The sequence below is a fragment of the Leptonychotes weddellii genome, chromosome 7 (assembly GCF_054177405.1).
Source record: "Leptonychotes weddellii isolate Sample4059 chromosome 7, ASM5417740v2, whole genome shotgun sequence".
Classification (NCBI taxonomy): domain Eukaryota; kingdom Metazoa; phylum Chordata; class Mammalia; order Carnivora; family Phocidae; genus Leptonychotes; species Leptonychotes weddellii.
This window is the reverse complement of record NC_138375.1, coordinates 38,492,946-38,562,054: the sequence shown is the minus strand read 5'-3', so window position 1 is coordinate 38,562,054 and position 69,109 is coordinate 38,492,946. Positions and strand designations below refer to the sequence as shown.

The 69,109-nt window shown below is 55.7% G+C and overlaps 2 protein-coding genes across 4 annotated transcripts in view; one reads left to right on the top strand and one right to left on the bottom strand.

Moving 5' to 3' along the window:
• The window catches only part of CDX1 (caudal type homeobox 1), an 18,166-nt gene extending 7,385 nt beyond the window's left edge, over positions 1 to 10,781 (bottom strand). Inside the window, exon 1 of the mRNA XM_006751569.3 lies at positions 10,256 to 10,781. Within this exon, the coding sequence (XP_006751632.1) occupies positions 10,256 to 10,700 (445 nt within the window). The 5' untranslated portion in view covers positions 10,701 to 10,781. The remainder of the gene's footprint in view (positions 1 to 10,255) is intronic.
• A 10,271-nt stretch (positions 10,782 to 21,052) lies between these two features.
• Positions 21,053 to 57,274, top strand: PDGFRB (platelet derived growth factor receptor beta). 3 transcript variants are annotated; one of them, XM_081826174.1, is made up of 24 exons: positions 21,053 to 21,485; positions 26,910 to 27,025; positions 36,242 to 36,287; positions 37,464 to 37,787; positions 38,309 to 38,575; positions 39,296 to 39,423; positions 39,538 to 39,712; positions 40,286 to 40,478; positions 41,169 to 41,284; positions 42,607 to 42,730; positions 43,081 to 43,292; positions 45,501 to 45,595; positions 46,524 to 46,656; positions 47,191 to 47,295; positions 47,642 to 47,752; positions 48,806 to 48,965; positions 49,685 to 49,845; positions 50,390 to 50,508; positions 50,770 to 50,892; positions 51,622 to 51,733; positions 52,189 to 52,288; positions 52,809 to 52,914; positions 53,778 to 54,010; positions 55,336 to 57,274. In XM_081826174.1, the coding sequence occupies exons 3-24, from the start codon at positions 36,248 to 36,250 to the stop codon at positions 55,493 to 55,495; spliced, it is 3,297 nt and encodes a 1,098-aa protein (XP_081682300.1). In that variant the 5' UTR covers positions 21,053 to 21,485; positions 26,910 to 27,025; positions 36,242 to 36,247; the 3' UTR covers positions 55,496 to 57,274. The 3 variants fall into 3 exon arrangements, with proteins under 3 accessions (XP_081682300.1, XP_081682299.1, XP_081682301.1); XM_081826173.1 differs by lacking the exon at positions 26,910 to 27,025; XM_081826175.1 differs by lacking the exons at positions 21,053 to 21,485; positions 26,910 to 27,025; positions 36,242 to 36,287; positions 37,464 to 37,787 and having other exon boundaries at positions 38,462 to 38,609.
• Positions 57,275 to 69,109: the final 11,835 nt, after the last annotated feature.

Here is a 69,109-nt window from a genome sequence, read left to right as displayed (position 1 = left end):
CATATGCAATGTGAATTTGTATTTTTCATTATTTTTTATTTTTTTATTTTTTTTTATTTTTTTTATTTTTTTTTTTTTTAAAGATTTTATTTATTTATTTGAGACAGAATGAGAGAGAGAGAGAGCACATGAGAGGGGGGAGGGTCAGAGGGAGAAGCAGGCTCCCTGCCGAGCAGGGAGCCTGATGCGGGACTCGATCCAGGGACTCCAGGATCATGACCTGAGCCGAAGGCAGTCGCTTAACCAACTGAGCCACCCAGGTGCCCTCATTATTTTTTAAAAAGATTTTATTTATTTATTTGACACAGAGAGAGAGAGAGAGCACAGGCAGGGGTAGCTTCAGGCAGAGGCAGAGGGAGAAGCAGGCTCCCCGCCGAGCGGGGAGCCCGATGCAGGGCTCGATCCCAGGACCCTGGGATCATGACCCTAGGCAAAGGCAGACGCTTAACCGACTGAGCCACCCAGGCACCCCTGATTATTATTTTTTTAAGACAGAGAGAGAATAGGCTCCATGCCCAGCACGGAACCCGGAGTGGGGCTCGATCTTACGACCCTGAGATCATGACCTGAGCCGAAATCAAGAGTTGAATGTTTAACTGACTGAGCCACCCAGGTGCCCCTGAATTTGTATTTTTAATGACAGTCAGGAGCCCTGGGCTCTACTCTCAGCTCTGAGCCAGAACTGTCAACTGCCCCAAGCCACCCTCCCTTCCCCCTTCTGTGAGTACCTGTGCCACCAAGGGAGCCTAGGAGGGAGGGGACAAGGAGGTGCATGAGAGCAGCAGGCAGGGAGAGGGCCCCAGGATGAATGATTTACAGGCCCCTGGGACGCTGGGGCTGAGAGGGAAGTCCAGGCTCCTGCAACAGGTGTCTGATGGGGGCCGGCCGCTCCCAGCCACCTAATGAATAACCCTCTGGGCCAGATGCCAGTGCAAGGCGGTTGGGGGGTGGGAGGGGAGCCCCCTCCGGCTCTTCAGTGGTGAGCACAGCAGGGAAGACCCTTGGATAACTCACCCAAAGGACAGGCTTTCTCTTTGCTCTGGCTTTGGGATGCAAGTAATGGCCCATCCATATGCAGTAGGCTGCTGTGAAGATAGCCCATTCCCCATCTCCTAAAGCATGCACAGTGGAGGTCCTGGGAAGCTTTTCAAAAGCACAGATTCTAGACCAGGAATTCAGATTCAGTGGGGCTAAAATGAGACTCGGGGATTTGCTACTTGAATAGCTATCAGTGGACCCTGACATGTGGTTGTTTGGGCAAACAGACCTCTGGGATTGGGCAGGACAGCTTCTCACTGGCTGGGTGATCTAGGACTGGTCACCTCATCTTTCTGAGCTTCATTCTCTGTATCTATAAAATGGGGATCACTATTATTCTAATAACGGCCAACCTGTCCACGTGGCATCTCTTGTATACATCTTGTATACATCTCTCAACAACCTATGAAGCTGTGCAACTGTTATCCCCATTTTCAGATGAGCAGAGTGAGGCTTAGAGAGGTCCACACATCTGGCAGGTGGGATTTCAACTCAGGTCTGTCCAGCCTCAGAAACAGCACTAGAACCTATCACACAATGTGAGGTCTCCCGTAATTACTCCCAACCACCAGGTGCACAGGGGATCGCTTTAGAAAAATGGAAGACACCTAGCACAGCTCCTGGCACTTAGTAGGTGCACACGGATGGGTAGGTCTTACTCATCTCCAACATGGCGGGGCAGCCATGGGGCAGAAAGGCTGGGAAATGGATCTGGGCGATGGGTGATGTGTTGGATGAGACTGTTTATTTATAGGGTCCCTTCCAACTTGGAAACACGAAGCTCCCAATGTTTGTTGATTCTCTGGTTGTGTTTGTTATTTTTGCCGAAAGAATTCTAATTCTGATTTCCCTGTCTGAGAGCCTAGATACCAGGCCTGCCCAGCTGGAGGATAAGGGGCAGGAACTACGGCAGTGGCCTGCGGTGGGGCCGCCCCATCCAGCCTGGGCCAGGCGAGGACAGGGTTCAGCCTCTGCCCCCCAGGGTGGGGTAGGTGGCTCCAAGAAAATTGCATGGCCTCTGCGGCAGCACTTCCTCTGCCCTCTTCCTGCTGGGTCTGTGGCCCTGGGGGGGTGACCGTGCCAGCTCTGGGCCCCCAGGCCTGGAACACCCATCCTGCCTCAACCCTCCATGCCCCCTCTCTGTGTGGCCTGGCCCCATCCTGACTGTGCATCACGATCACCCCCAACACACAAACATACGCGCAGTATGCACACAGGCACGCGTGTAAGCTTGTTAAAAATACCCCACCCCCGATCCACCGCATCCTGCTCTGCTGCCTTCTCTAACAGCCCTTGGGGTTTCTGAACCGCTAGCTGAAGTCACTAGGTCTTGGTCCCAGTTCTGTGCCATCTGTGTGGTCTTGAAGAAATCCCTTCTCCTCTCTGGGCCTCAGTTTCTCCTGTGCATCAGAAGAGGGGCAGCCCCGTGGGCCTGGAGATTCTGAAGTTCTGTGCAGCTCTGAGCCCTCCTCTCAGGCCTTGGACCCAGGTCTGACCAATCCTTAGCTGAAGGACTTGACAAGCGACTAACTTCTTGGGCTTCAGACGTAAAAACAGTTTGTAAAGGGCAAAGAGCTAAGGAGATGTCAGGGAGAGCTGAGCTATTTGCAGAAGCAGATGTTGGAGGAGTCCCTTGGGAGAGGGAGGAATGCCGCCTGATAGGGAGCCGCAGGGCAAGGAACACCCTGGCCTGGGAGTGGGGAGATCTGGCCCGGCAACCAGCTGGACTGGCCATGTTCAGTTTGGGCTGGATTCCCCATCCCACCGGCAGGGGGTGGGACCTCTGCTTTGCGGGGCCGCCCTGACCTGGCCAGTTAGATGCTGAATGGAGGTCCCTTCCTGGACCAGGAGGCTGTCTACTGGGCCCTGACTGGGTCCTTGTTCCCGCTGAGTTGCCAGTCCCAGGCGGCTCCATCACGGCTCCTCATTCAAGCCCTGGAGCAGGGGTGAGGCTAGCGTGGAGCTGGAGGTCCTGCAGCCTTAGGCAAGCTTCTCCTTCCCACTGCGCCCTTTCCTCCGGGGCCACCTGGGCCTTGTCCCCTGCCCCGTCTTCTCCATTTGGGCCCACGGTCTGGCTTGGCTGTGGGAGGCAGCAAAGAGGACAGAAACTGAAGGGGCAGGTAGACCTGTCTGTCCTACCCCAGCTGGGCCACAGGCCAGTGGTGTGAACCCAGGCAAGTCACTGCACCTCTTTGGGTCCCGGTGCATTCACCTCTCAACTGAGGACATGAACTCCTCCTCGATACACTGTAGTTGTAGAGATGAGGTGTGGGAACCTACTGGACAAGGCAATTATTAATAAAAGCTAGTCAATGATGAAGATGAAGATGACCAGAGAGACAGAAGAGGCCAGAGAGGCTCCTCGGTGCAGAATAAGGAGCCCATCGAGAACAGATTACCATTCTAGGAACTCTAGTCCTGCGTCCTCCCATATGACAACTACTAGTCACATGTGGTTACTTAAATTTAAATTAACTGAATAGAATTGAGAATTCAGCTCTTGAGTCATGCCAGCCATCTTTCAAGTGCTCGAGAGACACATGCTGCATACTGGACAGAACAGATATAGAGCATTTCCACCATCACAGAAAGTTCTACTGGACAACCCTGCTAGACCAAACTCCTGCCCTGGGCCAGATGCCCACAGCTGCATAGCATCCTAACCAGACTGCTTGTACTCTCTGCAAAGCAGCCTGGTCTCGCATCTACCACCCACTTGTATTTTTCCATAGGGGCACAAAAATAAATAAATAAATAAATAAGATAAGGGGCACCCTTGGCCCAGAACAGCCCTTCTAAGACTAGCAAACAGCAACTGTGTCCCTTCAAGTCTCTCCCCGGCCTGAACAGCTTGAGGCCCCTCTGAGCTGTTTCCTAGGGCACATTCCAGCCTTGCCCTACCCGGTCATCGTCCTCCCGTCTGGAAGTCAAGTTTCCTCGGCCCAGGTCCCGAGGTCTCACATTCTGGGTGGGGTGCAGGGAGGGGCTTTGGACTCCAGCCCTCTCCTAGCTCACTGGGTGACCTTTGCAAATCTCCTCCCCTCAGTGCCTTGCTCCTGGTCTGCTTCGTGATGCCATCTAGCTCACCCAGTCTCACAATGGTGCCTGACACACAGTGAGTACTTGATGAATCCTTGTGGAACACATAACACAAACCAACTGCTTCCTGGCGGGGCCTTCATCTCAGTAAATGGCCACCACCCTCCGGATACTCAGGCCAAAAGCCTAGGTGGCACTTCTGGCTCCCACAGCCAATTCATCAGCTGGTCAGCTCAACCTCCAAAGGGCATCCTCCCAGAGCCTTAGTCAAAGCCACTAATCTAATGCAGAGGTGTGCAGTTCTGGGGTCGGAAATACCTGTGTTTGAGAAAATGCTGAGCATGTGCTGAGTACTCAGTAGATCAGGTTCATACCCTTATCACTGTGGTCGGTGCTCAGGACTTGTTAAATAGTTCATTCCCCTCTTTCATGGGGGGGGGGGGCACACAGTAACAACAAACTAAGAAAATAATTACAAACCAGGATTAGTATGAAGGAAAGTAAGCCTAGAGCTGAGAACTAGATTAAGTGGCAGGGGCGGGGTTGGGGGGGGCCTACTCTAATTAGCTTGGAGGAGGTCTCCTGGAGGAGGCAACATCTAAGTTGAAACCTGAAGGCTGAGGAGGTTTCTGTGTCACCAACGAGAGGGATGTTCCAGGAAGAGAGAACGGCATGTGCAAAGGCCCTACGGCCGAGAGCAGCAGAGGACCCTGTCTGCCTTGTCCTGCCCAGAATCCTCAGCCTGCCTGAATGAATGAATAAGAGAGGCATGTGGTCAGCCTGGAGAGACCAGCAGAGCTCTGAGCCCCGGGGTGAGGGGTTTGAATTGGATTTTAAGAGCAATGGGAAGTCACTGGAAGGTGTTGAGCTTGGAGCATCAATCCTGGCTTTCACTAGCATCTGCTCACTCTCTGTGTTGATGCAGAGGAACCTATGCACCCCTACAAGCTTGGGGGTTAGCGTGGTGTGGGGAGGGTTCAACAGGTTAACTCATGTTGACTCCAGATGCAAACGTTGTTTCCAAACCCCAGGAGCTCCAGGACAGAAACTAGAGGGCCAGCCCATTAAGATAACTTCCTACTGACAAGCCAGACCCTGCTGCTAACAAAGCTGTTTTGGACCTTCACAATGATTCCCTAAGCTCTCAGCCGCAATATCTGCCAAAGCGGGGGGAAAAAAAACACCCAACCAAAAAAAGCCTTCTGCCACCTTCTAACTGGGTCATTCCCCTTCCCAGCTACATCTGAGAGACGAGGTGTCAAACGCAGCTTCTGCCTAGAGAACCAGTTTTAAACAGCCTGGCCCCTGCTGTGCCCCCTTCCCCCATCAGCTTCTCCCGGCTCTTCCCTCCCCTCGACAACCTACCAGCCTCCTTTCCTCACCTGGGCTGGGACGCACATGGGGAGGGGTCTGGGGCTGCTGCGTGTGTTGCTTTATTTGACAGATGCTCCTTAGGCTGTAGAGTCTCGGTTTGAACCCCATGCTGTCGCATCCTAGCTGTGTGAGCTTGGGCAAGCACCTTACCCTCTCTGAGCCTCATTGACGTTATTTGTAAAATGAGGCTAATAATAGATCCTCACACCTCTTAGCGTTGTTTTGAAGCTTGAGTGAGAAAAGCCATGTGAAGTTCTTGGCACATCGCCTGGCATGCGGTAAGGACTCAACCAATACCACAGTTACCAGCTTTATCATGAGCTCCTACTTGGCGCAAGTCCTGGTGAGAAGGATGGGGCTGACCACAACGAGTCCTTGAGGTAGATGGAAGCGTTAAACAAGATAGTGGTGAGTGTTGTTAAAACCAGGGCCTAATATATAGTGCTTGGAGGAGAGGGAACCAAGGAGGGCTTTCTAGAGGAGGTGGCCTTGGGAAAGGGACAGCATTTGAGTTGGTGAAGATGTAGCAGGACAGGAAGGGTAATTTAGGTTGAGGGACCCAGACTGGAGAAGCAGGGAATGTGAGACATGTGTTTCCGTGCACCTGCTAAGGACTGGCAGAGACGGTCATAGGCACTGATGCGCTTCGTACCTACTGTGTACCAAGCACAGGGGCTGGGCTTGATGGGCACTGTCGCTTCAAGGTGCAATCCTATTATTATCCTTAACGTTATACTGGAAGGAACTGAGGCTCAGAGAAATGATCCAAGTTAACTTGCCCGAGGCTGTGCAGCTTCTAACAGAAATGCAGTCCCAGGCCTGAGGCTCCCAAGCCCAGCCCTTAGCCATCCCCAGTAAGCACTGTTGTATCTAGACAAACTAGGGAGAGAGTGGCTTCAATAGTGGTTGGAGCCAGTTCTCAAGATGGCTCTGAATGCCACAGACATGGGGCTGGATTTGACAGCAATGAAATGGCATGTAACACAATGGGAATTCCATAGCAGTGGGGAGCCATGGAATGCTCTTGAGCAGGAGATGCGCCTTGAAAAGGTAAATCTGGTAATGGTTGTGATGACAGCTGGGGCATCAGAGAGAGGCTGAAGGTGAGAGGCCAGGCTGGTGGCTGTGGCAATGGGCCAAGGGATACGGTCTGGAATGAGGGGGGAGGGGGCTCATCCTTCCCTGGGCCTCAGTTTCTCCATCTGAAAGCTGAAGGGGCTGGACCAAGACCTGAACCCTGCTGCAACAGACTCATCATCTCAGCAAACATCTCCCTTGTTGTATGGGACCTCAACCTCCCCACAGGCCACTGACCTGGGAAGTACTGTTTATTCATGATGAACGGATGCTGAGCCTTTGACAGGATGACGTCTGACCCTCTTAATGAAAATGCTGCTATTTGTAGATGCAAATAGGGAAGATCACAAAATAGAACCCCCTGTAGTCCTTTCCTATCCTGGCCTCAGCCAAGTGATAGTAACCACTCAGAACTGTTAATATTTTGATGATGGAAAGGAGCCCAACAGTCTCTCTCATCTTTCCGGTTCTCACTGTCCCTCCTTAGGATAAAACCCGGGTCGGAGGGGCGCCTGGGTGGCTCAGTCGGTTAAGCGTCTGCCTTCGGCTCAGGTCATGATCCCAGGGTCCTGGGATCAAGTCCTGCATCTGGCACCCTGCTCCATGGGGAGCCTGCTTCTCCCTCACCCTTTGCCTGCCGCTCCCCCTGCTTGTGCTCTCTCTCTGTCAAATAAATAAATAAATAAATAAATAAAATCTTAAAAAACAAAAAAACAGTCCCAGTCCCAGCCTCAGGTACACCAACTCCTCAGCTGAGGATGGAGTACCGTCCCAGGAGGGAGACAGGAGCAACCAGGCTTCCACCCCTGGCATGAGCTTGCTCAGCTCAATGGCCATGGGTCCCATCCCTAGGGCTGGGGCTGCAGAAACCTGTCAAAGCCAAGATCTCATCTCTTCCCTCTTCTCTTGGTTGTCTTACTGTTCCTCACACTTGTCCTGTTCATTCATTCAACAAAATGTATTGAGCCCCTACTAAATGTCATGCACTATGATGGTGCCTGGAAGGTAGTGATGGGTCAAATGGATGTGGCTCTGGACCTCATGGGTGTTCCTTTGGTCGGTGGGGAAATAGACAACACACAAACACACAGATAAGTGAGTAAATTGAAATCAGGGGTGGTGGTGCTCTGAAGGAAACATGGTGAAGGTTATCGATGTGTATAGGGGGAGCCTTCCTTGGGAAATCATGGAGGACCTCTCTGAGGAGATGACCTTTAAGCTAAGACCTGAAGGGTGAGAAGGAGCTAGGCCTGCAAAGAGTTAGGGCACAGGAGTTTCCAGGAAGAGGGAACAGTGGCTGGTAAGAAGACCTGGTACCACAAGACCAGGTGGCCAGCAACATTTGCTGTGGGGGAGGGGGCACGGGTTGGATGTTGGCATGTATTGACCTTCCCTTTGCCATCCTAGACAACAGCATAACACAGGCACCATCCTACAGAGCCTGGATCTTCATTGCCCAGAAGGAGAAACTGAGGCCAAAGAGGGGGCACAACCTGGCCTCTCTCTCAGGGAGGGTCTGTAACTCCATCCTGATTCTGCCAATTCTGCCCCATCTCAGGAGCACCCAGTCGGAGTCAGATGCCCCTGGGCAGACAGGCAGCAGCTTCTAGCTTCTAGAAAGCTGACGACCCTACGTCCTCAGCAGAATGGGTCAAACCTGGCTTCTGGGGCAGCCACTTTCCTTGGGAACCTGCATACTTCCCTGGGCTCTCTCATTCTACTTTGTGGGAATAAAGGGGGAAGGTTGTTTTTGCCTTTGGGCAGACTTACTGCTAGCCCCCATCTGCCTGGGGACAACACTTTCCAAATGACTTTTGAGACCAGAGGCTGAGCCGAGTTCGCACGCAGCTCCTGTGCCCAGATAGAAAAAGTGATTTGCCCGACATCACACAGCCTGAAAGCTCCCCCATGCCTCCCACCAGTCCTCTGACCCCCACTGGCACACTCTCTCCAGGTCCTTGCTCCTGAGGAACTCCTCCTCCAACTGGGACCCTCCCATCTCCAAAGTTGCCTGATAGTAGTCACAACAACTGGAATAGAGGGGCAGGAAAAGCAGGCTTCCCTTCCAGCGAACAGACACAAAACCGGGGAATCAGTGGCCACAGACACCTTCTCTCATTTAATCTCATGCAGGGTTCTCAACCAGCGTTAACGGAGAAGTCTTTCGGGAGCTTCTAGAACCCCTCAAATTGTCTGCAGAATTAGGCAACACTTTTCTTCTAGGGAGAAGACTTGTATTTTCCACCAGATTTTTCAAAAGGGTCCTTTTATAACTTAAACAAAGGTACAAGACCCTTCCCTATCATGTCACAGATGGTAAAACTGAGACCCAGAAAAGATGCCTAATTTAAGAGAAGCTATCGCTGAGAGGATAAGAACACAGGCTTGATGGTCAATCTGCCAGGGTTCAAGTCCCAGCACCTCCCTCCCCATTTACTGGTCTTATGGCCTCGTGCAAGGATTTAACCTCTCTAGGCCATAGATTTTTCACATTAAAAATGAGTATGTTAATAGTACCTACGACAATGTTGTGAGAATTAACAGCAGGGCCTGGTCCATTAGTAAGTGGTCCATAAGCGTTAGCTATTCTTATTTAGCCAAGGTCACACAAATGAGAGGCTTCTGGAGGTAGATAGGAGCTTCCGTGTCCCTGGGACTCCCAAGAAGGGGCTACGATTATAGCCAGACCTCCCCAGCATCTGCCCCAGGCCCGAGGAGTGTGTGTGGGGACATGGGGGTGAAGAGAGAGAGGAGGTGGGGGAAGTCCCAGGCTCCCTCCCAGCTGGGGGAAGTGGGGGAGGGGACGGACATCAAAGGGTGGGCCGGCCAGTCCCGCCCCTAAAGCCAGGTGGCCTTTGTCAGGACAGGCCGGACACAGTCGGGACAATGGGGTATCGTGTTCACTTTCCGGCCAACAGGAGTCACTACCGAGCTAAGACCCAGTCTGTTACATGACAAAGGGGGGACCTATAAAGGAGGTCAGGCCGCCCCTCATTAAAGCTGGCCCTTTGTCCTGCCCCCTCCTCTGCCTTTGAAGAGGGTGGATCAGAGAGGCCTGCCTGGGGGCAGGAGGTTCACAGTCTCAGGAGCCAAACAGTAGCCACCTTCCCAACTGCTCTTGCCTGCCCCTCCCCCAGGGTCAAGAGTTCAGGGAGGGCCCTGGGATGGTAAGGTAGGACCCCCCACACCAATGTAACCACAGAGGGCTCTTTTTTAGTCCAAAGGATAGGAGCCACCAGTCTCTTCACTGTACCGAGCCGGGTGCCGAGGCCTGGAAAGGAAAGTGGCCCGCCTGTGTGCACACAAGCAGTGCATCGCCCCTTCTGGGGTCGGTTTGCAGCTTCCTCCCGGGGCTGGGATACGGCTGGAAGCCCCGGATGACGCCCCGGGCCAGTGTTGCTAAAGAGCCCTGGGATAAGTCTGGGAGCTGCGTTCTAGTTCCGGCCTGGCCCGGCGACCACGGGCGCGTTTCTTCACGTCTCGGGGTCTCCGTTCCCGGGTCTATACGGAAAGACAGGCTGTGCTTACCAAGGCCCGGCAGTCTGGGATTCAGAAGGGGGAGGCTGAGAGAACAGCACTCCAGGACCAGAGTGGTCAGGGAGGCCCAAGCGGGGAACCCTGGGGGAGCCGGGGCAGGGGTCAGACAGGGGGCGGCTGGCCTCGCCCTAGCACCTGCCGGTGTCCAGGGGAACCGTCCGGAGGCGCAGGGCGAGGGAGGGGTCCTTACCGCTGCCGCCGCCGCCTCCAGCCGCCACGCTGCGCCGCATCCACTCGTAGGGCGTCCGCCTTTGCGCTCCGGGCGAGCACGGTGCGCCCGGGCCGCCGAGGGGCTGCGCCAGGAGGCTTGGGCCAGGCCCAGGGGGCGCGGGCACCGGGCTAAAGTCCGGAGGGGGCCCGAATGCCAGCGGGGCTGGGCTGGCGGCAGGGGCCGCGGGGCCTGGGCCATAGGCGGCGGCCCAGTCGTCCTTGGGCGCAGAGAAGGGCGCGCTCCAGGCCGCAGAGGGTGCGGGGGCAGGCTCCACGTGAGAGTAGCCAGTGAAGTCGGGGTACTGCGGGGGCCCCGGGGGCGCAGGCGGGGGACCGTAGGCTTGCGGGCCCAGGCCGAGGCTCGCGGGCCTGGCGGAGCCGGGGTAGACCGGAGAATCCTTGTCCAGCACATAGCCCACGTACATGGTGGCCGCGGGGGCCCGCGCGCATGCTGGGCCCTGGAGCCGCCGCTGCGGGCCGCCCCGACGAGCAGACTGCTCACCTGAACTCGCGGGCCCGGCCGCCGCGCCCGCCCCACCCAGGCCTTTTATAGCTCCGGGCGCCCGCGGCCCCAGCCCGGGCGGGTTTGCATTTCAAAGCGGGGGGGAGCCTCAGGGCCGCGAATCAAAGGGGGAAACCCGTCGGGGGCGGGGGGTTCAAAAGGAGACAAATTGCCGCCCCAAGCGGGAGGCGGACGGGCCGGGGCCTGGAAGGGGGTGGGGGCGCGGAGGGCGCGTCCCGGGCCAGCGACCGAGGTATCGCTAGGTGTGGGAGTCTCCTGCGGGGCCGACGGCCTAGCGGCACGAACACTTCGTCCTCCCCGGGCCCCGCCGCGTGGACCGCCCGTGACCCCGTTTTACAGGTGGAAAAAAGGGATCCGAGGGACGGGCGGGGGGACCCCAGGCCGGCGTCCCACAGCCACGGCGGCCCTGTGTTGCACTCGGCAGTGATCAGCTTGAGGTGAGGGGGCAACCTGACTTCAAACAGGGTTCCCTCTGTAAGGTAGCGAGTCCTTAATCTTTGGGGGGGGAGGGGTCACGACCCCTCTGAGCCTCCAATGAAAGCTTTGGATGTTTTTCCCGGGAAAATGCACATATGCACATACACGAGTCTGCATACAACTGGGGCGTTTTCCTGAGTTGACTTTCCAGAGAAAGCTCTTAAAGAGGTAGGGTAGGGGCATCTTTGCAGGACCTTCTAGGGAATTTTTCACAATTCTCTTGACGAATCCTTTTAGCCTCCCCCCCCCTTTATTTTAATGAGAAGTTTCAAACATACACAAAAGTGGAGCTTGTGGTGAACCACTCATACCCATCACCCTGCTCCAACCATTAGCAAGGTTTTGTAAGTTATTGCATCCCCTCCCCTCCCTTTTTGCTGAAGTATTTTAAAGATTTTATTTATTTATTTGACAGAGACAGCGAGAGCAGGAACACAAGCAGCGGGAGTGGGAGAGGGAGAAGCAGGCCTCCCGCTGAGCAGGGAGCCCGATGCGGGGCTCGATGCGGGGCTCGATCCCAGGACCCTGGGATCATGACCTGAGCCGAAGGCAGACGCTTAACGACTGAGCCACCCAGGCGCCCATTGCTGAAGTATTTTAAAACAAATCTCCAACATCATGTCATTTTACCCCTACATACTTCAGCATGCATCTCTAAAACACATGGACACTTTCTTACATAATATGCCATTAACGCATCTAACAAAATTAACACAAATTCTTGAGTATTATCTAACACTCAGTTCGTATGCAAAATACTCCAGTTGATTCAAACGTGTCTTTTTAACAGTTGGTTTGTGTGAATCAGGATCTAAAAGCCCTGATTCATTTATTATAGCTGGGGCCCACTGGTATTTTAAATGCATCTTGCATCTCCTTGTCCTGTTAAAGACTGGTAAACATTTCATAGCTATCCAAGGGGGAGTGCCTAAAACAGGTGAGGAGCTGGGAGTGGGTAGCAAGGTTGAGAGATTTGGGGAAGAATTCATGAAGGACAGGCTCTGGGTCAGGAAGTCTTGGAGCAATGGGTTTCCTTTCCCCAGTGGGGGTTCAGTGCCCACAAGCTGCACAGAGGCCCCCCCATGATGTTTGATCCTCCAACATTTCCTGGGGACACCCTAATTGTGCAGACATGTATTATCTATTCAACCTGTCCCTCCCTTGGGTAGGACATTTCAAGACTAAACAGATGTGTCAGGATCTGGATACAATTTACAGGGTCCAGTGCAAAATGACAGGGTGAGGTCCCTTGTTCAAATATTATTAAGAATTTCGAGATGGTGACAGGAGAGAATTCAACCATGCAGGGGGCCCTTCTAAACACTGGCCCTGTGTGACTGTACAGCCCCCCCACCCCGAAGAATCTGGCCCTGGCCAGAATCTTGCACTTTTGGGGTTCTGATGGTATGGTACTCTAACAGAATAAGGGGCAGTAAAGACAGGGCTCCCCTTCCTGCTCAGAGGAACCCTTTCCATTGTACAAGTGGAAGCACTGAGGCCCAGAAAAGAAATGGGGCAGGGGGGGCTCCCTGGGCTGTTACTGACATGGAGGCGCACAGGGCTGCCTCTGCAGGAAAGGCTCCCTTTCCCACGTTAGGAAGGGGACGTGTTGGTGAAATTTGCTCAGAAGTCATCTGGAGTGAGGGCTCCGCACAGGATCGACCTTTGCAAGGGGTCAGTAAAAGATTGCAAGTATACAGAGAAGCGAGAAGAGGCCCAAGAGGACTGGGTTTTCTCTCTGAGTTGACGAATTGCTCTGACAAGGAAGAGAAAATCTGGAGTGGGGCTTGAAGGACTGAGTTTGGGGAGGGGTGCAGGGAAGACCTGGGACCTGAGAGAGAAAGCTGTAGGCGCAGACATAGATTTCAACCCCTCTGTAATAAAGTGCTCTCTAAAAGGCCATCCATCACGAAATGGGCTGTCAGAAGATAGAGAGTGAGCTCATTATCACAGGAGGTATGCAAGTGACTGCTGGAGGGCTCTGATCAGGGATGCTGCAGAAAGTGTGCCTATCCTGGCTGGGGGGTTTTTGGGGGAGAAGGTTGGTGCTTTCTAGGTGCCCTCTAAAAGCACAGAGGTTGGGAATAAGTATAGGAATTCATTTGTTCTTGTGTTCATTCATTTCACACATGTATTAACACTCCTCCTTTGTGTTGACATTGTGTTTGGTAGTGGGTGAGGCCCTGCCCTTGGGGTTTTCACAGTCTGGGGGTGGGGGGGTGGGCGGGGAAGAAGCATGCATGAATCAAATAATCACAAACAAAGGTAAAATGACATCTTGGTAAGGGTCCCAAGAATTGGGACATTTGACCCAAAGGCAGGAGACATGGAAGTCTTGCAAGAGGAAGTGACATAGGAGTCAAGGTCCTGGGAACAGGGAAGGGCATTGCGGGCAGAGGGACAGTGTGAACAGAGCTGTTGAGGCCCAAGGGGACACATGGTCCGTAGAACCGGACCTGGAGCTCAGTGATGGGAGGCAGGAGAGGAGTCTGATGAGGGCAGGGCAAGGCCAGGGGGCACAACTGAGGCCAGGGGGGGACAGGCCTGATGAGAGTTGTGGGAAGACTTCCTTTAGGGCTTTGGGGGGTGGAGTTAGGAGTGGAACGATGGCTGTGGTTGGCATGTGGAGAATGAGTCAGAGGACAGGAGGAGAGCTGGAGAGCCGCGGGGAAGCTGTGCAGGGGTCCAGGAATGACAGAAGATGGTGTCCAACATTGGATGGTGGCTGGGAGCTGGGAGCCTTTCAGGCAAAGTGGGGACGATTTCCCTGATCAGGGAGAGCCCAGGAGCCCTGAGGCTTGGGGAAGCCGTGGCAGCTACTCCCTGAAACCCTAGTGTTGTCCTCCCCCAGGGTAGAGGCTGGGGTAGGCCTCCCACTCCACAGACACATGCTGGGGCAAACCTCTTTTTCCACCCTGCCCTGGGCCTGCTCTTTCTTGAGCCCTGCTGTTGGGATGGCTGGGGCGAACTGGCCCTGTTTGCTGGATGAGGAAGCGCAGAGAGGTCCAGGTATCTAGGCAAGGTCCCAGAGGCACAGCGCTGGGCACGGAAGCTGGGTCTCCTGACCCCACTGGCCTTTCTCGCTGCCTAACCGGAGTGCCCAAGAGGTCCTCAACTCAGCCCTGCCAAGCCTCCAAACCCACTCCTGGTCCACCTAGGGTAGGAGAGCAGGGACAATAGACTTCAAAGCATCCTGATCACGGAAGACCCTTGCAGAGCCAAACTACTCATTTTACAGATAGGGCAACTGAGGCCTAGAAGCCTAAAGAGAGAAGGGATTTTTGCCAAGTTCGCACAACAGGACAGTGCTGCAGTGGAAATAGACCCAGGTCTTCTGCCTGGCAGCTCAGTACCCCTTCATCCCATCTCTCTGAGAATGCAGGGTTTGGCCCTCCACCTCGTGCCTGAGCAACAATAATGACAATAGTACCACTATCTAGTGAGCATTCACTACGTACCAGGCGTGGTGTCAAGTCATTTGCGTGTATTATTTCCCATAGTGTGAGGTAGGGTCCTGTTAACCCCATCTGGCAGATGAAGCAGCTGGAGCGCAGAGAAGTGAAGTCACCCACCTGCGGCCACCTAGCAGGTGAGTGGCCTATCTGGAAGTTTTTCTTTCCTCTCCAGCCAAGCCAGCTTGGGAAGAGAGTGCACCGTGTATGTCTCTCTCCTAAACCTGGGGTTTGCTTATATAAATATCTGCTTCCTCTTCCTCCTCTGGCTCATGCAAAAGAGCCTCAGCTCTCCCCTTATCCTCACCTTCAGATGGATGCCCCCCGCCAACCAGAGATCCGAGACAGCCCTGATAGGACACCCCGGCTTTCCCCTCCCGAGGACACTGTAACTTTGTTCAAAAGTCCCAGGCTCGACATCTGGAATGGCAGGTCCTGCCCCACCTCAGCCTTGGACTTGCCATGTGACCTTGAGCACTTGCCCCCCTGGGTCTCAGTGTCCCCGTATGCCCACTGGGGACCAGTTGCCTCAGACAGTGGTCCAGCATGGTACTGTGACTGTGTGTGTGGAGAAGCCCCCATCCACGTCACAGCCTCTTCCTCTGACAGCCCCTTATCTCTGGGAGCGGCTGTTTATTGGACCCCTCCTTCGCTCTGGCTCCCCCGGTGGCCCCTCTTCCCTCTGGGCTGCTCTCACATACCCAGCCACAGGCTCCTGGGGTGGGGCGCAGAGACATGGCCTCATAAAGATCTTGGTGATAACTTGGTTTTTAAACAGGTTTATGGCCCTGGAAGAGGAAAGGTTCTGGGCTGAGCTTTCTGTTGGAAATGGTTTGCTTAAGAGAAGCTGGTGGGCTAACTTTCAGCCTACCCGGACCGCAGCCCAAGGGCTTTGACTCACTCTGTGACCTGGGGCCAGGAACTCTCCCTGCCTGAGCAGTTTCTGAGGTGCAAGCGGGGATGGTAATTCCTGCCCTGCCCACCTCCAGGGGGCAGATGTGAGGCTCTCGGGTGGGTACTGGGCTCCTGCGGGGTGTGTTTTCCTGCTGGACCCCTCCAGCACCTTTCCTCTCGTCCTCCAGAGGCTGGGGCGTCACCTGCTGGCACTGCAGGGTACTGCTGGAAGGCTCTCCGGCTGCTGTCAGTCGGGACCCCTGGACAGACTCGCTGGCTCTCCTCCCGCTCCCTGTGGGGCAGGCAGTCCCCCAGTATACAGCCACTTAGGGTGCAGAAGGGATGCTAGAACAAAGGCCTAGGGGCAGAGTGGCCTCACCCGAAGGAGCACTGCGTCTGACCCATTGTTCAGAGGAGATACAGCTGAGCCAGGGAAGGAAAGGAAGGTCATTGCATGAGTCAGTGGTCTAGCACAGACTGGGGCCCAGAAGTCCCAACACCCTGTCCAGTGCATTCCTGCAGCCTCTCGGGAGGACATAGTGCTGTGGGGAGGGCAGTCAGTCCAAGGTCGACTACGATAGCCTCCATACTAGTCTCCTGCCTCACCTCTGTTAGCCCATCCTCTGCAGTGCACCACAGAGACCTGATCTTATCAGTCACTGTTTTAAGATTGGGCATGGGCCTTCCTGACCTTCAGGCCTACAAGGCCCTGAGGCCTGGCCCCTGGCTTCCTCTCCAACCTAGACCCCCTCCCCCTCATGTCCCCTCTCTGCGCCTCACCATTCTTTTCTTTCTGCTCAAACACACCAAGCTCTTTTTGGCCTCCAAGTTTTTGCATATGCTGTTCCCTCTGCCTAGAACACTGTTCCCACCTTTGAGTTGTGTGTGGCCTCAGGTTTCTGTTGAAATATTTCTTCCACAGAGAAGCCTTCATCTGTCTAAACAAGAGCCCCCACCTGCCCTACCATTATTCTTCATCTCTTCACACTAATCACAATTTGATATTATTAATTTGTGCTTTCCTTGGTGTTCACTTGTGAGCTCTTTAAGGGTGGGGTACATAGTAGGTGCTCAATTAATTTCCATTGCATGGATAAATGGTAAGAGGGACAGCATGGCCTGCAAGTCAGAGGCCCCATTCCAGACTTGCTGTGTGCCTTCATGTAGGTTTGGGCCTCCTCTGGGACACAGCGTGTCCAGTGGTGGGGATATATGGGGCCTCTGAGGGCCCTGCTGTTCTGAGGATCCCTGAGCCATCTGTGCATACCAGGGCATACCCTTGATTCTGGGGTACCGAGCCTGAGGTCAGCGGGAGGCTGGGAGAGGCCAAGGCAGGCAGGGTCTCAAAGCCCTATCTCCTGGGACCCTGGTAGGCTTTGTTGGCTATAGTTTGGCCTAGTAAGAGCAGTCCTAGAAATCTAGGGCAGGAATGTGGCCCAAAGTCCCCTCTTGGTTCTTCTGTACCACCGGACAGCCACCATGCTGAATGTCCAGGAGGGGAAGGGGCAGTTCCCACAGTGTGCCTATTCCAGCTCCTTAGCTGCAGGCACAAGGATCCACCTGCTCAGGGTGTGCAGGGTGGAAGGACACTGCACTAGAGGTCACTGCTAGAGGTCAGCTGCAGGCACAAGGATCCACCTGCTCAGGGTGTGCCGGGTGGAAGGACACTGCGCTAGAGGTCACTGCTAGAGGTCAGCTGCAGGCACAAGGATCCACCTGCTCAGGGTGTGCAGGGTGGAAGGACACTGCGCTAGAGGTCAAGAGCCTTGCATCCCAGGACTTTTCTCTCTCTGCTAACTTTGGACAAGTCTTCTCCACTCTCTGGGCCTCAGTTTCCATGCCTGCCCTGTGGGCGCACTCTTAGGACTCTTCAGGCCCTGACTTCCAAGATGATGGTGCTGATGCCTGGGACATGTGTGCTGCTTCCTTGCCCCAGGCCTGGGGAGCCTGGGAGGGGGGCAGCGCTGGGAGCGTGGGAGAGCCAGATGTGGTGGCTGCTGGCCCTGCCTGAGTGAGTGCTGAGCTGGCCTACTGGGAATTCTCCCACTCAGGCGCCCTTTCCGGGCCCCCCTCCCCCTGCCCCACTGAGAGCTGCGGCTTCCGGCTCTGACAAGCGTGGGTGGGGGTCTGGGGGGGGCGGGTTCAGTTCAGCCTGATTCCCTCTTGGGCCTGAGTGTAGACAAAAAGCCTCCATTCCCGTCCTGGCCTTATACATTGCGAAGCCTTGCTCAGTCACTTTCCAGCATGGGCTTCCGTCATCTGATCCATAAAACGAGCATTTGGATTGGCTTCCCTGCAGCCCTGATGGTGGAATTCTGTGACAGAGGCTCCCGGAGGCGCCTAAGAATTGTTACCTTTGCTGGGGCTCCTCGCTCTGCTCTAGTCCTTGCCTAAAACGCTGGGTGCATCACTTATGTGGGCCTCTCAACAACTCTGTGAGGTAGGCACATGGATCCCCACTTTGCAGCTGCAAACACTGAGGCTCAGAGAGCTCAGGTAGTGTAATTTGTTCAGGCCACACAGCTAGGAAGTGATAGAGCTGGGCTGGAACTTCCAATGTCAGAGCTCAGGCTCTTGATCCTTGAGTGGGCCTCTGTGCAGTGGGGAGAAGGGGCGCTGAACCCCCAGGCCCAGAGCTCCCTTCTCCCTCTGGACCCCACTCACTCCACCTGAGGCAGGATGCTCTGTCCACCCACTGTCAGCCCAGCTTTTCCAAGTCAGCGTTGTCCCAGGCTGGACCGGGCTGCCAGCATCTGGGCAACTGGGAGGCTATTCATGGCCTGCCCTGTCCATGGTGGGGCTGGGGGCCGTGATGATCCCCCCCAGCTTGACAGTACTACACTGCTCGTGGGTACTGCCCTCTGTGCACAGGGGAAACTGAGGCCCAGAGAAGGAAGAGCTCAGCTCAGAGGCACACAACGATGGGCTGCAGCTGGAATGAGGGCAACTCCATATTTCAATAATACCTGCAGACACTGTACTGAGTCCTCTAGGTGCATTACAAATTGCAATGGTCTTTCAAATCATTCCTCAAATTAGCTCCATTTGCCAGAGGAAGAAATTGAGGCTCAGGAGTTTCAATGACTTGCCCAAGATCTTGCAGCTTGGCATTGCAGAATCTGGATTCGAACCCAGCTCTGTCTCTGGCTCTGGAATCTGCCCTGTCCATCATGACTCCTCTGCCTCTTCTGTCCAGCTCTTGGTGCGTGCCCTGTGGTGTTCCATGTGGCTCTGCGTCCCCCAGCCCCATCTCAGCTGAGAGGAGGCATAGCATAGTCCTGGTGCCTGCCAAGGGTTAATGGTGGTAGGGGCTAAGTGATTCCAGATGGGCCAGCCGCTCGGCTGGGCTGGCCGGAAACCAGCCGCCGCCAGCTTCCCGGGGGAGCCACCACCAGCCGCCCCCTCCCCTTTGTGCTGCATCTCTGGCCCCCAGCTGTCCCCTTGCCCTGGGGCCCGCTAGCCTCCTCTCCCTAACCAGAGCCCAATTCTAAGACACTTGTAAACAGAGCATCCCAAGGGCCTTCCAGCACAGTGAGTTCAACCCTGTTATGTACAGATGGGAAACTGAGGCTCAGAGAGGCGAAGGTATCTATCCAAGACAACACAGCAACTCCACAGCTGGGTCTCCTCGCTCCCAGATTTGTTTGGGGGGGTGCGGTTAGAGGTTGAAATGCCTCCTTGATCCCCCACCCCCCACCATCCCTGGAACTGTTCTGGTCCTAGCAGTTGGGTCAAGGCTTTGGAGGTGAATAGCCAAGACAAATGCTAGGAGTTGCAAAGACTCATGGAGCCTTCAGGCATAAGAAATTCCAGTGTAGGCTTGACCCTGTGGTCTTTGGAGTCCCCCTGTAATCCCCTATGATTCCACTGCTACCACACTGGGCTGGGACCCCTCTCTGATAATTGACTGATAATCAAAAAGCCTGCACGCCATGGGTTAGGGCCAGTCCGAGGACTCTTCCTTCTGTGTGGCCCAGCCCAGATGCTCTGCTGAGAAATCCCCACTCAGATAAGACCAAGAAATGACCTCAAGATATGCTATTGTGGTTGGCATAAAATCCCAGCTCAGGCCAACACTGCTGCCATGTGAACAGGGCCCCAAGGTGAGGCCCAGGAGAAGAAGGGGGTAGACAGAGGTGCAGCAGGTAAGGCAGAAGGAGCCCTGGGCAGAGTCAGGGTCTACCTGTGTGACCTGGGACACCTTTCTTTCCCTCTCTGGGACTCAAGTTTCCATGTGCATACAGTGTCAGGGCAGAGGGTGACTCACCTCAACTCTCTAAACCCTTTTAAAATGATGGCCTTGGGCATCTAAGGGCCAAGAGTCTGTGACTAGAGGCGTCTTCTGGTCTGAGGAAATGAGGGCGGACTAAGTGGAGGGCACGAGAGGTCCAACCAGGTTTTGGAGGAGCCTTGGCAGACCCTAGTAGGGAAGGGAGGGCAAGAGGCTGGCAATGGAACATTAGCAGGAAGAAGGAAGAAGGCAGGACAGGAGGCCCAGTCTGCTCTGCAATGTGGGGCTCCCGCTGGGGTCAGATCACCTGTGTCTGCTCCATCATGTAACTCAGGAGACCCCATCCACGCCAGTTCTGCCCTTGCCGTGTGAGCTTGGGAGGCTCAGTTCACTCCTCTGGGCTTCTGTTTCATTGTCTATAAAATGGGGAAATAATCCTTTCCTGATACTCGAAGGGCTGTGAGATGATAGGAAGGAATATGTTTGGAAATCTGAAGTACACTGGGTGACATCGGGCAGGTCTCCTCTCTCTGCGCCAACCCACGCCCGCGCCTTGGGTTTCTTCTTCTGAAAAGTGACTTGATACCAAAAAGTGTCAGTTAAAGGCATTCTCAGCACCCCTGCCCTTCTTTGGGGGACCTGCCTGTGCATCGTTGTCCCTCCCACTAGCCTGGGCAGCCCTGGAGTCAGGGACTGTGTCTTACTCACTACCGCATCCCAACACCCCGCACAGTGACTAGCACATAGTAGGTGCTCAACATGCTTGTTCAATAAATGGCTGTTGACTGAATCAATCACATTGGTGATCAGAGCTGCCTTTATAGATGGGGAAACTGAGGCACGGAGAAGGGAGTCCGTCCCAGGTGCCACGGCAAGGCATCAGGGAGGTGGGGTCAGGCCACTTTTTAATAAAAGTGACTCAGCGGTTGGCGTGGGCTGCGGAATTTCTAAATATCCCCTCACATCCTGAGAGAGCAGGCGACGGAGGGAGCAAGCAGAGGGGAAAAAAGGAAGAAAAACAAGAAACTTGGGGGAAAAGAAAGAGAGGGGGGAAGAAACTGAAATTGAAAACAGACACACGCGTCCACCTTCCCCGCCCCCTCGCCCCCCTTCTCCTGGCTGAGCCAATCAGAGGCGGCCCTGCAGCCTTTCCCCCAAAGTGGGGGGGGGGCAGGGAAGCCCACAGTGGTGTGAGCTCGTGGGGCTGCCAGCGCCCGCAGTCCCTGCCCATCCCGTCTGGGACCCAGGATCCCTCTGGGAACAAGTTGGAGGCAGAGAGGAGGAGGACAGCAAGGAGAGAACCGGCCCCTCTGACCAGCGGCGCCGGGCAGCAGCCTGTGCCCGGCACCACAGCCGGCCAGACCCAGGGCGGCCCCTCCTGGCAGCCCGGCTCCTCCAGAAGGATGCTTTGGGAGTGAGGCCACTCCTCACCCCTGCAGTCCCCCACTCCCTCCATTCTCCCGAGGCTCCTGGAGACGGCAGCTGTCCTCCCTGCCCTTCTGCCCAGCCGCTGCCCCATTTGGGGTCCAGCAAAGTCTTCTTGTTAATGAGAGGTCAGTGAGGAGGACTTCCTGGAGGGGGTGAGAGCTCAGAGCTCAGAACTGTGCCCACACCCTAAGGCACCAGCATCAAGGTAAGTGCTGGGAGAAGGGGGATCCCCAGCCCCTTGTCCTGTCCCCTTGCTCCAGTCTGTGCCTTCTTGGGTAGGTCAAAAAATGAAAAATACTTTTAACAAAACCAGATGGGAGGAGGCTGGGAGGCTGTGGGCGACATCAGGGCTGGAGGAGCCAGTTCTCTCCTCTCCTGCTCAGGCTGCTTCTAGGGTGGGTGGCCCCGGTCTCCACAGCCCTGCTGCCCCCTGCTTTCATCAAATGAACCTCAGAAATTTTGGGGTGCAGACTGAGGGCCTCTAAAACATAGCACCGCCTGAGGGGGCCGGGGAGAGCTGGAAGAAGCTTGAGAGGGGATTTGGGAGGCAGCAAGGAGGGTCCATGGAAAGGGGATCTAGCAGGGGATAGGGGACCTCAGAACCATGGCCCCTGTCTCTGGGCTCAAGCCTTATCCTTAAGAATCTGTCTGGCTCTAGGCCAGTCGGCCGCCAGGCAACCTCTGGGGATTTAAATGGATTTGCAAATTTTCCAGATTCCTAAGATGTCCTTCCAAACCCCCAGTGGCTGGGAAAGCGCGAAGGCAAGGGGGCTGTGGCAGGCCTAGCACAGCGATCATGGTCACGCAGCTGGGGCTGTGGGGCTGGGGGCCTGGGACCGGCCGTCAGATGTGGGGGGCCCCTCTGTGAAGAAGGGAGAGTCGGTTGCCTGGGCCGTTCCCTCTGGACCCAGGCAGCTGCTCAGGCTGCCTTGCTGCCTCCCTCCTTCCGGACGCTGCTTTCACTCCATCCTAAAACATGAATCTGATCACGATTCCTTCTTTGATTCTCCCCTATAGAAAGCCCCAACTCCTAATAGTAGCCTGCCACTGATTGACACTTACTGCATGTCAGGACCGTGCGGAGTGCTTTATGGGCCTGATCTCACGTAACTAACTCACCAGCAGCTCCAAGGCAGGGACAGATTTTATGTCGGTTTTACACGTGAGGTTCACCGCAGCTACAAAACTGCTTCACAGTGCTAGTTAAGTTGCAGAGCTCGGGGAGATAATAAGCTCCCTGCCCCATTTTGGGAGATGATAAGCTCCCTGCCTCGTTTCTCCAGACTTGGGCCTTGTGTTCCTGCCGGTCAGGTCCCAGGGCACCCAGGAGGAGTATGCACAATGCTGCCTGTGAGAACGTCCTTCCTCATTGCCTCCATTTTCCTTCAAGGACCTTCCCGACTTCACCTCCACCAGGCAGCCTTCCGGGGTTCTTCCAGTATTCCAAGTGCTTGCAATGCCCTTTGCCTGGTTGCTTGGGCTTCTCTTCCTCTTTGTGCTCTGTGTGCACAATCAGAGATCATTTGGGCCCCAGGTTCCCCCATCTTGTCTTCTGTCCCCAGCATGCGCAGGGGCGCAGTGAAACTGAGCAAATGTGCTGGTGAAAGGTAGGAGGGGCTCACTGAAGACTTTCTGTTCCCAAATGTGAACAGGCCTCTCCCTTCCCTCAGGTGCCCTTCCAGAACATCACGCTGTTCCTCCAGACTGCATTTTTCTATGTCAAACAGGGAGGAGTGTCCCTGCCTGTCTCTGCAATCCCAGAGTGCTCTACAGAGGCCTCTCGCCAGATATCTGAAGGCAGGCAGTCCTCCCCTGCCTCCGAGCAAGAGGCTCTGGGTCCACAGGGCTCGGGGATGGAGGGCCACGTTGGTCACTACCGCGGAGTGTTTGCCCTGTGCCAGGTGCAGAGCCCGGGACCCCACGCACCTTGTAATCCCCACGGCAGCTCTTGGGAATCCGTATTGTTGTTACCCCTGTTTTGAAGACAAGGAAAAACCAAGACTCAGAGAGGCTATGCGACTTTCCCAGTGTCACACAGTTAGAGTTGGTCCTTAGGCCCAGGTCTGCTTGAAACCAAAGACTTAATAACCCCTTGCTACCCAGGGAGCCCCGGGTCAGAAAGGAGAGAGTCTGCATCCTCCCCCAGAGGCTGTTGCTGGCTCCAGCCCCTTCCGCAGCAGTAAGTTCAGCGTCACGTCCCACCTGCTCCCAGGTCCCCCCGGAGGCTAGCCTGGTCCTGAGTGAGGAAGGAGGCCATCTGGCCAGCACCTTCCCTTCAGTGGTGATCAGGCAGCCCTCCCTCCTGTGTGGGAAGAAAAACTGAGGCTTGTAATTGCCCACAGATGTGGGACAGCGGAAAACACCGTGGATTCAGTCGAGACCGGGCGTTTGCCCTGGCTCAACTCAAGTCCACTGTGTGGCCAACCTCGGGTCCTCATATCCTTTTTCTGGGCAGCATCCACATTTGGAAGGCAGTGGGTACCATGGGTAAACCACATCAGGTTTGGGCATCAGAGGACTGTGCATTAACCCCTATTTGGCTCCTGGCTGGCTGTGTGACCCTGGGCTGGTGCTCTGTCACTCTTGGCATCAGTCTCGGAGCAGCTTCGGGAGGCATGTAGGCTCTGTGAGTATAACATAGGTAGGGTGCTTGGCAGTTCCTGCTGGGCTCTCTCAGGGCTGGACCTCGTGGTCATTGGCTAGGAGCGGGCTGTACTCCCTTCCTCCCGCACAGGACTCAGCAGTGAAATTAGTCTGGGATCCACAAAGGGCTATGCCCACCGAAGGGACTGGGACACCACGGGTATTCTAAAGTCCCACTTCCACCTTCCAGGCACGGTCTGGCTCTGAGACCAGCTGCCTTCTGGCCCGGAGGAGGGGACTTGGTGTTTAGCTCAGGATGGGCTGCTGAGTGTGGTGGGGAGGGAGGAAGAAAGGAGAGGGTCCCTAGACTGCCCTGAAATGCCCTCGGTGCCCACCTTACTTCCTTGTACATGTTTCAGAACCCTGTAGGCAGTGGGCCCTCGGAATGCCGGGAGATCTTCCTCCATTGTTTTCCATAGGCCTTCCTGGGGGCCTCCCCAAGGCAGAGTTCACAGCCCCTCAGCTGGGAAGCAGTGTGGGCAGGGTGAGATGACAGGGGCCAGCCATCCCTGAGTGCTTTCGTTGTGCCTCCCATTCCATTACTGTGAGGTTCACTGCTGTGTTCCTTGGGGCTTTGAATAGGCCTGGCACTCAGAAAGTGCTTAATAAATATTTGTCAAACTAATATAATCATCACAGCAACCTCCAAGAGCAGATATAAACTCTTTCTGTTTTACAGATGAGGAGATGCCCAGAGAGGTTAAGTCAGTCGCCCAAGGTCCCACAGCTAGGAAGTGGTAGAGCTGGGGTTTGCATCCGGGTGTTTGTGACTCCAGAGCCCTAGACAAGAGGCTGGGTAGGGCAAGGGCCACCTCTGGGCATCCAGCATTAACTCTGAGAATGTGCCTCAGCTGTGGGATCCCCTCAGAGTTCCAGAGGTGGTCGTCAGATCCTGGAACCCATCCTGTTGTGACTGGCTGAGTCAGTCCTTCTCTGGGCCTCAGTTTTCCCATCAGTAAGACCAGGAGGTTGAACAAGATGATCTCTGAGCTCCTTCCAGGCCTAAAACAATTCCAGGATTCCAAGCCCCGCCAGCCCAGATTGGCAGCCACACAAGCCCTGTTGTGTACTCAGGCATCATGCATATTTAACTTCACAATGAAAGGATTTTTTCTTACCCTTTCTTTACCGGTTACAGAAAGAGGTCAGGATCAATGATCGCTAATGGAAAACTGTAACCTGCAATAAAGAGGAGAAACTTTCTACAGTTAGAACAGCCCATTCGTTAATGCACTCAGTTTCTTGGGGAGCTCCGAGGACATGTTCCTGCAGAGCCCATGTGCCCATTTTCCTGGGGTACAGAGGAAGGAGGGTAGGAAAATTTGCCTGTTGGGGTGTGTATGTGTGGATGCTGTGAGCCTTTAGGCCCCTTCCAATGCCAATTTTTCAAATCTCTTATGCTCTGATTTCAAGAGGAAGAAGAGCTTTGGCCCAATGGTACATGGACGAATGATGTGGTCCAGAGGTGAGAGAATCGATGCAGAGTCCGGGTGGGAGAGGGTGTGGAATTTACACACTTGTTGCTTCCAGTGTAGGAGCCACCATAAGACCCTCCCAAGACTTCAGACCCAGAGCTTCAGGCAAAAGGGCTTCCTGAACCCCCAGGGACCACCCCCTTCCAGATGCTTTCTGGGGCACCTTGCCCCCAGCCTAGCGCAGGAGGCTGAAAATCAAAGTATATTGCTTTAGCTGCATTAATACCTTCTCTTCTCCTCGCTTCAGATCAGGGCTATTTGATGTCTCAGGTGCCCGAAACCTTTCATCTGCCAGAGGTACCATCTTCTCCGCCCTGTGATGGGAATGATCGTCCCTTGGGAGGTGGGGGCAGCAGGGCCAGGGAGTCAGTCCTTGAAGGTCAGAGATGAAAAGGCCTCTGGGGGTCACCTAGTTCAACTTCCTTCTTGTACAGGTAGGAAACTGAGGTCCAGAGAAGGGCTGCTCCAGGAGAGAGGTCCAGTCGTGCAGATGGTCAGTGGTAGCCCCGAGCCTGGGACCCAGCCACGCACGTGCTGTGTCCTCACTATCCTCCTCTGCCATCCGAGGCTCCCTCAGCCCCAGTTCTCCCTGGGCTGAGGTCACAGGGCAGAGTTTGGGCTGAAGAGGAAATGCCATTTCCATGAGGGGTGAGAACCCCCCGGGGTAGTTTTGTGGATCCACAGCTCTCCCCATGTCACTTCTCCATTGTGACCATATATATAAGTGAGGGAGAGGCCAAGGGGGCAGCTCAGTGACCCCAGATGTTCCATCCCGCTTTGCCCTTAGCCCCTGTCAGGCTTCCGTGGCTGTTTCAGATCCTCATTGCCGCCTCAGTAGCCTTCCTTTCTAGGAAGGAGAACCGGCTGGTGGGTCAGAGTCTCCACCCCTGAAGCTGAACGTCAGTTGGGCATGCGGGGGGATTCCAGGGTCAGTCCATAGGGCAGGGCTCAGCTTTACAAACCTGTCACAGCCGTGGCTCGGGGCATGGGGCTTGAAGGGAAAGGCTCACGTCTGATGCAGTTGACTGTGTGCTACCCCCCTCCTACCTGTATTTGTACCCTTATGAGTTCCCTCACTGCAGTCTGTCTGCTGAATGGATAGTGTCATAGTGATAAATAATGCAGGGGAGAGATGGAGAAACACACTGCTGGCTGGCTGGACAGTTGGCTTCCTGGTGCCTCCGGGGCAAAGCCTAAATCCTCACCAAGGACCCCAAGCCTTTCCCAAAGTGACCTCTGCCTTCCTTCCCTGTGTCAGACGTGAGCCCTTCCCTACCTCTTTGCTAAAGAGCCCTGATTTCTGACGTCAGAGTTCTCCCCCTGCTGTTTTCCCTGATGCCCTGAGCTCTCCCACTTCCCACACGGAACCACCGTGGGATACCCTTCCCTGGCATCATCCCCCAAAGAACCCAACTAAACCCTGGAGGCCGAGCTGGAGGCCGCCCCCTCCCAACTGGAAGAATCCCATATTCATGACACTTGCCATTTACTGAGCACCTATTACATGACAGGTGCTTTTCATCATCATCGCGACCCCTCACAGCAATGGAAAAGGAAGTCTCTTGTGTCGTTTTCCCGGAAACTGGGACATGGGAAGTTAAAGTCAGAGAGCTCACACAGTGACGAGGTAGGAGAGCTGGCACTTACTTACCTTGGACCTGGATTAAGTGGCTTCAGAGCGGGACTGCTGCCCCTACCCTGGTGGGGCTCCCATGTGCTTTTGGAGCCCTGGGTGGCACCAGGCACAGTTTGCTGGCATCAGGGTCCCCTCTTGTCCTCTAACCTCGCCCATCCCATCACCATCCTGGAGGGAGTCACCATCGCCTGCCCATGCCAGCTCCCAGCCTAGTGAACCCCGAGGTATTAGGGGACAGCTGAGGCCCCAGGCCTGGAGACCAGAAGGGCTGACCCTACAAGGCTATTTGATCCCTTATGGTGTGTAAGCATCTAGTAAGCATCTACTGTAAGCCTACTTCCATATTAGGAATTTGGAGGCATCCGAAAAAATGGTTAGGTGTGTTTCCTCATTTGTGGGGAATCTAGTGAAAGGACTAAGGCAAACGTACAGGAAGGAAGTGGCTGGCAGACAGGGGTCTGCCTTTAAATCCCTGACTATGCACACCCCACACCCCACCAGCTGAGCCTGCTGGCGGTACCAATAACATGCAGCTACCCCTTCCTAAGGAGTCCTTCTGGAGGCGGCTTTCCCACCATCTCGTTTATCACAGGCATCCCTTTGCTGACAAGCCTGGCCAGGGGGCCTGGGCTGTGCACTCACTGGCCGGGCGAGCAAGCGAGTGACTTACTCTCCCGTGAGCTCAGGAAGAAGAACGAGGCCACTGACTTGGCCCAGGGCTGTGTGCCAGGCCCTGTTCTAAGCATTTTACTTGTGTGAACTCATTCAGTGGCCTCCCCAGCTCAGTGATGAGCCCCGACTTCCAGATGGGAACGCTGAGGCCCAGAGAAGTGGAGTAACGGTCCGTGGGAGAATTGGGGTACAGGACTGGAGACAGGAGCGAGAGACAGACGCTGAGAAAGGGAGAGGGAAGTGAAATGTGGGAGTTTTCTCCCCTCTGGCTCTGCCACCCCAAGGGCTCTGAGGGGAATCTCAATGCTCTGCGTTGGCTCCGATTAATGGCAGGGTTTCTCGTTAGCCAGCTCGCTCTGCCCGCCTGCGGTCCTCGGCTCAGGGCTGGTGGGGGCAGGCCACGTGCTGATGGGTCAGGACAAATGGCCTGAGGCCTGCCTGCCCCCTGCCCACTTGGCTCTGAGAACCCATTCTATTTGCGGCCCCCACCCTGGCCCAGGGCTGATCCCGGGCTGGCAGCAGCCCGGGGAACAGAAGGTTTGCTTGTCTGCGTCTGCCGCACCCCCCTCCCCAGCCTCAGCCTGGGACCCCTCTCAGGGGCTCCTTTGGCTGCCAGGACCTGGGCTCTCCGTTGCCATGGCATCGGCCGGAGATGAGGCTCTGGGGGGCAGCAAGGGATGGTGGAGGCCCGGAACTCTGCAGCTGCCGAGGTGCTGGGGCCCCAGTAGGGGCAGGCCTGGCCCCCAAGCACAGCGGGCCTGTGGCAGAGCCGGCCACACACCTAGTCTGACTGCCTGCAGGCTCCATCTCGTGCTCCATCTCCAAGGCCCTCGGAACAGGCCTCAGGGCAGGTCATTTACTGCTGGGGCACGGCCCCGCCAGACCCAGGCTGTCCTCAGCAAGGACATTCATCCCCTCCACCATGTGCTCACGCTCAGGCTGGGCAGTGAAGTTGCAGAGAGGATCTGAGCTCTATCCCTAGCTTGACATTCAAATTATTGGGTGAGCTGGGGCAGGCCCCTTGCTCACTGTGCACGTCAGCAAAGGAAGGCTAGGACTCTGACCTCAGGATCCTTCGGTCTTTGAGAGCCTGGATTCTGTATGGACCCCATTAGGGTAAACTCATGTAGTCCTGTTGCCCTGTGGACAGAGCTGTTTCTGGGCGGGAGACAGGCAGTCTATCGTGACGGTTAAGAAGACAGGTTTGGAGTCAGGCTAGCCTGAGTTTGCATCCCAGCTTCATGGCTTACTGGCTGTGTCACCTTGGGCAAGTTACCAGACCTCTCTGAGACTCAGTTTCCTCCTCGTGAAAGGGAAATAATGATTGTCACAGGACTCTTGTGAGGACAAAACAAAATCCCCAATGTAATGAACGTTTTTGAATAGCCTGACCTCTGAGGATCCTGAGCCGTCCAAGGACGGACTGGGTGACGGATGGGGTGGTGAGACCCTGGCCATGGGAGGTGTGCGACCGTGGACGGGACAACCCCTTGGTTTGCAAAGAGGGAGGGAGAGACACGAGTAGGGAGTATGTGGGGCCCGTCCCAGCCCCAAGGTCGTAGGGCTCTGTGAAAGGTGGTGTGGCTCCCGCCTTGTTCTTCAGCTTCAGCCTCACCCCACTCCGAGGAGAGCCTGGACTGACAGGCGAGGTCAGAAAGCAGAGGGGAAAGGACAGGCGGGCGTGGCTCACGGATTGAGCCTGTGCCCTGTGCCAGGCGTGGTTTTGTCCTCTTTACCTCCTGCCTTAGGGAGGCGGTGACGTGGGCGTGGAGCCAGCGCGCTCTGGGGTCAGTCGGCCCAGGGCTGCGCACTGACTCGGCCACTGGCAAGCTCCGTGACCACAGGCAAATGATTTAACCACTCTGTGCCTTGCTTTCCTCATTTGTGAAAGGGAGCAGCGACCCAGAGGTCGTGGGTGGGTCTGAGGTCTAATTTAGCCCAGGTATTGGGTGGCACAAACTAAATCAGAGAGAGCTATTGTTATCCCTGTTGTTTTCAAGGACTGCTAGCTCCTTGTTCCATCTTGCAGGGGCTCCAGGGGGTCCAGATGGGATCCAGAGGACTCCGGTCCAGGGATCCACGGGGCCTGCGCAGAGCCCTGGGGGTGGAGGTGGGCAGCCATGGGGGACGAGCAGGGAGGCCAGTGAGGCGCCAGAGAAGGCAGGAAGCGTCTGCTCAGCAGGGGGGCGGGGGGAACAAGAGCACGTGGCGGGCCTCCCTCCCTCACTGACCTCCTTCTCAGGACGGTTCCCAGCCTGTGTGGGGACCCAGGCCCCCTCCCCTGGGCCCCCAGTGACCGTGAAGCACACACTGAGTGCTTTCCCACGAGCTGTTCCAAGTCCCCGGGCCTGCGTTATCCCCCACCCCCAAGCGCACACACTCTGGCGGGTGAGGGGGTGTGTGGCAGGAGGGGGGGCGCTCAGGCTGGGGCGAATCAGTCCGTTCTTTATCAGCCTGGCTTGGATCCAGACAGATGTTTCGTTTTATTTTGAACTTCCAGAAAATAGGTCATTTCTTTCCATTGTGTCCCTGGGGAGGCCTCCCGGGGAGAGAAACACAGAGTGAGTGACGAGTGTGGGGGCCTCACTTGGGCCCTGGGGAGCTGGAAGGGCAGCGACCTCCCTTCCTCAGTCATGATGAGCTGTCGGCAGGACCGCGGCACCTAGTTTCTTCAAGGCTGAGCTAAGAAGCCAGCCCATTCCTAGGGGCAATGGGGAGCTGCAGAGGTGCCAGGGAAGAACGTGGTCAGATAGGTATTTCAGAAAGGTTCCTCTGGTTGTGGTGTGAGAACAGGCCGGAGGGGACAGACTGCAGATGGCGAGACAGAAGGGGGGGCGGTGCAGCAGGACAGCCAGAGGGGACCAAGCTTGTGCTGGAGGGGGCAGGGGTAGGGGGATCACAATGCCAGCCCGTGGAACTGACACTCTTATTCCACCCACTTGGACTTCCAGAACATCTAGAGCCCATGCCAGGCCCCAACTTAGTTGCTTTCTGCTGCTTTGTTTGGGGGACCTCATAGGTACCCGGAAACCTGAAGGTCCTCTGGGTCGAGAGCAGCATGGCAGAGTGAAGCCTGGATGACCAGGCAGCATTGCTGTGTGATTTGGGCCAGGTTGCTCTCTCTCTGGCCTTAATGGGATCCTCAGGCTTGTGGGGAGATTCACTGTGTAGAGGTGGAGAATTGAGCCTTCACCAACAGATAGGAGCGGGGCTTAGGATTGAGGGTGGCAGGTGGGAGCCCCACAGCCTCAGCCCCTTCCCAGGCTTCTACCCCCCACTGTCTCCTTACCCAATGGACCCTGCAGTCCTCCCTGGCTCCTGGGGTGAAGTTCCCCCACCCAGGCTGCAAGAGCGCACCTACGTCTCAGCCCACTTGGAGTAAGGCCAGGCCGGCCATCCTCTGCCAGGTCCAGCCTGTGCGGCCCTCACTCACGTGCTCCCCCAGCTGCTGCCGGGAGGACTCAGTCCCTGCCGCCAGATGCCTCTTGCCCCCACACACTCCCAGGCCTAAGGCTGGCTGCCTTCTCTGAGCTGAGTCATGACATCCAGACCAGGGCCCCTCCCCGGCACCCCACCCCCACCCCAGCATTCCATCTGTGCACAGCTGCCTTCCCGAGCAGGGTCCTGAGAGCCACAGCATGGCAGCCCTGGAAGTGCACCCAGGACGGCCCTGCCCACCCTGTGTACAGATGGGAAGACCAAGGCTCAGCACGGGGCACGACGGCACGATAGGTGGGTGACGGAGCTGGGGCTAGAACCCACAGCCCCTTGTTCCCAATCAGGGGTCCGCCCCGGTTTGTCCCCGGGGTCGCAGAGTGGCGAGGGGTGTACGGAAGAGAGGATGAGGCTGCCAGCAGTTTCCCACTTCCGCCCGCAACTTAGTGAGCCACCTCTGAGGCTCAGTCCCCATTCCCTGCTGGGTGGGACAGTACAGGGAAAGTGGCTTTGACATAGAGGTCTCTGTGCGGCAGGGCAGGGGGTGTTCTGTGGAAACAGAGTGGGCAGTGGATGTAGTCTGAACCCTGGGTCTTGAGCCACCAGCCTCATCGGAGCTGGGGCTGGAGCCAGGGCAGCCCAGTCAGGTGAGCTTCAGCGCCCCATTGGCCACCTACCTGAGGCTGGCTTGCTTAGGTCAAAACACTGGCACCTGTCCCTGTTTTTCTCTAAGCCTCAGTTTCCCCACCTGTACAATGGGCACAGGAAGAGGGTTGGATTGGATAGATGATCCCTGAGGGCTGTGGAGCTCTGATATTTCATGACTCTAACCCCGTGACTCCGTGGCAAGGCCTCCTCCTCCCTCTGGCATCTTGTTTATTCAGAGCATCCCTGGCCCGAGACTGCCTGCCCCAACACCCACCTCCTCCCTGCAGCAGAGCTTCCTCCCTCCCCACCTCACTGCTATTTCTGCCCATTCCCTGCCTCAAGACGGAGGGTTCCTCTGTCCACTCAGGGGCCCACAGCCTCTCCAAACCCTAAAGCAGCTCCGTGGCAGCTCTCAATCCCGCCCCTTTGCCTCATTCGCATCTCAGAAAATGACATTGTGTCCCTAACACACACACACACACTCCTGCCCCCCCGCCCAGTATTCCAAGTCAGAATCAGGAGTGGGAGCTCGCGCAAGCTGCCCCTCACTCCAGCCCCCCCTTCCCCAGCATCTATCACCAAGTCCCGTCACCTCTCAGCTAAACCAATCTCGATGCCGTCTGTCTCTGCTGGTCCCCACCGCCCTGTCCCCAGCCCAGACACAGAAGGCGGTGGCACGGGCTGGTACAGAGCACTCTGCCGAGGTTCAGTCTCTGCTCTGCATTCCTAGGCAAGTTCCCTAAGTGCTCGCTGCCTCAATTTCCCCATCTAGAACAGGCCTGAGCCTGGTCTCTACCTCAGCGAGTTGGCTGAGGAGCACGGGCTTGTTGGGTGTCGTGGCTGTGTGTTCGGCTGTGCTGGGGCCTGTGTGCACACAGCATCCTGCACGTGCACAGCTTGGCCGGGGCTGGGTACACATGGGCTGTGTGGCCCGCGTGCGCCCCGCCCCTGGGCGTGTGGGAGAGCACGCAGGCAGCAGTCTGTGCCGGGCGCCGGGAAGCCGTGCGCACGTGGGTTTGGTGTGGGCACGCACGTGTGCAGTGCCTGCGTGAGGGCTGGGCACACACATGGCCCGGTGCACACGGGTGTGTTTCCGAGCAGCGTGTGAGTGAGCGCGTAGGCAGGGCTCTGTGGCGTGTGTGCACATGCTCACCGTGTGCAAGCCTCCCTCCCCGGCAGCCACGGAGGCCCTCCTTGCTGGCCTCCCTGTGTCGTGGGAGTCTCGGGACCCCGAGGGAGGGAAGCTGCTGCTGGCGGATGTGGCCAAGAGGGACTGGATTTATTTAGATTTAGGTGGTGGGAAAGAAGTGGAGACTCATAGGATCTGGAAAGATGGAAGGCTGGGCTCAGAATGATTCCCCAAGCATGCCTGCTCCCCGGACTTGGGGTCCACATTCTGCTCCCCCAAGCGGGTCTGATTCACTATGAGGAGGGGGGCAATGACTCCATCTTTGGACCTCTGTCCCCCCACCCCCAACCTGGCCAAAATAAGAGGAATCATGAGGTCTTCCTGGCACTCAGCACTCTCCTCATGGGCAAAGGGGAGATCCCTGAGAGTCCCCTCCCTCTGTCTGCTTCAGGGGCCACCCCAGGCAGGAGAGTATGGCAGGTAGGAGGGTGCCTGCACCCTGACTGTGATATTTGCCTTGTCCCAGGTGACTCCTCCCTGGAGGGCAGCCCTCCCCCTGAAGAAGGGGAAGTTGTCAGAGGCAAGCCCACAACCTCCGAAGTAGCTGCTTGGGCCTCTCTGGGGTTGGCTGGCGCCACAGCAGCCTCTGAGAAGCACAGAGGTCCATAGGCATGGGGTAAATAACTGGGGGTATCAGGGAGTCATCTAAGATGGCCCCGGGAGTTTAGGTCTACTCTCGTTCTTCCCAGTCCTCCTGTTGTCCACACCCCCCTTTCTCTTGCCGCCTCCCGTGTTTCCATATCACCTGTTTGTCTCAAAGTCCCCTGAAAGACTGGCTAACTCCTAATTGTAGAGACAGGAAAAGTGAGGCCCAGAAAGGGAAACAATTTGTCAAAGTCCACACAGCATGTCTGTGACCAAATGGTCAAGGAAATTCAATCTGTTGAATGAGATGGGTTATGGATTCTCAAATGACTCCAGCCTCAGTAATGTAGCCCCCTCCTTCTCATCGGCCCTCACCTCCCTAAACCACCCCAGCAGGAATAACAGTGACCAGAACCTTCTCTCTGGCCAGTCAAAAACACAGTTTTAGAACAGGGGTAGCTCTTTGAGTTGCCCCATCCAAACCTCTCCCTGTATTCATGGGGAGAAACTGAGTCCCAGAGAAGGTGGGAGACACGCTGAGTCTCATGGTGAATCTGAGGTCCCTTGTGACTGAAGCCAAAATGCTCATTTCCTAGAGTGAGAAGTCAGTCCAAGATCCCTGGGGCATCTACACTCGCCCTGAGCTCTTCTGCCCAGCCTATCCTCTCCCTAGCCTGATTCTGCCTTTTTGCTGTGTGACTAGGCCACGATTCTGTCCCTCTCTGGGCTGCTGCCTGTTCAAGAAGGCCTCTCCTCGCTCAGAGTCTGAGACTCTGAGCTGCCCCCAGCCCCAGGCCCAGCAGGAGAGGAGCCAGGGTCAGGGGAGCTGGGGGCCCAGCCTGCAAGGCCCAGCCTTCCAGAGCCAGGCCAGCCCTGGTTGCAGTGACCTCCCATCTCCAGGCCAGCCGACCAAATTCCTCCTTTAGAATAATAAACAGTGTGGCCAGCCAGGGAGGCTGGGAGGGGAGGGGCAGGGAGGCTGAAATGACCCCCTCCCCCAGCCTTGGCTGCTAATGATTTTCTTTGGCTGAGACCTCAGGCAGGAACGGGGGAGCCAGAGGGGCACCCACCGAGGGGCAGATGGGCCTCTGTGGGGGCTGCTGGTTCTGCCTCGGCACTGCTCCCTCCTGCTGGCGCAAGACTGGCATCCAGCTGGAGGGGCTGGGGCGGGAGGGATGGGAGTGGGAGTGCTGTGGAAGGGCGGGGCTTCGGGTCTGGAACAGTTGAGAGAGAGGAAGGGGGCGGGCGAATGAAGAGACCCTCAGGCAGGCCGGCCCGAAGGGACGGGGAGAAGGAGGACGGGCAGAGCAGAATTGCTCACAGAGCTTCTTGGGGTGCTGGGCAGCGCTGAGCCCGGGGCCCAGCAGTAGGTGGAAATGCAGGCCCAGCATGAGTGGCACACTCCCCGTCATCCCATTTTGAGAGCTGGAGACTGAGGACACAGGAGGCAGCCCCAGTGGGGCTCAGACCCGGAGCCCAGCCCTGGCTTGAAAAGTAAAGGGCCGGGATGGGGAGCGGAGTGGGGGCCGTCTGGGCGTGGCCTGAGGAGGCGGGCCGGCTGGGCAGCCTCTCAGGGAAGTCAGCAGACCCACAGCACGGGAGGCTCCCTGTGCCTGGTCACGTGCTCACTTCCTACCCCTGTCCGCCTCTGGCCTCCTTCCTATCCATGCTGCAGGCAAACCCCTGCCAGCTCGGCTATTGGTGCTTATCTGGGATCCTCAGATGGCGCTGCCAAGGGCAGGGATGGAGCAGAGACCCACCTAATTCCATCCGTCTCCCTGTGTCCCTGCTTCGGTCTCCTGCTGCTGCCTTCACTGTGTGCTTCCTCCCTCTCGGTCTCTGTGTCTGTCTCTCTCTGCCTCTATCATTCCGGGTCTCTTTGTCTCCCTCCTCAACAAGCTCTGCTGTGTCATCCTGCGCAAACTTCTATCCCATCCAGAGCCTTGGTTTCCCTGTCTGGACCCTGGGGGTGGGGGTGGGGGGACTTGGACTCAGTAGTCTCCAAGGACCTTTGAAGCCTTGCCATGCAGTGGGGCTTCCCCTGGGCTCAGCCCCTGGCGCTCTCCCCTAGGCCTCCCTGTGCTGCTTGGGGCTGCGTAAAGGGGGCCCAAGCATCGGGGTGCCCCCCCACATTCCGCAGTTCTGACTCCCCCGCTTCCCTTCCCACAGCCGCCTCCACTTCCTGTTGTGCTTTTGGAGCCTGTGGGAGTTCTCTGGGTTCTGGCTTTCCCCCTCCTGCTCCCCCAGGCCTTTCATCACGCTTTCCCAAATATTTGTCCTGGCAGATAAGAGCCTGGTATTGAAACTGTCACCCGGAGGACTGGCTGTTGGAGCTGGCGGGCCCCTGGACACCATCCAGCCCGAGTCCCCCACTCCCATTGTGCATACAGAGAAACTAAGGCCCAGAGAGGCCTGGGTTCAGCCAAGGCCACTGGAGAGGTAGAGGCAGAGCCAAAGTAGGGTCCACGCACCCTGAGGCCCAGCCCCGTGCAGGGGGAGGGGACTCTGGGGCATGAGTGCCCTCTTGATCATGGGACATGGGTGACTTCTGACTTCAGCCCCACAGACATGGAAGCTGGGTGGTCTAGGCTGGGGTTTACTCTGCAGGACCCAGGTGCTAAGTCCGATTTGCAATGACTCTGCCCACTCTGAGCCCTGACCCCTATTTAACTCTGCAGGACACCATGCGGCCTCCGAGCACCATGCCGGCTCCTGTCCTCAAAGGTAGGTACACTGTGGCTTCCAAGTGTCATTCCAGCTCCTGTCGTCAAAGGTGGAGGGGGCTCCCAGGGAGCCACTAAGCAGAACCCTGGAGCTGGCAGGGGCGGTGCATGCTAGCACTGGGGCCTGGGAGCCCAGGGGCACTGTTGTGCTCTTGAGCCTCAATTTCCTGCCTTTCCAGTGGTGCTCAGTGGAGGCCTCCTTCTACTGTCCACTCAGCTCAGAAACCTCAGTGGACCCCTGCTTGTCCAGAGCCATTAGCTCAGATCCTTTGCTCAGCCCTCTGTACCCCATGCCTCCTCACCAAATGTCCCCACCCCACTTGCTAACAGTCACCCCAGTGTCCCACCTCTTCCCAGCACTCTTTGGTATCAGCCTGGCTGGTCTGCTTCCGGTCTGGGGCTCCCCTCCCCTGCCTGGATCCCTCACTGCCTATGAGCTCCCAAGTCCTGGCTGGGCTTCCGCTAGCACACCCTTCCCTCACTACTGCCTGTTACATGCAGTCGGTGCTCCAGGGCCTGGGCGGCTGACCGGGCAGCCAACGGTCACTGGTCATCAGTGACCAGCCCATGGCCTACCGAGGATGGCTGGCTGGCTGGCTGAGCATCTGTGGGCTTGGGGGACGTGGCTTACAGAATCCTTCCCAGAGGGCATCAGCAGGGGGAGAGGAGCCAATCATTTGACACCCCGCCCCAGTTCCCTCCAGCCCCCGGGGGGGCTGCTGATTCTCTCCGGTCCTGTCTTCCCTACTCTGAGCTACCTTGCCCCACCCTTCCCAATCAAGACCACTTCTGGGCTTGGGTGGAACCCGGGCAGCTGGGGCAGCTACAGGGAAGGGGCTCAGAAAGTGACCTGGGAAGTAATGCAGGAACTGGAGGCCTGGGAATTGCTTCCCGAGGATTTCCTGATGCCTTTGGGAGAACATGCCCACAGCCTGAACACAGCATAGCTGGAGGACTCTGAAGCCTGGGATCTAGAGGCACTAAGATCAGGAGGCCAGGAGGCTGGACTGGAAGGAGTCCCTGGGGCCCGGGCACTGGGCAAGCAGGCTTCAGAGCCATGGGTTCCAGTCTGTGTCGGATTAGGGAGGTGTGGTCTTCAAGGACAGTGCAGATATGGCCTCCCCCAGGGTCCGCCGAGAGGAGAGGTGCTGATGCTCTGATGTCTTTTCTCCCGAAGGCCAGGTGCTGTTGCTGCCCCTCCTGTTGCTGCTGGGCCCACAGGCCTCCTGGGGCCTGGTCATCACACCCCCAGGGCCAGAGCTTGTCCTCAATGTCTCCAGCAACTTCGTTCTGACTTGCTCGGGGCCCGCTCCAGTGGTGTGGGAACGGATGTCCCAGGAGCCCCTGCAGAAAATGACCAAGACCCAGGATGGCACCTTCTCCAGCACACTGACACTGACCAATGTCACTGGGATAGACACGGGAGAATACTTTTGCACCTACCAAGGCTCCCATGGGCTGGAGCCTGGTGAACGAAAACGGCTCTACATCTTTGTGCCAGGTAAGCGCCCCCGCCTGCATGCTCACTCCCTGACTTCTCTCACCTGCAGGCGTCTGGGGGGAGCTGAGAGTGCTTAGTGACATTGTGAGACACGGCCAGCTTAGACATGCAGACGAATCATGGAATCCAGCCTGGCTCAGTCCAGGAGTATGTTCACTCCCCACCCCTGGGTCTGGAGATCTGACTGCTCCCTGCCAGCCCACCCCATTCCTGGCTCCCCAGAACTCTGCCTTTTCAGCAGGTTCCAATATGCTCTTTTGGGCTTCCACATTCCATCTTTCCCATACTCCAAGCTCTGGGTACCAGCTACCCTTCAACTTGTGGCTTATCTTCTTTCTCACCCTGGTGCTCACCATATCAAATGTTAAAACTAGAAGGGACCTCTGAGAGCATCCTTATTCTGTAACGGGAAGACTGAGGGCCAGAGAGGGGAAGACACCTGCTCAAGGTCACAAAGAAATTCAGGGGATAGGCAGAAAATCAGTTCCCCTGATCCTCATTCTTGGCCCCACACCTGGCAGATCCCATGATGGGTTTTCTTCCGGTCGACCCCGAGGAACTATTCATCTTCCTCACGGAAATAACTGAGATCACAATTCCGTGCCGAGTGACAGATCCGAGACTGGTGGTGACACTGCATGAGAAAAAAGTGGATATTCCACTGCCCATCCCCTATGACCACCAACGTGGCTTCTCTGGTACCTTCGAGGACAAGACCTATGTCTGCAAAACCACCATCGGGGACAAGGAAGTGGATTCTGAAGCCTACTATGTCTACAGCCTCCAGGGTGAGCCCCCTTTCTGGCCTGATGCTCAGCAGAGGCAAGTATGACCCTCTGCAGAGGTAGAGCCCTTTCCAGCTTACGAAGTGGGCAATTTCATTTTTCACTGGATTCTCACTGTAGTCTTGGAAGGCAGGTAGTGTTTCCCCATTTTACAGGTGAGAAGCTTGAAACTCAGAGGTTGGAGTATGCCCGAGGTTATGGGGAAGGTGGGTGGCAGGGCTGGGCCGTATACCGTGGTAGGCAAAGGCATGGGCCTCAGAGCTGGTTGGGTTTGAATCCCAGCTGTGCACTGAGTTTGCATGGGGCACATAATGTCTCCGAGTCTGCTTTTTCCTCTGGAAAACGAGGAAAAGAATGACTGCCCACCTAGGGGGATTATTGTGAGGATTAAAGACAGAGGCTCCTTGGTACATGGTTTGTGCTCCATACCTTTCTCCTGTACTTAGGTGCCCAGGGAATACATTGACTGAAGACTGTTATCTCTTCTAGAATGTCAGTTCCATGAGGACAGGAATTTTATCTGTTGTGTTTACTGCTAAAGTCCCAGTGCCCAGCATAGTACTTGGCGTATAGGACATAGTTAACAAATATTTGTTGAATGAATGAATCTTCCGCACCAGACATCCCTTCCCTCTCTGAATCCCCACCCCATCCCCAAGCTGAAGGGCTGGTGTGGTGGCTGGTGGTGATTTCCTCAGCCCTAAACTAATCTCTCTCCACTAGTGTCATCCATCAATGTCTCAGTGAATGCAGTGCAGACTGTGGTCCGTCAGGGTGAGAACATCACCATCATGTGCATCGTGACCGGAAATGAGGTGGTCAACTTTGAATGGACATACCCACGCATGGAGGTAATGCTGGGCCAGGGGTTGGAGGAACGGCCAGGGAAGGATGGCTATCTTGACTTGCAGCCTAACTTCTTGGACCCTGCCTGACTGGGGGGCTTACCCCACCTGTTCCTCCAGAGTGGGCGGCTGGTGGAGCCAGTGACTGACTTCCTCTTCAATATGCCCTCCCACATACGCTCCATCCTGCACATCCCTAGTGCTGAGCTTGGCGATTCGGGGACCTACATCTGCAATGTATCGGAGAGTGTGAATGAGCATCAAGATGAAAAGTCCATCAATGTCACTGTGGTCGGTGCGTGCCTTGGGCTTAGCCCCCACCCTCCTTCTGAGCTGGACCTAGACCCTATCATAGCCCCAGGGTACTGTCAGCCAATTCCAGTACAGCTCTAGCTTCAGTACCAACCAAAGCCCATTTCCAGAATAAACCCAAACCAAAACGCAGTGTCAGCCCCAAATCCAACTCTAATCCCACCGTGGACTTTCTGCCTAGCCAGAACCTCAGCCCCAACCCGAGATCTAAACCCAACTGCCATTCCAGGCCCAGGTCGCCCCATCCTCAAATTCAGCCAGGCTGCAGTGAGATCGACAACTCCAGTCCCAATCTCAAACCCAGTCCCCAAATCAGTATCAACCCCCAATTCGGCGCCTGGTCCAGTCTCAGTCCCAACTTCAACCCCAGCTCCGGTAACTCCATCACTGGTTCAGGTCCTAAAGTCTGAAGCCCCGCCCCCGGAAGGCCGGGCTCCTCTGGCCTTCCATGGATGCCTGGCCTCCAGGAGCCCCGCCCCCAGGGGGCGCTGCCCTATTGGTAGCCGGGCCTAGCCCCGCCCCCTGGGACCCCGCCCCTGACGGCCGCCCCTTGCAGAGAATGGCTACGTGCGGCTGCTGGGAGAGCTGGACGCCGTACAATTCGCGGAGCTGCACCGCAGCCGGACTCTGCAGGTCGTGTTCGAGGCCTACCCGCCGCCTACTGTCATGTGGTTCAAGGACAATCGTACGCTAGGCGACTCCAACGCAGGCGAGATCTCCCTGTCCACACGCAATGTGTCTGAGACCCGGTGAGCAGCGGCCCACCCACTCCATTCTTGACGTTATTCCCTGCAGCTGCCAGGCAGCTCACAGCTTTCAGCCACTGGACACACCTAGATCCACCTTTCCTGAGAGCCTACTATGTGCGAGGCGCCATGCCAGGCACTGGGGAGGCTGCAGAGATCCGAATAGACTGTTCCAGCCCTCCTAGAGTTTCCTGTCTAGTCGGGGAAACAGACACCCGGCAGATGATCACCCAGATGTTTAGTTGTCCTTGTGATGGGGGGAACCAGCTGGGAGCAACTGAGGAGAAAAAGGCCAGATGATCAGGGAAGAGCATGCCAGGCGGGCCACTACTACCTATGCATGGATGGTGGTCCGAAGGCTGCAGATGAGCAGGTGGATACAAGGTGCGGTCGGTGAGGATAAAGCCATGTCAGGCCTTTCTGCAGGAGTGAGATGTGGAGGGGAGAGGGAAAGGGTGCTTCCCCCGCCCTTGTCATCCCTCCCCAACCCCCCTCTTAGCTCAGTGGAGCCAGCTGCCAATGGGTGGGGATTCAGGAGACTGGTGTGAGTCCCACTCTGCTCCTGACACCCGCGTGACCTTGGGAAGCCCCTGCCCCTCCCTGGGCCTGGTTTCTCTTCTCTGTACAAGGAGGGTCGGGGGGGACTGTGAGAGTTCTTCCAGCTCTGGCAACTAGGCCTGTCGTGCTCCACAGGTACGTGTCAGAACTGACGCTGGTGCGGGTGAAGGTGGCTGAGGCTGGCTGCTACACCATGCGGGCCTTCCATGAGGACGCGGAGGCCCAGCTGTCCTTCCAGCTGCAGGTCAACGGTACGGAGCTGTGCACCCTGCCTCCCCCACCCCACTCCGCTTCCCTCTCCCTTCCTACCCTGTCCTCCCACCCATAGGAGGAGAAGGAGCGGGAGAGGGAGCTGAGGACTCAGGAGGCTGGCTTCTAGGCTGAGCTCCAACACTTCCGCTCCTGTGTGAACTCGGCATATCCCCTCTTTGGGCCTCAAGCTGTGTAAGGAGGCCAGTGGGCTACACTGGTGTCCCTAAAGCCTCAGGCATTCATGTACCAGTGCATGATTTTTCCTTCTCACATACCCTTATACTATACTACTAATTAGACAGATATGTATTGAGCAACAACAACACACCAGTCTGTTCAGGTTCTTGAGTCCCTGCCTTTGCATTGCTTGTCCCCTGCTGGGGGGAAGACAAACACTCAACAGTAGGGCAGAGAACAAGCAAATGACACAGAAGATTAGAGGTAACAAGTGCTGTCGAAGTGGGGAAAAAAGCTGGGTAGGGAGGATAGAGAGTTCAGGGGGCACAGGGCAGTGAGGGTTGCGATTTCAAATAGCCTGATCAAGTTGGCCTCATGGAGGCGACATTTTCGTGAAGACTTCTAGAAGGTGAGGGCATTCGCCAAGCAGTTCTGTGGGGCAAGGGCCCACCAAGCAGTACCAAGGCAGGACCAACAGCAGAAAGCCGGTGTGGCTGGAACCGAGGAGGGGGAGAGTGGTGGGAGATGAGGTCAGAGCTGAGACCTGGAAGTCGGGGCGGGGGGCAGATTGTGTGGGTCCCCTCCGGCCCTTGTATGGACTTTGGCTTTTACTATGACTGAAATGACGGAGCCACGGCAGGGTTTTGAGCAGGGGAATGACACACTAATGACTTACTGTTTTGTCAATTGACTTTCTAAAAATAAATGTATTTTGAAAGAGAATTTAACCTCTCAATTGTAGATGGAAAATCAGCATCACATGTCATAAATATAAAGCAACCACTAAAATAAACTCTGGGAAAACAAAGCGATGCTATTAAATTCTAGCTCCATGCTCTTGTTTTCCCAGGGCTTTCTCTGACCCTCAGACCTGCTCTGTCTTTGTTAAAAGGAAAGATTAGCGAGTCTCAGAGAGGTGTTAGAGACAGACTAGCACCCAACGGAGGCCTTCCCTTTGAAGTACCCAGAAGGGGAACCTGTCAGTTTTCACACGGTGATTCCTGGTATTTGATGTTCACCTGCAGCCTGAGGCTCCCCTCCCTCCACTCAGGGGAGACCCTGGGCCAGGTCCTCCCCTGGGCCTTTCTCACTGACTGTCCTTCCTGACCTCCCCACCTCCTGGCCTCCTGCCCTCTCCACGCAGTGCCTGTCCGTGTGCTGGAGCTGAGTGAAAGCCACCCTGCCAGTGGGGAGCAGACGGTCCGCTGTCGCGGCCGGGGCATGCCCCAGCCACACCTCACCTGGTCTACCTGCAGCGACCTCAAAAGGTAAGCAGACCTGGGGCCTCTGGCTCCCAGGGTAACCACAGCAGCCTGGAAGGACCCAGTGGAGGTCATCTAGTCCAGCCTCTTCCTCCGGGCACGCTGTTCCAGGCTAGAGCTCCGTCCAAGAAGATGTGGCTTCTTGGAGATGCTCTGCATGACCTAAACTGTCCCGTTTCCTTACCTTGACTCAGACGATCGAATGAAGGGAGTGGATTTTGCCGTCCAGGGCTCTCAGTTCTGGGGTAGGAGCGCCCCCTGCCGGTCAGTCGAGGGGCCACAGGAGGAATGAGCTCAGGGCCAGGCAGCGGGAAGCAGCCGGGACTGGAAGCTGACCCGGCTGGCTCTCCTGGCAGGTGTCCGCGCGAGCTGCCGCCCACGCCGCTGGGGAACAGTTCGGAGGAGGAGAGCCAGCTGGAGACTAACGTGACATACTGGCCCGAGGATCAGGAGTTCGAGGTGGTGAGCACACTGCGCCTGCGCCGTGTGGATCAGCCGCTGTCAGTGCGCTGCACTCTACACAACCTGCTGGGACGCGACATGCAGGAGGTCACCGTGGTGCCGCACTGTGAGTCCTCCGGCCCGGGTGGCCCCTGAAGACCCTCCACCCCCACCTGCACCCCGCCATTCTTGGAACTGTGCCCGTGAGCCCGGTGGGCCAGAGTCAGCGTGCCTGTGGGCACTCAGGAGCATGGCAAAGCCCACCGGAGTATGACCCTGTGCGCAGTATTGGCACCCACGCGTACACCCGTGAGGGTCTGTAAGCCAAGGCTGCGGTGTATGTCTGCAAGCGTGTGCACAAGCGTGCATGACACCCCGCCTCTGTGGGAACCCACCGAGCGCATGTGTATAAACCACGTATATGACCACGCCCAATCCCCAGCCATGTATATAAACCCACGAGTGTGTGTGTGTGGATGCACGATCGCACAAGGGTGCAGACAGTGCGCGTACAATTCCTGTGCGTGTGTGCAAACCGGCGCGGTGCATGTCCGCAGCGTGGAGCGGCAGCATCCCCTCTGTAGAAGCGTGCGAGCACAGTCTCTGCACACAGATGCCTGCTGTACCGTGCGTGTCTGTGAGCAGGTGCACACACACACACACACACGATTCCTGTCCATAGGAATAGCGTCGGCCATGCATGTAGTGTCCCTGGGCAGGCATTTCCCCCTGCGCTGGTACCTCGGTTGTTCGCTTGTTTCCTCTTTCTCCCTGGAGAAGCCCAGCCCCGCCTGCCCTTCTAGTGCCCTCAGTCCAGAGAGAAGGCAGACAAGGAACTAGGCAATCCCACTGCAGGGGGCAGTACTCTGGGGGGGAAGCCGAGAGGGAGGAGGGGCTCCGTGCCCAGCTGGGGGTTTCAGGAAAGTGTCCTGGAAAAAGAAAGCTTTAGGTCAAAACCCGAAAGATACCTGGGAGTTAGCCTGGTAAGGAATGGTGTTCCAGTCAAAGTGAATGGCCTGTGCGTGGGAGAGCCCAGAGACAAAATGGGATCAGAGAACTCAAAGGCATTCAGTGTGGCTGGAGCCCAGAGTATGTGTGTATTTAGAGGGGGGGGAGATAAAGAGAGAAAGGGAAGGGAGTGGTAAAGGAGGGGCTCAGGGCTAGGCAGAAGCCAGGGAGAGCAAAGCTTTGAAGGCTGTGCGAGGCGTTGGCAGGTTGGTGGGCTCGCACACACATGAGCTCGCACACATACAGAGCTGCCTCCGGCCCCCTGGCCTGTGGTGGGACAGGTGGGGGTTTCATACCTTATCTCACTCCCACTCCCACGCACGCACACGTACCCCTGAGCCAGTGGGCACCTGCAGACCAGCCCAGAGCAAGACAGAAGTAGAGCTTTTGTGTGCCACCTGAGCAGGGAGGCACGTACCAGCCCACAGGGAAACTACCGTGGCTGCACGAAGCCTCTTCTTTTTACTGAGATGGCTCCTTAGAAAATTCAGACTTCCTTCCCAGGCCTGGGATGTGTGACCTGGTGGGGAGAGGGAGGAGAGGAGTGATGTTGGTCTGGGACCCTGAGGAGGAGGGACAGGGCCTCCAGGGGTGCCAAGAGGGGCAAGTGGGGGACAGAGGAAGAGGGAATGAGTTCCTCAGGGCCCCATGGGTGGCCAGTGGGGCAGGGTAGGAGAGATGAGGGTCTGGCAGGGGTGGATGCAAAGGGAGGGGAAGAGAATGGGAAATCGTACAGCAAAGAGGCCGAGGCCTTCGGGAGGAGACTTAGCGCTTGGGGGCCCAGAGTTAGCCTGACTTGGTCACCCCTGTTCCCTGGGGGATGCACCTTATAACTATCATCACTATCCCAACGCTGCTGGAGACTCTGGGTGAAGCGGGGGAGGAAACAGTTGGGATTCATCGGGCTGTGGAAGCTCAGTCCCTCAGTCCGTTGGCCCCTCTGTCAGGCTCTGTGCTAGCTGTGACAGCCAGGCGAGGGCATAGATTCAGGGGCGAGGGCAGCCCAGGCAGTCAGCAGCTGACATCCAATCTGGAGCCACGGCACACAGGCCTGACTGAGCCCTGCAAGGGCTGAAGGCATATGGGGGCCCAGAGAGAGCTGAGCGCCGTTGTAACTGAGGGGCATATAGGTTCTTATGGGAGGTATGGCCCTGAGGGAGGGGCTGAGAGTCTGACATCACAGGCCATGGTTGGTGGAGGGGGGCTTCCCTTCCAGGCAGGACAGTAGAGAGGATTTGCCGTACCAGCGGTGGGGGGACGGGAGGACTGCTAGGGAGCTGCCAAGCTCCCCATTTGCTTATGGCCAGCTCTTTGTCTCTGCCTCCAGCTCTGCCCTTCAAGGTGGTGGTGATCTCGGCCATCCTGGCCTTGGTGGTCCTCACAGTCATCTCCCTCATCATCCTCATCATGCTCTGGCAGAAGGTAACCTCCCACCCTTGCCTAGTGGGTGCAGACTGGCACACTATTTTTTTTTTTTTTACATGGAGCCCCCAGCTGCCCTTGAATGTTGCAGGATCTGGTCACGTCCCAGCCCAGCACAGAGTGCAGGTGTAAAACGACATGGAGCTACCTCCACCCCCAGCAGCAAGGGCCATCTCGGGCCTGGTCCAGGACAGCCAGGGTCCCTTGTCTCTGCTCTGCCCTCCTGGGTCTTGCTTGGACATCAGCCCTGCCCCTCCCAGCCATAGGGCAAAGCACTTTCTGGGTGGACTACATGAGCTCCAGGATTCTTACAACTCTTACCCCAGAGACTCCCAGGCTTCTACTGAAATGCATTCTAATCCTATTAACGTGTAATTTCAATGTTCTGTTCTGAGGCTTCACCATTCTGCAATCCCAACATTTTAAGATTCCTGAGTTAGGATTGCAGCACCCATGATTCTGTCATTCTAAGATTCCAATCCTGTGATCCCAACATCCTATGATTTCAGCATTGTAAGCTTACATCTTTCTGAGATTCCCACTGCAAGTGACCCAGCTTGGGGAGGGGCTGTCCACATCTAGCTGAGTGCCCCTAGCTTGTGTCACTTCCCAGGACTGCAGGATCTCTACTCCCATCTGGAAGCAGCCAGGGCTCTGGGAGAAGCTGGCAAGCTGGTCCTGTTGAGCCAGGCCCTTGGCTATTAGCTGCTCCTTAGCCACTGCCAAGCTGGGGCCTCTTGGCACCTGTTCTCACTGAGCCCATGAAGCTGAGCTTTATCCGTAACTTGCTGTGTGACTTCAAATATGCCTCTGCCCCTCTCTGGGCCTCAGGGTCTCCTGCTCCATCTGTTCCATAAGGGGCTGTGGGCTAGTGGGCCCCAAAGCCCAGACCTCCTCTGATGATCCATCCCTGGTGTTGGTTTTGCAGAAGCCACGTTATGAGATCCGATGGAAGGTGATTGAATCCGTGAGCTCCGATGGCCATGAGTACATCTACGTGGACCCTATGCAATTGCCCTACGACTCCACGTGGGAGCTGCCACGGGACCAGCTTGTGCTTGGTCAGTCCAGGGAGTCCTCGTGTGGCAGTCTGGGGCCTGGCGGCGGGTGGGAAGACTGAGGTGTGATCCAGCCTTGCCATGACTAGCTTTGAGAACTAGGGCTGCTGTCTTGCCTTCTCTGGCTCTCAGTGCCCCCCTCCATACAATGGGGCAAGATGATCCCCCAGGGAGGGTTCAGCACTGAGGTCCTATGATCCTGTGACTATGTGAGATAGGGCCCCTTCGTGGCAAGAGGGGGAGTATTAATCGAGGACAGGCTGCATGTCAGGCCTGTGCTTAGTCTAGCTGGGAAGGCTGAGGCGTGCAGAGGAGCTGAGCTCCCTTTTGGGATGGGAGGAAGGCTTCCAGGGACTAAAGATGGACCAGAAAGCAGGCAGGACTTAGATGAGACACCAGGAAGGGCTGCAAAACACTGTGGGAGACTCCTTGAGGGGAACACCTTAAGTCCAGGTTGGCTTGAGGGATTGACCTCCGAGAGAGCAGGCGATGCCGTTTCCTGGTGGGCCAGGAGCTGAGGGATCGTCTCTACCCCAGGACGCACCCTCGGCTCTGGGGCCTTTGGGCAGGTGGTGGAGGCCACGGCTCACGGCCTGAGCCATTCACAGGCCACGATGAAAGTGGCGGTCAAGATGCTGAAATGTGAGTCCTGGGAGCCTGCCCCTCCCTCACATCTGGGCCCCCACGTCCCCCCTGCCCCCTGCCCACACATTCAGGCCCTCCCTGGTTCCGATTTGCACAAGCAATGTAGTCACCTGGAGGCCAGCACCACTCCAGACTCTGCTTTGGCTAAGAGGCTTCCTCACCCTGCCCCCCTTCCAGGCACCTCCTTCCCTCCCTGACCTTCCTCCCATCCTCTTTCTCCTCCCCCTACTCATGGGTCCTCACCGCCCCAGGCCATCTGGGTCTTACAGTAGGGTGTGGAGCACAACAGCCTCCTTGGGGCCTGAGTGACAGGGCAGGCCTGAGGCCCCATCTCCTCCCTCAGCCACAGCCCGCAGCAGCGAGAAGCAAGCCCTCATGTCAGAGCTGAAGATCATGAGTCACCTCGGGCCCCATCTGAACGTGGTCAACTTGCTGGGGGCCTGCACGAAAGGAGGTACCAAAACCACTCCCCCAGAGGATTCTGGAAAGTGCCAGCAGCCCAAGCCTGGCCCCTCCCCACCCCCTCCTCAGTCCACGGACAACAGGACTCTCCAGCTGGAGGGTCTACACCCACCCTGTATGGTGCCCTCACTTCACAGACCCAGATGGGGGTGGGATTTACAAACTCATGGAATCACGACACCTTCAAGGCCTAAGGACTCCTCAGGTCGGCCGTTTCCAAACCCAGGGGTCTTCTGACTTTTTAAAATTTTCAGAACACCTTCTACAAACTCATAAATCCCAGCCCCTGTGAGGTGAGTTCTATCCCTACACTTGGAGACCACCAGCATGCTGACTGGGAGCTGCTTTCATTCAGATCATAGAATGAAGTCTCTCCAGCTAGTGTGTGTTTTTGAAACTCTGATTGTAAGTTAGGCCATAAAAAAAAAAAAAAAAGAAGTGTTATCATTGTTTGCAGCTGCTTATTGTGAGCTTTGGGATTTTCCTCAGTATTGTGCAACCAAAATAAAATACAGAAGTGAATTGCACACATAGGCCAATTTATGTCCACAAGATCCCACCCATTTCAAAATGTTTGTTTTCATTAGTATCTTCAAGTTCCCATGGATTGACTTCAAGTAAATGTACTGTATTTGGATTGAAACGGTAACCTGATAATAAATGGTTGCTTTTATTTGCTTTATATACTGGGCTCCAGCCTGAGCTTCAGTCTGAAGACCGATCGGTGGTATCTGCCGCCGTGTCCTTGCTACATGCCAGGCCCCGGGCCGAGCTGACAAAAGCATTATCTTATGAACGCTCACGGAGGTGGCTAGGATTAGCCCCATTTAACGGATGCGGAAAGTAAAGCTCCGCGAGAAGAAGTATCTCGCTCGTGGTCACAGAGGCAGGAAAAGAACCGGGGTTTGCCCAGTGCCAAAGCCTCTTGGCCGTCTTACCAAACTGCCTTTCCAAGGCGCAGCCCGTCATTAGCCTCGGGGCCCTGACGGCAGGTGTGTGCCCCCGCCCCCCGGAAGGAGCCGTGCCTGAGCCTGTCCCCCCACAGGACCCATCTACATCATCACCGAGTACTGTCGCTACGGGGACCTGGTGGACTACCTGCACCGCAACAAGCATACCTTCCTGCAGCGTGGCTCCGACAAGCGCCGCCCGCCCGGCGCCGAGCTCTACAGCAACGCCCTGCCCGGCGGGCTCCCGCTGCCCAGGTACCGCAGGAGGCTTCGGGGGGCCCCGGGGAGAACCTGTGCACGCCCTGCCCGGCGGGCTCCCGCTGCCCAGGTACCGCAGGAGGCTTCGGGGGGCCCCCGGGAGAACCTGCGCATGCCCTCCCCGCCCGGCGCAGAAGCTGAGGCCAGGCCGGGCAGAGACAGTTTAGGAGCCAGGGCGTGGGTCTGTCGCGGAAAGACATGCGAACTCACCCCGTCCTCCCCGGCATCGGACCGATTTCCTGCGGTCTTTGGTTGGCCTCCGGAGACACGGGCTTACGTGACCCCGTAGCACTCCGGGGAGCTGGCGCTGCAGGCAGAGGCCTTGGGGCAACTCCTTGCCCACTCTGGGCTGTGGCTGGGCCCTCACAGGGCATCACAGCCAGATGGAAAGGCTGTGCTCCCTAGAAAGGCGCCGTGCTCCCTGCCCTTCTGTGGGATGCTGTGATCCCGCCTAGGCGTGAGCTCCCTGAGGACATGCCCTGGGACCTGTGTCCTCCAGCACCCCGCTGCCCAGCTTAGTGCCCCACGGGCTGGTTGGAAGGGCTCACTGCGTGGTCATTCCAGTTGTGACAGGCTGGAGGAAGATGGGTGGTGGAAAGAGAGAGGAAAGCCATGAGTGACAGGGCCTTGTGGGGCCTAGGGGTGAGCAGGGGCAGGAAGGGAAGCCAAAGGAAAGCCCGTGGGCCCTCCTTCTGTGATGTTCCTCTCTCCCCCAGCCACGTGTCTCTGCCCGGGGAGAGCGACGGTGGCTACATGGACATGAGCAAGGATGAGTCGGTGGACTACGTGCCCATGCTGGACATGAAAGGAGGCGTCAAATATGCAGACATCGAGTCCTCCAGCTACATGGCCCCTTATGACAACTATGTTCCCACCGGTGGGTGCGCCCAGGGTCCTCACCTAGGCACAGCCCCCACCCCTCTGCCGTCGTGCATTCCTATCAAAGCCTTTCGTATGCCCTGGCTGGCAACAACCCTGGGAGGAAGGTGGCCTTGTCCCCGTTTCACAGATGCAGAAACTGAGGTTAACCATCTGCACAGAGCTGCTCTGTGATGGAGCCCCAGCGTTAACCTCTGTTTCTGGATCCAGAGTGGGAAGAGTTGGGGTTGGGGGACTCCTTGGCCTCCTGGGGCATGGGCACAGAGGAGGCCGCAGGCTGACCCAGTCCCCGAGAAGCCAAGCGGGTCAGGCTCCGTACAGGTGGCCCGGGGCTAACGCCAAAGGCTTCTCCGGCCAACGAGAGCACTGATGAGGTAGGAGAGGTTTACATTAGGTGTTTGGAAATTGTTTTCCTTTTGTGGGGAACTTGGAGGATCAGTAGCCACCTGTATTGGACCGTCAGCCTCCAAGACCAAAAGGGCAGGGGTTCTGTGGGCCATGTGGAGACACAAGACGGTCGGTGAACTTCTGTTCTCCCCTAGCTCCCGAGAGGACCTGTCGGGTAACTCTGATCAACGAGTCCCCAGTGCTTAGCTACACAGATCTCGTGGGCTTCAGCTACCAGGTGGCCAATGGCATGGAGTTCCTGGCCTCCAAGAACGTACGTGTGGTCACAGTGGGCAGTTAGGGTCATGGGGAGGTGGGCCACCCAGCCAGCCAGGGTCCTCCAAGTACACAGCTCCATATGGCAGCGACGTCCCCTCTGGTGGGTGAGGACAGTGAACGCCCTCACCATGTGGCCCCTCTCACCTGTGTGGCCTCTCACACCTGTGTGGTCATACATTTTCCCCAAAGCCCTTGACAGGCAGGTCTTTCCCCACAACTGCCTCCAAGGCCTCAGCTCCCATCCCCCCCAACCCAGTGTGTCCACCGAGATCTGGCAGCCAGAAATGTGCTCATCTGTGAGGGCAAGCTGGTCAAGATTTGTGACTTCGGCCTGGCTCGTGACATCATGCGAGACTCAAACTATATCTCCAAAGGCAGCGTGAGTACCTTGCCTGATCCTGTGTGTCTCTGACCCTGGGAACAAGTTCTCTCCCGGTCAGCATGGCTGTGGCACAAGGGAGATCAGGACGGAGCTCCTTGTGACCTGCCCTGTCCAGTGGTGACAGGCTTGGCCTGCCTAGCCATGTGTGCAGGCCCAGGAAGGGAAGCCACCAGCTGTGCGGAGTGGGGTGGAGATGCTAAGGGTGTGAGGGTGAGCCCAGGGCTCAGATTCACCGGTCATGACAGGACCAGCTGTAATGGGTCCTGGGAAGGGTGGAAACGGAACAGGTCAAATGTGTATTTGGTTAAATGTGACCATCCTGCCTGCCACTCATGTTCCCACTTTCCACAAGGGGACAGTGAATCCCAGAGCTGGAGGGACTCTAGACCCCAGAGATCGAAGGTGGCCAGGTCACAGCTGGGTGGTACCTTGGCGTGTCTCTGGCTCTCCTGCTCTCTACCCAAGCCAGAGGTCTCTACTGGGGTCAGGAAGAGGAGCTGCAGACCCTGGGGCTCTTGCTCAGGGATAAGAGCTCCATGTCATCAGCTGTGGGTAAAGAAATTTGGCCTTCTGGTCCTCTGGCCAGTACTGGGATGGCTGTGGGATCTGCTCGCCTGTAGGAGCGGGCTCTCAGGGCCCGGGGAGCCAGGGGCTGGAGCAGGAACTGCCAGGTGCAGAGTGGGGTTTGGCCCTCCTTGTACTTCGTACCGTCCTGCCCTTCCACAGACCTTCCTGCCTCTGAAGTGGATGGCTCCTGAGAGCATCTTCAACAGCCTCTATACCACCCTGAGCGACGTGTGGTCCTTCGGGATCCTACTCTGGGAGATCTTCACCCTGGGTATGCTTCCTTTCCCCCCAGCCCTCAGGGGCACAGCGCAGCCTCCACCCTAACCACTCATACCTCCAGCCTGGTGGGGCTGTGGGGACAGGCTCTGGGGCAGGGGGCAGGGCTCTGGTTCAAGTCACCACTCTCTGGGGCTTTCTCGCTGCTATGTGACCTTGGCAAGTCCCTTTCCTCTCTGGGTCTCTTTACTTCCCCAGCTGATTATGGATGGGTTTGGAAGCGACATCAGAAAGCCTACTTGATTCTGGTGTTCTCTGGTCCTCTGTTTCTGGGGAGGGTTGCAGTCTCTGTCCCGAGCCTCTAAAGGGGGCTCACATTTCTCAGTGCCAAGGCCGCTGTACCCTCGTCCATTCTAGGGCTGGTGTGCCTCTCTCTGTCCCATAGAATAGGGTACCTGCCATTCTTCTACACCTCTGAGCCTGTATATCTCTTGTCTCTGCTCTCTGCAGGTGGCACTCCTTACCCAGAGCTACCCATGAATGAGCAGTTCTATAATGCCATCAAGCGGGGATACCGCATGGCCCAGCCTGCCCACGCCTCCGATGAGATGTGAGTGGAGCATTTGGGAGGGTTTTTTGGGTGCAAACAGTAGATATCCAACTTAACTGGCTTAAGGCAAAGATAGATTAGTCCAGAGATGTAGAAAAACCTCAGTATAGCTGGATCTCGGTGTTCAGAGGCTGTCATCAGGAATCTGGTTCTACCTGGCCCTGCTTTCCTCCGTGCTGGCCGCGTTTTCAGGCCAAATGGCTATGTGCTCACTGCTGTCACCATAGTTCGGGCAAAAGGCCCCGAGCTGACTGTCAAGGGCTCAGCTGGCGTCACGTGCCCATCCAGAGCCAGCCATTGAACTGAGAGCCATGAAAACTCCTACCAGCCAGACCTGGGTCATGTGCTCAACAAGGTGGCCTGCCGCATGGAACCACCAATGGGGGGAGGGCCTCCTCAGGGAACAGGAAAAACAGTCCCTCTCCACCTGTCCTCCCCAACTCCCTTCGTTGCTCGCCTGGTTCTGGGAGGCAGCAGACCTCGAGCCAGAGACCCTGACCCTCTCTCTGCCTCTCCCCAGTTATGAGATCATGCAGAAGTGCTGGGAAGAGAAGTTTGAGATCCGGCCTCCTTTCTCCCAGCTGGTGCTGCTTCTCGAGAGGCTGCTGGGCGAGGGGTACAAAAAGGTATGCTGAGGCAGCAAAACAGAGAGTTCTGGCCCAGAAATCAGACACTGGGTACAAGGCTCTGTGTGTCATGCTGGTATTTGAGGGACCACCTTGTACCTGCTTGGGCCTCAGTTTCCCTCCTGGTACTAGTAAGGGATGGGCTGGAGCTGTGAGTTGAATTTATTTCAGCAGCACAGCGTTTTTTGAAATGAAATCCTGTGTGGAAGCCGATGCCCACAGCCCCCTTCATCCTGCGTCCCTCCTCATGCCTTTACACCCATGCCAAGGCCTGGGGCTCCTTCAGAAGTCTGAACAGCCTCAGGCTACCTGTCTGCTAAGGGCCTGACCATTTGAGCCTGTTGCAGGCTCAGTCAAGGCAAATGGAGCCAGTAGGGCCTTAAAACCCGGCCTGTCCACCAGAGGGAGTTACAGGGAGGGGTGACACACGTCCCCTTTCCCCTGACCCGTTCCTAACCACACTCCCAGCCACGTTCGGTCACAGCTCAGCACCCAGTGAGATAGACTGGGTTGTCACCATTTAGCAGCTAGGGAAACTGAGGCCGCACTGCAGGAGGCTGAGGCAAGGTGAGAGCCCACACCTGTCTACTCTGAAGTAGGGGAAGTGCTAGGGTCACGGGCACTAGTCTGCTGACTGTCCTCTCCCTGGGTGGCCCCGAGCTCACCTGGTCTTGTGCGATGCCAGCTGGGAGAGCCGCCCAGCTGTGTGTGGCTTTGGGCAATTCCCCTTCTGCTCCGAGCACCAGTTGCCTAATTCACACAAGGCAGGAGGGGCCAGGTCAGGGTCTAATGGTAGATTATCCCCACGGGCATTTCTGGTCTGACCCTCCCTGTTTCTCCGGCTCTCCCTCCCCATGGAGCAGAAGTACCAGCAGGTGGATGAGGAGTTTCTGAGGAGCGACCACCCAGCCGTCCTTCGGTCCCAAGCCCGCTTGCCTGGCTTCCATGGCCTCCGATCCCCCCTGGACACCAGCTCTGTGCTCTACACGGCTGTGCAGCCCAATGAGGGTGACAACGACTATATCATCCCCCTGCCTGACCCCAAACCTGAGGTTGCTGATGAGGGCCCACTGGAGAGTTCTCCCAGCCTTGCCAGGTAGTCACTGTGGCCTGAGGCCCAAGGCAATAGTGTGCAGTGTGTGTGTGTGTGTGTGTGTGTGTGTGTGTGTGTGTCTTTCTGTCTGTCTGTGTCTTCATGCCGCCAGGCTTGCCTTAGAAGTCAGCCACCTGGGGTGAGTATTGATTCCTGCCAGTGAGCAGAAGGGAGAACTGAACTCATTTGACTTCTGATGACCTCAGGGGGAAAGGGCAGGCTGGTGAGAGACAGAAAGGCTGGGACTTACTTGCAAGGGAGCTGTTTCCTGGAATGTGGCCCCCATAGGCCATCTCTCCGCTCCTCTCCCTAGGCCTTATCCAGGCCCTAAGGAGAAGTAGGAAATCTAATCAGCATCCCCAGCCCCCTGTGTATTACTCTGGGGTCATCGCCAGCCCTGGCCTGTGCTCTGTTCTCCAGCATCACGTCCTCAGGGCCCCCGGGAGCCAGGCGTGGTCGTAGGAGGCCTGGTGCCCACAGGAGTTGGGGCCAGAATTCTGACTGGGAAGGAGATTCGTGCTTTTTTTTTTTGCCTTTGGGATGTGGTGAAGTTACAGTGGGTGAGGGTTGGAGGAAGGCCCAGCCTTTGCGTGGACTTCACCTTCAGACAGGATCTTCCCTCAGCTGGCGAGGAGAGTCGTCCCCCCTCCATGAGGCCAGACGCCCCCCCCTCCAACCAGATCCACTCTGTGGTGGAGTGGCAGCAGCCGCAGGCAGGGTTCCAGCTCCAGCTGTGGCCCCAGCTGCCGTGAGGCCCGGCCAGGCCCCGTCTCTGCGAGCCTCCGTCTCCGCACGGGCACTAGGAGCACCCACGAGAACTAGAAGGCCCTCTCCGCCTTCCTTAGGAGCACAGGTTGCCAGGCTCCAGGTAGCCAGCGGGCGGAGGAGTTCAGCTCAGAGCTCAGACAGCTTGAGGGGGGACCGCCGGCCTGTCCGGTGCCCTCACACAAGCCGCCCCCGCTCCCCGAGCCTCCGTTTTGTCCTGTCTAAAATGAAAACAGTAACGCCCATCTATGTGGGGCTTGTCGGTGGCTTCCGTGAGATGGCCAGCGCCTTCCGGAGTGCCAGGCACGGAGGTGCTGACGAGTGAGAAACGGGCTCCGGAGCCAGCTGGACCTGCTGCTGGAAGTCTCACTGTGCGCTGCAGGCCGCTGACATCGCCGGGCCGAGAGGCCACGCCCGCCTTGTGTAGTCTTTACAGGGCTGAGAGGAACTCAAGGGTGTGAGGCGCGGGGTGCACGCTTGAACACTCAGAAAGCCCTTGATGGCTGCTATCATCTCACCGTGGCTCCCTCCCAGCCCCTCACTCACTCACCTTCTCCTCCTAGCTCCACCCTGAATGAAGCGAACACGTCCTCTACCATCTCCTGTGACAGCCCCCTGGAGCCCCAAGAGGAGCCCGAACCCCAGGTGGAGCCGGAGTTGGAGCCACCACTGGACTCGAGCTGCCCTGGGCATCGGGCTGAGGCAGAAGACAGCTTCCTGTAGGGGGCTGGCCCCACCCTGCCCCACCTGAAGCTCCCCCTCTACCTCCCAGCACCTAGCGCCTCCTGGCCTGGCCTGGCCTCCCATCAGCCGCCACTTTCTAGAAAGCTTTTGTCCCTGGCATGTGGCACCCCAGCCGCTGGGGCTGCCTTAGGGCTGCTGCAGGGGTCACGACCAGCCCTCTGCCTCTGGGGAGGCCCTGTGATGGGAGCCAGGGTTCTCCCGGGACACTTAGTTTCTCCATCTGTAGGATGGGAGCGCAGGGCCCGGTGACGCAGAATCTGGGCTTCTGTCTCCCCGGCTGACAGTTGGGGGGGTCGGAATCCCTAGAGAGATTATCGGGGTTCAGGAGGTATGAATTAATGTTCTTCTGTTCAGCCAGCTACTCCTCAAGAAGCTGTAGCTTTCTCCTCGCACTTTCATCCACCTAAGAGCTGGGGAAGGGACCCTGGCATCCCTGGCTCCTGGCTGAGCAGGGGCCTGGCCTCGGACAGTGATGTTCATCCAGAAGCCACCTCTCCTTGATGCCAATCTCCACTTTCCCAGGCCCGAGCTGGTCTGGGGCCATCCACGCTTCATGCTGGGGGCTGAGCCAAGTCCAGGACACTCTGGCCCACAGCCCCTGTCCCAGGCACTTGGGACACATACAAGGGCCCGTGTCCATGTCTGCCTGGCCCCATAAGTGCTGGGGTCTTCTTCCTTATCACCGCCGGTCTTACTCCACCCACCAGAGTCTCCAGGGCCAGGGCGGGCCCCACATCTGTGATGAGCGTGTGGATGTGCCTGCGGGAAATGTCCACGTGTGTGGATCCAGATGCACTTTGGACCTGATATGGGACCTTGGAGGAATTCCGCACCCTCTCCAGGCCTGTTTGCCCTGTTGAAAAATGAGCAAGATGGACTCGCTGACTTCTGGTGCCCTGTCGGCACTAATGTTCTCGAACATTGCAGGGGGTGGCACCCTTGCCCAGATGAAGCAAAGCCAAACACTCCAAACCTCCGTCCTAGGGGTCAGCTGGGGTCTGGGGAGACTCCGGACCATGCATCACACTCTGGGCATTCAGAACTATGTCCCTTCCCCAGACCCCCAAGCAAGTCCCAGAAGGCCAGCTGCACAGATCTTGACTCGGAGTGACAGCCAGTGTCTTGGAAAGCCCCCAGCAGCTGCCCCATGGGAAGACCACGGGGCCCTCTCAGACCCACCAATGACCTCTGGAGCCATCCTGAGCAAAGGAGGCAGAGGGGGCAGATCAGACACCCTTGTGCAGTCTGCTCTCCAGCACCTGCTGTCCAAGTCTGTGCCACAGACATCATGGACAGTGAGGGCTCCTGGGGGCCCCCAGAAAGTACAAGAAGCCTTTGTAGGGAACCTGAGAGGGGTGCAAGAGGCGGGTACTTTGGGGGTTGCCTTCTCACCCAGTAGCTGCCTGGTCCCTGAGGGCATCACTGCCCAGGCCCGCTTGCTGCACTCTCTCTGCCAACCACACCCCGGCTAGGTGAGCAGCGGGGGTGCCAGGGGAGCGAGGGCCATGGCCAAGACTCCTGGCAGGAGGAGAGCCGGAAGTGGGCACGAGCCCCCTCTGCCGGCCCAGGAGAGGGAGGAGGTTCTCACTACGGTACCAAAGATGTAATCACCTAGGTTTACAAGTATTTTTAGGACTCACATTAACTCACATTTATACAGCAGAAGTGCTATTTTATATGCCATCAAATTTTCCTATCTGTGTACTTTTTTTTTTTTAAGAGAAAGATTTTAATATTAAACCTGGTGCTTCTCACTCATGGACTTCGTGGTCTCTTGCGGGTTTAGGCCCTGTGCCTGGGAGGTGGCAGGAGTGGAGTGGGGCAGATGGGGCTGAGCCCTAGCCACCGTGTCCCCACACAGGGTCCTTCAGCTTGGAGTCTCAGTTCCATCTGTAAAATGGGGTTCGCACACTCCCTCCACCACCTGCTAGCATCTGGACGGCCTGGACCTTGGGCTTTGGCTTCCCAAGGTGTGAAATGGAAAGGCCCTTCCGGCTCTGCAGTGCCTGGCTCTGGGACAGGCCGGACCGTTCACAGGCTCCTGTTGAGAAGCCTGAGCTCCTCCTGCGCCCCCCCCCCACCCCACCATGTGCTTTGGCTTTGGCTGGTAAGCGGGGACGCCCCCTGCCCTCCCCTCCATTCTGCCCGTGGGCCAGAGGGAGGCTGGTGTAGCTTGTGACAGGTATCCGCTCCAGCCCGGATTCCAGGCCCTGGTGAGTAGCGGCTGGGTCTCAAGTAGGAGCAGGACAGACATAGCACCCATGGGGGCCGGAGAGCAGTAAGAAGTGAGGAGAGAGGGCAACCAGAGAAGGAAGAGGAAGAGAGAGAGGAAGGTGGGCGGGGAGGGGAGGTGGGAGCGGCCAGGGTGAGGCCAGGGAGGGAACGGGGCCCAGCTGTGTCTCTGAGCGCAGTCTAGGTAGGCCGGGCATCGGGGTGCAGACCCAGCAGGCCCCACGCCCCTCACAACTGCAGCGACTCGGTGGAATGGGGCTGGCATGAGCCAGGCATCCTGGTACCTACTGGCCGGCTCCATCCTGCCCATAGGCTCCACAGCCCAGGCCAGGCCTGACGGACCATGGGGCCAGGGCAACAGAGCCAACGGGGGCAAGGGCCAGAGTGCAAGGGTCTTAGACCCAGGCTATGGCTTCCTGACCTCCTCACTTGGACCTTTTGGCAGGGGTCACCCAAGGTAGAACCGGCTATCAGCCCGAGATCTATCATATGTCACTGTGTGATCTTGGCCATCCCTTGCTCTCTCTGATGGGGGGAAGGGGCATCTCCGTTAGCTTCTGGGGCACAGGCACCTCTCTTTGGAACCACACGCCTCCCTGGACTGCCGCCAGGGGCCTGGGCTGTGGCTGCCAGCGGGCAGACGTGGGCAGCTCTGACTCACAGGCCCGGCCGCCAACGCAGGGGCAGCCGAACCATGCCAGGGGAAACCCCACCCGCTACATGGCCTGGCCACACAAAGCCCACCCTCCTGGGGGGCCTGGCTTCAGAGAGCACCCGGAGCCTGTGACCTGCTCTTTCCTGGCTGTGGTAGAAGATGAATAAGCCAATCCCTGGATCTGCCCCCAGAAAGAGAGTAAACAACCCACATTCCAGACGGGGATTATCTTTGCTCATGGGACAAGCCTCTGTCTGGAGGTCAGGAGACTTGGGCTCCCTCCACTTCAGGTCTGCTCCTTAGGGGCCCTTGGCTAGATTACACCACATCAGGCCTCAATCTCCCCAGCAGTAAATGGAGCTAATGATGTCACAGAGAGAGAAAGGATGAGGAAAAGCTGGTGAGCACTGAACAGCTACTCTGTGCCAGGCCTGTCCTGGCCCATTTTCTCATTTTACCCTCACACCAACCCTAGGAACCAGGGACCGCTACTTTCCCCGTATTACACGTGAAGCCAGTTCAGGAAGGTTTTGAAGTGACCTGCCCAAGGCCATCTGGTCAGGGCAGCAGGGACAGGATCCCGGCTGACTCCCAAGTCAGCGCTCAGGGAGGTAAAGTGCTCAGCCAAGGTTGTAGAGCTGGGGACAGGGGAAGCCTGGGTCCCAACCCCTGTCTCCAGACTCCAGACCTGTGTGGTGCCCAGACAGAGTAGGGAAGGATTGGGTAAGAGGAAAGAGCTAAGTGAACCTGAGGGCTAGCGGAGGGCGTGCAGGAGTCGGCCGGGGGGCGGGGGGCGGCGAACCACAGGTCACCTCTGCTGGCTCCTTCCTCCCAGCCTTGCCACTCAGGCGGGCCCAAGGGAACGGGTGAGCTGGAATTTTCCTTCCAGACGGATGAGCCACTTGGACTGTACAATTCTTCCGCTGCCCTATTCACAGCCAAGGGCCTTGTTCCTGGAAAAAGAGGGAAAGACTGGAAGGAGTAATTGCTCGTGGGACCCTAACCTTCAGCTCACAACCCCCACTGATGCCCTTCCACTGTGCTATAGGGCACACGGTCTAAAGGCCTCTTTCATTTGTCTGGTCAACTTCATAATAATTAAAAATTACTTTTATAAAAGTATTTATGTAACATACACCTGTATTAAAAAAATCCATTCTCAAAATATATAACATAGAAAGTCTTTTCTTTGTGTATTTTGTATTTTAGACTCCAGTAACATAGTAAATGTGTCTTCATTCGGCAACTCTGTGTGTAAGAATTTATCTTATGGAAAATTCACCTCTCGCTATTAACAGTTTGGTTATATCCTTCTGGGGCTTCCCCCGCCTTACGTCTATACTAATACTTGTGTTTTATATCTGTACCTATCTGCGTAAATATATAATTACAATTTTAAATAAAACTACCACTACCATTTTGCAACTTTTGTTTTTTCTTAAGAACACATCATGGGCACGCTCACAGGTCAGTGGTACGTGTAGATAGTAATGTGTTCATTATGAGAGTTGCACATAATTTAAAGTATAGCTGTGCCATAAATTATTTGACCAGTCCTCCAAGTTCTCAGTTATGCTGGAATGACCACTGTTCATAAAAGTTGTTTGTTTATTTATTTATTTATTTTTAAAGTAGGCTCCACGCTAGGCTTGAACTCATGACCTGAGAACAAGACCTGAGCTGAGATTAAAAGTCGGACATGTAACCCAGGTGCCCCCGTAAAGTATATTTGTATTTGTACATTTTTGTAAGTATATGTGTCCACAGGTTAAATTCCTAGACACAGAGCTGCTTAGTAAATAGAATAAACATTTAAAATGTTACTGGAGTCTAAAAGTTGCCTTTAAAATATGCAAAATCATAAGACTTCCGAGAAGCTAAGAAAATCGAACAGAAAAGTGATGAAAACAACATTATTTAATTCTGGTCAGGTACTCTGACCTCCTGAAAGAAGTCTGGAGCCCCGTCCGTTTGTAGAGAAAAGCCACAAACAAGGGGTAGGGCAGAGTTAAAGACGGAGGGCACCGAGTGGAGACTTTCTCCCTGGAGTGACCAGAGGGCTGAGAAGACCCGCCAAGGCAGGAACTTGCCTGCGACGCTGATATTCAGGGCTCCCGGGGGCTGGCCCCCAGCCCACATCCAGAGGGCACCCACTTGTTGGGAAACCCAGCTCGTCCTGATTACCTGGGCCCTGCCCAAGTCCCTTGCTGTTCCTGACAGCGGTCCCATGTGATGCTCACAATCAGCCTAGGAGAGAAGCCAAGGGCTCAGTTCCCGAGGAGGAAGCTGAGGCTCAGCACCATCGAGTGCTGGCCCAAGCTCACACATAGCAGGTTCTTGCCTGCCAGTCTGGTGTCCTTCTACCGCCTTCTTCAGAGAGTTTCTAAGGCCATTTCCCAGACTTGGAGGGAGCAGCAGACTGGGCCCTAGCATCAGCCTGCTGGCTGCCACTCAGGGTGTGGCTCCTGGAACCCTGGGGGAGGGGGGAGGGCTCTTCTTGGAGTGGGGTCCCGGGGCTTCTCTGGGCTATGACAGAGGCCCACAGCTCAGAATAAAATCTGCTACGGCTGCCTCCACGGCCTGATGAAGGGCTCCCAGCCTGGGCAGGGGCCTGGCTCTTCTCCGGATCCAGCAGCGACTTAGGGATACCACAGAAGCCAGACTGTCTCCCTGGGACTTCCTCCCACTGGCTTAGCCCTGGCCCTTCTCTCTGGGCCCCCGGTGGTATCTTGCCTGCCCTCTCCAACAGCTCCTCACACCCTCTTAGGGTTCTTCTCTGCCTGACAGGCGTGGGGCAGCTCCATAGCCTCTTTCTGGTTTGGGGTTTCATGGTAATCACTGCAAGGAACTAGAAAAGTCACAAACATGGGGAAGTAACAGAGCTTCTGGAAAATCACAGAATTCTCAAGGGTGCTTGTTCCCCTTCTGAAAGGACAAGGTGGAAGCTTCCATGCCTGAGAGTTTCTCTTCTTTGTGATTGATCATCCTGAAGCATACCATGATCTTGACTCTCTTCAGCTCAGACACCTTCAGTGGCTCCCCATGGCCCAACAAACAAAGTCTAGGCACCCTAGCGTGGTCTTCAAGGCCATCCCTGACCTGGTTCCAACGTCTCCCGCTACCTCCCCCACATCTGCCCTCCAAGGCCTGCCTACCTCCATGGGGACCACAAGCTTTCCAATCTTCCAACTGTGTGTAAGGGTTCCTTTTCTCCTCAGCCTCACCAACACTTGCTATCTCTTGTCTTCGTGATACTAGCCATCCTGACAGGTGTGAGGTGATATCTCGTGCGATTTTAATTTGCATTTCACTTATAGTGAGGTTGAGCATCTTTTCCTGTACCTGTTGGCCATTTATACGTCTTCTTTAGAAAAATGTCTATTCAGTTCTTCTGTCCATTTTTTTAAAGACTTTATTTTTAAGTAATCTCTGCACCCAATGTGGGGCCTGAACTCATGACTCCGAGATCAAGAGAGGCATGCTCCACCAACTGAGCCAGCCAGGCGCCCCACTTCTGCCCATTTTTAAATCAGATACTTTGTGCATGTGTTTTTCGGTTGTTGTTTTTTTTTGAGTTGAGTTATATGAATTCCTTATATATTTTGGTTGTCAGTTAGGTTATCAGATAGATGGTGTGCAGATGTTTTCTCTCCTTTGATAGGTTGCTGTTTCATTTTGTTGACTTTCTTCTGCTGTGCAGAAGCCTGACTTCTGCACTTTTATTGGTGCTCTCCTTACCACTGAGGGTGCCCAGCCCACTATGGCTGAAGGGCAAACAGGCCCAGATCAAAGCTGCCTCCTCCAAGAAGCCTCCCCGATCACTCACCAGGAAGTGGTTTTTCTTCCCAGACAGCCTCAGTTTCTGGATGTCCTAGGCACGCTCTCATCTCCAGGCCTGTACCATGCTGGCTCTCCTTCCTGGAATATTCCCCACTCCTCCCTGTACCTCCCCCCAACTCCTGGTCAACTTGGGCAGACCCCTTTTCGACTCCCCTCTTCAGTGCTCCCCAGAAGTCCTACCACCCCCTGAGCTCCTGGTTCCTCTCCTGTCTCTGCCACCAGGCTGGGAGCTTCAGAGAGGGGGATGATGACTGCCATGTTCACCGCTGTGTCCCTAGGGCCAGGCACAGAGTACACGCTAGATAAATATTTGTTGAGTACACTAAGGGTTATTGTCTCACTGGATCTGAGTCAGTAACCCCTCCCCCACTTCACCAATGAAGAAACAGGCCTCGAGAGGCCAGGGACCTGGCTAGGGTCACACAGCTATGGCGTGGGGAATGCAATTCCTGGTCTCTCTGCCTCTAAAGCCCAGGTCATTCCCCTCTAGCCTTGACCTTTCTGAGAGCCCCAGCTATTGCTGAAGGCAGATGGTTAAGCATATGGACTCTGGGGCCAAGTTCCTGGATTCAAATGCAGTCCTGCCACTTGTCAGCTGTGTGACCCTGAGCAGGTCGCTTACCATCTCTGAGCCTGTCTTTCCTCATGTGTGACATGGGATTAGCTATCCCCAGAGGTGGTTGTGAGGATGAGATGAGATGATCTGTGCAGAGACTGGCACAAAAGGCGTGCCCAGTGGGCAGGGTGATGGAGAATGATCCCTCTTCGTGCCCCTGCGTTAGTGCAATTATGCATAGCAACCCTTGTGCTCTCAAAGATCCCCACTCGGATGATGGATCATGTCAATATGGATCACTGCTGGCACTGAGGCCTTGCAGGATTGTAGGGCCACTTAGGTGCTCGTGTTACCTCCCACCAGGATGGCCAGGGCCCTGCTGGCAGGGAAGAGCCCTGACCTTTCTCCTTCCTGGGCCAAGATCAGGGCCAGGTGCGTGAAGCACCCAGGGAAGTGGCTTCTGAGAGCGGAGAACTCCCTCCACTCTCCCCATTTGTCCACCCGCTCCGCTCCCTCCTTCATTCCTACGCCCAGCCCTCACTGAGCTCTCCCCCCTCTGCCAGGCGTGGGCCAAGCGCAGAGTGAACAGGAGACCCAGAGGCATGGTGGCCCTGCCAGGGAGCTTGCATCGGGCGGGGGGAGGGGGGGCGGGGGGAGGGGTCGGCATGGAGTCAGTCAGTAACCCCGTTAGAACAGCGCTGGTGCTGTGCACTCGGGGCCAGGGGGAGGGTGGAGCGGGGAGCTCGGGCCAGACAGAGGCAGGGCCACATCCAGCAGTAAGTAAGAAGGAGCCAAGTGAGTTCAGCTGCTGAAAACCCAGCATGCAGTGCCGGAGGAGGGGGGGGAGGGGGGCGGGGAGAGGAGGAGAGACCCGCAGTGAACAGCTTACAGGGCAGCTATCCGCCCTGCTAGAAAGGGAGCTGAGCTGCACTGCTGGGCTGGAACAGTGCCCCACAGTGTCCTACACCAGATGCTAGAGCCCAGTGACTCCTCGAGCCCAGAGGGAGGGGTGGTCGGACCTCTCTGGCCGGGGGTCGAAGCAGGACCAGGAGCCAACTATGCTGGGTCCCTGGCTCCTGGCTTGGGCTCCTCCACTCCAAGATGGGGGAACTTCCCGGATCCCAGGGCATGGGTTGGGGCTGGGGTTGAGTAATCCGGAGGGCCAAGTTGTCCCTGCCGTGAGGTCTGGAAGTGCCAGGAGTCAGGAGCCAGGCAGGGAGAGGAGTTTCAAGCCCTTAGTATGTGCAGAAGTGTGACACGGCCCACACAGTTACTTTGGGATTTCCTAATCCGTGGGCTGACGTGCAAACCCTTTTTAAAGTTCCTCTGCTGCAGGAAGGAGTGATGTCAATCCAGGATTCCTGCTCATCGCCCTCCCAGCTGCATCACTGTGGCTTCCTCGCTGGGCATCACTGCCCTGAACCGCAGGCCACGTCCATCCCATGGCCCGTGGCGGTCAGCATGTTTGCTGCTGGGGACCACACCCTGTGCAGTGTGGCGGTCATTAGCACAAGCTCTGAAGCCAGGCTGCCGGGTTCCAACCCCAGCTGTGTTACCTGCCGGCTCTGGGGCCTCGGGCAAGTGACCTAACCTCCCTGAGCCTTAGTTTCCTCATCTGCAAAATGGGAATAATTACTAGAATCAGACTCATGGCTGAGAAGATGAAACAAGATAAATGTGCAAAGGGCCTGGCATGGTGCCTGACGCATAAACCACACTCAGAACATATGAGGCCTCCAGAGGCCATATTCGCAGGAGGGGAGAGTACTGTCCTGCTTGCAGAGTTTGGGAACACAGCATTTATTCATGGACTCATTCATTCTTCAAATATCTAAAGTCGGTGGATCAGAATGGTCATGGACACCGTAGGCTCAGGAGGCAGGAATACCCTTACTCGCTGTGTGATCTTGGGAAAGTGACTTAACTTCTCTGAGCTTTGGGATAATAACAACGCCTACCTCTAGGGTTGAGGATTCAATGAGAAAACTTCAGAGTGCGTGGGATGCTGCGGACGCGTTGTAAGCACCTGATCAACCTTTGCTAAACCTCATCTGCCAAGTGAGGAAAGCACTGGAATGGCCTGGGATGCGTAGGAAGGACACTTGCCTGTCTGTCAGGGAAGGTCAGCGAGGGTAAGTGACTTACCTCAGGGTAAGTACCTTACCTTACCTAGTCAGGGCTAGGGAGGCCTCCTGGAGGTAGGGAATGTGAGGAGCGATGGGAGTTTGCTGGGTGGGCAGAAACGACAGAGCGAGCACCTTCTGAGCTGGGGACAGAGACAGGTTCTGCTGAGGTGGCCTAAGCCGCCCCTCAGGGCCACGGTGGTGTCCAACCCCCTCGCAGGCCACATCCATTCTCTACCTCCACACCCTCCACCAGAGAGGGGTCTCTGCTAGACTGGGTCAGGGACTTAGTGGGAATAGCATGGAAGCTGGGCACCATATCCCAGGATCAGATGCAGACTTTACCGACATGTTAGGGGTTCTCCGGTTTCCTTGAGGCCATCCGTGGGTTTCTGAGGGCAGTGGCTTCTGCCATGAGTGAGCATCAGAACTCCCTAGGGAGCATGTTTCCTCTGCAGGTTTCCATCTCTCACCCCTAATTCAGCTGGCCTGGGCTGGCCTTGGATTCTGCATTTTAACAGGTACTTCTATGAGTCTGAGCCTGGAGTCCCCGGACCATACTTGGAGGTACCCATCTAGAGGCTCCCATTAAGAGCCCATGGCCAACAGGATGAAGTCTGAGCTCCAGGTGGGGTTGTCAGGGACTCTTTGCACCTGGACCTCACCCCTTCCTACTTCCACCTCTGCTCCCTCCCTCTGGCTGGCCCTGATTTTTCCCCCTCTTCTGCTCCCCACACCAGTCCTTCTCCTAGATTCCCCTTCCTCCTGGAGGACTCCTCCGAGGCCCACTCTAAAGCCTCGCAGATGCTCTGTCCTCTTTGCCCCCACGACATCTTTACCCCTTTGTACCTCTGTCTCCACATGAAGGGGTTCCCTCCAAATGTGTTGGACTTGAAAAAGTTAATGTCACGTTGTTGACCGCACATATGTTGAAGATCTGATGAGGGTGAGGACGACCAGATGCATTTGCAGAGCAGGCCCGATGAGGGCTGCTAAGGGACCAGTGTGCCCAGCCCAGAGATGCGGTGCTCCGAGGAGCACAGGGCTGCCTCCACATCACGGGAGGCCCACTGAGAGGCAAAGAGCCAAGTTGTCTGAGAGTCCAGAGTGCAGCACCAAAAGGGACAGGAGATGCCCCAGGGAGGCAGTCTGTTCCCTGGTAAGGAAGCATGGGCTATAGGTTCCCAACAGCAGGAGGCGTGCAGGTGACCTGCAGAGCAGGGGCTGGGGGGATGGTATTGGCCCAATGGCCCCAGGAGCAAGGAGTGGTGACCTTGGCTTAAAACTCTGAGAATCCCAAATCTGGCTCTGAGTCTTCCCCAGAGTAGCTAGCTGGGTGACCCGAGGTAAGTCACTTACCCTCGCTGACCTTCCCGTTTCTTATCTCTCGGGTGGAGATAATATGCACTTCGCAGGGTCCCTGTGGGTATGAAAACATTGAAATGAAAGTGCATTGTAGATAAGAAATGGCTCACCCTGCCTAAGTAAGACATGAGACCCAGAAGCCAGAAATGAAAAGACCAACAGATTTGACTACGTATAAAGTAAAAAATTCTGTGTACATGGAGACACCAAAAAAGAGGGTTAAAAACAGAAGCGGTAGACTAGTGGAAGATACCTCCACATATATGATGGTAGGGTTAATAGACATAATACAGAATAGAAATAGTCCCAACAAATCAACAAAAGACAAAAACCAAATAGAAAAATGGACAAAGCATATCTGTAGAAGAAATACACTTTAAAAAGCATGTCGATAACCAATTACCTGGGATCCTTCTATTGGGAAGACTGTCCTTCCCCGCCCTGCAACCTCACAGTGCCATCTCCATCATTTATCAAGTGCCTGCATGTGGAGATCTGTGTGTGAGTCAGTAGCAAACGCAACCATACTGTCTTCATAGTATTTCCTCATACGTAGTAGAACAAGGCTTTCCATTTCTTTCATCTTCTTTTTTTTTTTTTAAGATTTTATTTATTTATTTGAGAGCGAGAATGAGAGAGAGAGAGAGAGAGAGCATGAGAGGGGGAGGGTCAGAGGGAGAAGCAGACTCCCCGCCGAGCAGGGAGCCCGATGCGGGACTCGATCCCGGGACTCCAGGATCATGACCTGAGCCGAAGGCAGTCGCTTAACCAACTGAGCCACCCAGGCGCCCCTCTTTCATCTTCTTTAAGAGTGTCTTGGCTATTCTCAGCCCTATACTTTCAGTCCCCATTCGTTTTGTTAAGGTTTAAGTAACAGTAAAATTCACCCTTTTTCGTCTACAGTTCTTTAGAGTAGTCTATAGTGCTACTTATGTTTTGTTTTGTGTAATCTCTATACCCGGATTGGGTCTCGAACTCAACACCTGGAGCTTAAGAGTTGTATGCTCTTTGGACTGAGCCAGCCGGGCACCCCTATAGTGCTACTTTTGTCAGACGTATATAGTCATGTGACTACTACCACAATTAAGACATAGTTCCATCACCCCTTATCGGATATATCATTTGCTAGTATCTTCTCCCATTCAGTAGGGTGCCTTTTTGTTTTGATGATGGTTTCCTTCGCTGTGCAAAAGCCTTTTATTTTGGTGTTGTCCCAATAGTTTGGTTTTGCTTTTGTTTCCCTTGCCTGAGGAGATATATCTAGAAAATTGTTTCTACGACCAATGTCAAAGAAATTACTACCTATGTTTTCTTCTAGGATTTCTATGGTTTCAGGTCTCACATTTAGGTCTTTAATCCATTTTGAGTTTATTTCTGGGTATGGAGTAAGCCAGTGGTCCAGTTTCATTCTTTTGCTTGTAGCTGTCCAGTTTTCCCAACACCATTTGTTGATGAAACTTTTTCCCATTGCATATTCTTGTCTCCTTTGTCGTAGGTTAATTGATCATATAAGTGGTTTATTTCTTGGCTCTCTATTCTGCTCATTGTTCTATGTGTCTGTTTTAGTGCCAATACCATACTGTTTTGATAACTACAGCTTCCTAGTACATCTTCAGATCTGGGATTGAGATACCTCCGGCTTCGTTCTTCTTTCCCAAAATTGCTTTTGCTATTCAGGGTCTTTTTTGGTTCCATACACATTTTGGTATTGTTTATTCTAGTTCTGTAAAAAATGTTGGTATTCTGATAAGGATTGCATTAAATCTGTAGATTGCTTTGGCTAGTATAGACATTTTAACAATATTGGTTCTTCCAATCCATGAGCATGGAATGCCTTTCCATTTGTGTCACCTTCAATTTCTTTCATCAGTGTTTTATAGTTTTTGGAGTACAGGTCTTTCATCTCCTCACTTAATTTTATTCCTGGTATTTTGTTATTTTTGGTGCAATTGTAAGTGGGATTGTTTTCTTAACTTCTCCTTCTGCTACTTCATTGGTGGTGTATAGAAATGCAACAGATTTCTGTACATTAATTTTGTATCTTGTGACTTTACTGAATTCATTTATCAGTCCTAGTAATTTTTTGGTAAAGTCTTCAGGGTTTTCTATATATGGTATCATGCCATCTGCAAATAGTGAAAGTTTTATTTCTTCCTTACCGATCTGGATGCCCCTTATTTCTTTTTCTCATCTGACTGCTGTGGCTAGGACTTCCAGTACTATGTTGAATAAAAGTAGTGAGAGTGGACATCCTTGTCTTGTTCCTGATCTTAAAGGAAAAGCTTTCACCATTCAGTATGATGTTAACTGTGGGTTTTTCATATATGGCCTTTATTATGTTGAGATATGTTCCCTCTAAACCTACTTTGTTGAGAGGTTTTACCATGAATGGATGTTGTATTGTGTCAAATGCCTTTTCTGCATTCTATTGAGATGATCATATTGTTTTTTATGTTTTCTCTTGTTAATGTGATGTAGCACACTGATTGATTTGCAAATACTCAAACCACCCTTGCATCCCTGGAATAAATTCCACTTGATCGTGGTGAGTGATTTTTTTTTAATGTATTGCTGGATTTGGTCTGCTAATATATTGTTTTAAGACTTTATTTATTTATTTGTCAGAGAGAGAGAGCGTGCACAAGCAGGGGGAGCGGCAGGTAGAGGGAGAAACAGGCTCCCCACTGAGCAGGGAGCCCGATGCAAGACTCCATCCCAGGATCCTGGGATCATGACCTGAGCCAAAGGCAGACGCTTAACCGACAGAGCCCCACAGGTGTCCCTGGTTTGCTAATATTTTTGAGGATTTTTTGCATCTGTGT

Coding starts and splice junctions, on each gene's coding strand:
- PDGFRB (XM_081826173.1), top strand. CDS start 36,248: ATGCGGCCTCCGAGCACCATGCCGGCTCCTGTCCTCAAAG. Junction 39,424..39,537: donor GGACATACCCACGCATGGAG/GTAATGCTGGGC, acceptor CTGTTCCTCCAG/AGTGGGCGGCTGGTGGAGCC. Junction 46,657..47,190: donor ACGGGACCAGCTTGTGCTTG/GTCAGTCCAGGG, acceptor TCTCTACCCCAG/GACGCACCCTCGGCTCTGGG.